The sequence below is a fragment of the Quercus robur genome, chromosome 6, assembly GCF_932294415.1.
Source record: "Quercus robur chromosome 6, dhQueRobu3.1, whole genome shotgun sequence".
Taxonomy (NCBI): domain Eukaryota; kingdom Viridiplantae; phylum Streptophyta; class Magnoliopsida; order Fagales; family Fagaceae; genus Quercus; species Quercus robur.
Genome location: NC_065539.1, coordinates 14680944 through 14753032, shown reverse-complemented (window position 1 = coordinate 14753032; position 72089 = coordinate 14680944). Strand labels below are relative to the sequence as shown.

The 72089-nt window shown below is 35.8% G+C and overlaps 5 protein-coding genes, 1 non-coding gene and 2 pseudogenes across 9 annotated transcripts; 4 read left to right on the top strand and 4 right to left on the bottom strand.

Moving 5' to 3' along the window:
• Positions 1-11150: 11150 nt before the first annotated feature.
• On the top strand, positions 11151-13847 carry LOC126689652 (serine carboxypeptidase-like 17; annotated as a pseudogene).
• A 1350-nt stretch (positions 13848-15197) lies between these two features.
• LOC126732926 (uncharacterized) lies at positions 15198-17051 on the top strand. 2 transcript variants are annotated; one of them, XM_050436001.1, is made up of 4 exons: positions 15198-15532; positions 15630-15696; positions 15808-16053; positions 16200-17051. In XM_050436001.1, the coding sequence occupies exons 1-4, from the start codon at positions 15452-15454 to the stop codon at positions 16310-16312; spliced, it is 507 nt and encodes a 168-aa protein (XP_050291958.1). In that variant the 5' UTR covers positions 15198-15451; the 3' UTR covers positions 16313-17051. The 2 variants fall into 2 exon arrangements, with proteins under 2 accessions (XP_050291958.1, XP_050291959.1); XM_050436002.1 differs by having other exon boundaries at positions 15199-15532; positions 16203-17051.
• Positions 17052-18415: 1364 nt separating this feature from the next.
• LOC126732925 (uncharacterized) lies at positions 18416-24312 on the top strand. Its single transcript, XM_050436000.1, has 2 exons — positions 18416-19338; positions 23405-24312. The coding sequence occupies exons 1-2, from the start codon at positions 18590-18592 to the stop codon at positions 24048-24050; spliced, it is 1395 nt and encodes a 464-aa protein (XP_050291957.1). The 5' UTR covers positions 18416-18589; the 3' UTR covers positions 24051-24312.
• A 15847-nt stretch (positions 24313-40159) lies between these two features.
• LOC126732924 (putative glycosyltransferase 7) lies at positions 40160-42071 on the bottom strand. The gene has a single exon (XM_050435999.1). The coding sequence runs from the start codon at positions 41842-41844 to the stop codon at positions 40396-40398; it is 1449 nt and encodes a 482-aa protein (XP_050291956.1). The 5' UTR covers positions 41845-42071; the 3' UTR covers positions 40160-40395.
• Positions 42072-53237: 11166 nt separating this feature from the next.
• LOC126689651 (glycosyltransferase 6-like) lies at positions 53238-55176 on the bottom strand (annotated as a pseudogene).
• Positions 55177-55335: 159 nt separating this feature from the next.
• On the top strand, positions 55336-55409 carry TRNAT-AGU (transfer RNA threonine (anticodon AGU)). The gene has a single exon. It is a non-coding gene; the product is annotated as a tRNA-Thr (tRNA).
• Positions 55410-56571: 1162 nt separating this feature from the next.
• On the bottom strand, positions 56572-61555 carry LOC126732923 (heptahelical transmembrane protein 4-like). 2 transcript variants are annotated; one of them, XM_050435996.1, is made up of 5 exons: positions 61399-61555; positions 61151-61284; positions 60575-60835; positions 59407-59728; positions 56572-57520 (listed from the first exon to the last, which is right to left on the bottom strand). In XM_050435996.1, the coding sequence occupies exons 3-5, from the start codon at positions 60832-60834 to the stop codon at positions 56861-56863; spliced, it is 1242 nt and encodes a 413-aa protein (XP_050291953.1). In that variant the 5' UTR covers position 60835; positions 61151-61284; positions 61399-61555; the 3' UTR covers positions 56572-56860. The 2 variants fall into 2 exon arrangements, with proteins under 2 accessions (XP_050291953.1, XP_050291954.1); XM_050435997.1 differs by lacking the exon at positions 61399-61555 and having other exon boundaries at positions 59419-59728; positions 61151-61385.
• An 8081-nt stretch (positions 61556-69636) lies between these two features.
• On the bottom strand, positions 69637-71801 carry LOC126732922 (cyclin-D4-1-like). 2 transcript variants are annotated; one of them, XM_050435994.1, is made up of 5 exons: positions 71235-71801; positions 71070-71156; positions 70644-70953; positions 70443-70558; positions 69637-70089 (listed from the first exon to the last, which is right to left on the bottom strand). In XM_050435994.1, exons 1-5 carry the CDS (start codon positions 71634-71636, stop codon positions 69925-69927), a joined length of 1080 nt encoding a protein of 359 aa, XP_050291951.1. In that variant the 5' UTR covers positions 71637-71801; the 3' UTR covers positions 69637-69924. The 2 variants fall into 2 exon arrangements, with proteins under 2 accessions (XP_050291951.1, XP_050291952.1); XM_050435995.1 differs by having other exon boundaries at positions 70452-70558; positions 71235-71798.
• Between the last annotated feature and the right edge of the window lie 288 nt (positions 71802-72089).

The following is a 72089-nucleotide window of genomic DNA, read 5'->3' as shown; positions in this document are numbered from 1 at the left end:
CAAATGAGAAATAGTTAGGGCAAACCGACAAATGGACACTTCATGAAGCCGGCCAAACTCCTCCTCCCTGGCCAGCAGAGATGTAAAAGTCTCAGCACAAATCAAAAATAAATAGGGGGAAAGCGGGTCTCCTTGGCGGAGCCCCCTAGTAGGTCTGAAATTACCATATGCCTTACCATTAAGGCGAACAGAGAAGGAGGAAGTAGTGACACAATCCATAATCCGGTCAATCCACCCTTGCGGAAAACCCAACTTGATCATCATTCCCTTCAAAAAGGACCACTCAACCTTGTCATACGCCTTACTTATGTCCAACTTCAGAGCAATAGCACCTTTTTTGCCCTTTTTCCGGCCATGCATAGCATGCAAAGTTTCATAGGCCACAAGCACATTATCAATTATCAACCGGCTAGGCACAAAAGCACTCTGAGAGGGAGAAATTAATTGGGGCAAAATCAACTTTAATCTATTAGCCAGCACTTTAGAAATTATTTTATAAATAACATTACACAAGCTAATCGGTCTAAAATCAGACATTTTTTCTGGAGACTTCACCTTAGGAATGAGAACAATATGGGTATAATTTAATTCAGGCAACATAAAACCAGTGTTTAGAAAATCCAAAACAGCGTTAGTTACATCATTACCAACAATATGCCAAAATTTCTGATAGAAGAGAGCATTCATACCGTCCAGTCCAGGAGCTTTAGTTGGTCCCATCTGGAATAGCGCCGTCTTCACCTCATCAGCACTAAACTCATCTGATAAAATATTTAGCATATTAGAAGACACCCTGTGATTGACTGCATTAAGACATTCCTCCACCCGATCACATATCCCAGAGGAAAATAAATTCTCAAAATACTGGACTGCCACCTCAGCTACATCCTCAATCCTATCAACCCACACCCCCTCAGAATTTTTAATGCCCTGTATAAAATTTCTATGACACCGTTGCGAAGCCTTAGAGTGGAAAAATTTTGTGTTTTTATCCCCAGACTTCAACTAAGACAATCGGGACCGTTGAGCCCAATAAAGTTCTTGCTTAAGCAAAAGATCATCAAGTTGTTTACTGGCTACCACAAACTCAAACCTAGTAGCTTCATTTTGATCACCTTCATGTAACCTTTCAAGCACTTTCTTCAACCTCTTAATTTCCGCCACCTCAGGCTTTGTCCTCATCGAACCCCATGCATCTAAAACTGCCCCACAATGATTTATTTTAGTACTAACGTTGACCAATGGAGAGTCTGCCCCACCCATCCGAACCCACGCTTCTTCAACCACATTCCCACACTCCTCCTCTAATAACCACCGTTCTTCAAATTTAAACCCTCGAGCCATTCTACCTTGGAACCTGTTATCCATTCCTGTCTATAAAATAAGTTTCATATGATTCGAAGCATGTGAAAATATATGAGACACACTGCTTACCGAAAACATATCAATCCACTCCTTATTCGCAACCGCCCGATCAAGCCTTTCTCTAGTGTTTGCTGCACCAGGTCGTTTGTTGTTCCAAGTAATTTATATCCACGAAAGCCCAAATCAATCAAATGACACTCCTCCAAGGCAGCCCCAAAGTCTTCCATTTGTTTAACCTATGGTGGATGGATGCTAAGCTTTTCTGAAGTGTGTAAAAATGCATTAAAATCACCAACACAACACCACTGACCATTTACAAACGAAGAAAGATGCCTTAAGAGAGCCCAGGACTTGTGTTTTTGATTCTCTTCCGACCAACCATAAAACCCAGTCAAAAACCATTGAAAGCCATTATCCTCCACTACATTTGCCAAGACATGATTATCTGTATAATTGATCACCTCCAACCAGACCTCTTCTTTCCAAACCAAAGCTAACCCGCCACCAGAGTTAGGCTTTTTAACAATCAATTTATTCGGATAAGCTAATTCTCGACAATGGTGCATAAAACCAGCTTTATCAAGTCTAGTTTCCATTAGGAAACAGACAGTGGGAGCTTGATCCCTCACCATATCATGAAGGTTTCGAATTGTCCAAGGGTTCCCAAGTCCTTAACAGTTCCAACTTAATAGCCTCATTGTGCTCAGCAAGGGTGTTCCGACACCCCCGCTGCTTCAGTTGATTGTGAAACATTCCCAGTTTTAACCCTCTTCCCTGCTTGCTCCTCCAAACTATCAAAACATACCTGCTGCTGTGCTTGGTTCATTCGTTTGCCCAGAACTAATTTTGCACTCTCCTTTAATGTCTCCATAAGCCCATAATCCATGCGGGCACGTCTAGTCCATGTACGTTGTTTATCAAATCCTGGAAGCCTGTTATTTCCACTTTCATTCGTTGGCCCATCTGATGCTCTCAGCCCAACCAAGCTTGGCCTAAGCACCTCATCCAACGTGCTTTTCTCCATCACGTCCTTAGCCGTACCCTGCTCTTCCTGATTCACGGGATTCGCCAGCGATATTTCTGGAACAATCCCTTAGTTCATGTTATCTTCATTAATGCACTTGTCAACTCTGTCCCTAATATCTGACTCATCCCTACCGCCTCCGTATGCCGTCCCAACCATCTCATTCGGATGTTGCTGCGTGGTCCTCCTTCCATCATTCCCATGGTCATCCACATCTCGATCTTGATCTCTCCGGTTTGGTGAACGGACACGACTCCCTGATGCCTTCATCCATTCCCCATACTGGCATGCAACATCCCTATTACCCTTAGTTAACGCGAAATACTGAGTGCAATGTTTGAGATCGTGACCAAGCAACCCGCAGTGATGACAGAACAGAGCTAGCCTTTCGTACCTAAACGAAACCCATGTCCTCTGTCCACTTGATCCAGCTAAAAAAGCCCCTCTCTGAAGAGGTTTTGATATAGGTAGCGCTACCTTTACTCTCATAAAAAGACCTAGGGTATCCTGTTTCATCCTCTTCTCCACTTCCTCAACAACCCCCAATCGGCTACCTATTTCCTCTGCCACTTTTGGAGAGACCATATCAAACGGGGCCCCCCAGATTTGCACCCAAAAGGATGCTGAATCAAACCTGACATTGCGTGCAGTCATCCCAGCTTTCCATCAGACTAGTAATAAGACCTGATTATCAAATGTCCACGGCCCACCTCTTAAAACCCTCTCTAAATCAAATTTGGTCTGAAACTTGAATTGAAAAAGGTTTGCCCCGACTTCCACAACCTGGACTTTATTCTCCAAACCCCACGCTCTCTTCATTGTGCTGAGAGCAGCCCGCTTATTAAACGGTTTACAAGTGAGAAACGTACCAATCAAACTCTGAAAACACCTCTCAATCTCTTCTTGCCTGCCCTCATCGGAAATAGGTATAACTTCCTCCTCTTCTGTAGTCAATTTCATACCCTCCAAACTGTGTATCACGTCGTCTGCCATATTCGAGACAAGCTAAGACTAAGCTAAGAAAAGTCAAACCCTTAGTGGGAAACTAAGGGAGAAAGAGACTCGTATACCAACGAGAGAGAGAAACTCCTACCCTAGAGGAGAGCACATTTTTTAGTGTACCAAAGTAATGTTAGGTCTAGAAGAGGGATTTTTTTTTTTTCATTTCTAGGCCAGTCATGGAGATTAGTATATTTATATTTAATTGTTTATATACAACAGAGGGCTTTTTTTTTTTTTTTTTTTTTTTTGTGTGTGTAATTAAGGTCAAGAAAACAAGCTCTCTGTCAGGTGTAAGATTGCCTAAATAGTTCAACTGATGAGTTGTATTTCACGGCGACTTGCCTCGAAGCATAGGTTGGGGGACAGGTTGAATTGCATCTAATGCAGATTGAAGGCTTTGTGAGGCACATTTAATGCTTATGTGACGGGACCTTTCAGGGCCTAGAGGGCACATGTTAAAGTCAGTTTGCATTTTTCGCATTTAATGCTACATATAGAAGATATTTCTCAATATTTTTCACATTTGTTAAATTGACAAGTTTCTATTTATTCTTATTTGAAGTTATTATTAACATTATTTTTTTACTTACTATCAACAATCTATCAGATTAATAGGTGTGACATTTTTTATCATTTTTTTTTTTTTAATTTTTTGTGTTCATAAACTCTCATTTTAGATATCTTGCTAAAGATGACAAGATTGACAAACTCTGGGAGTAGTTGAACCGAATGACGATCGAGGAGGAGAGTGTAATTCTCATGGTTATGCTCTCACTCATTCCGTTATTAGTCACATTGTTTGCTCCAGAGTTTTATTTGTTGAGGGCCAAGGTGTTAGTTTGTTCTGGTCTCCCAGGTTCAGGGATGGTTAACCCATTCTGATCTCTGAGACCCGCCAAGTTTTTCTCTTATTTGGAGTTTTGTAGAAAAAACAAAAAATGAATTCCACGAGATTTACGAGCTAACTAGAAGTTTTTGTTTGGTTTCTGCCTTTTTGGTTTTTGTCAAGATCGTAGCAGCCAAGGTTTTTTTTAGAAATATTAAGTCCACAATATTTTCGCAATAAATTCTAAGTGGTAAGTTGTTATAGGTGGGCAAAAAAGTAATTTTAAGTTGTGAATTCAAATCTTCCTCCTTTGATTATTGAATTATAAAAATAAAAAATAAAAGAAGTTTTGTTAAGTATTTTTATAAATTACTAGCCTTATATTGTGCGTGCAATGAGTTTTTATTTTTTTTATAGTTGGTCAAGTGTTATAATTATAATTATAATTATAATTATAATTTTTTTTTAAAATTTTGGATAAGTTTTGTTTTGAAGACATGAATTAGTAGGATAGTGTCCTGTTTTGTGTATTTTAAGTGGAATTAGAGATTAAGGGTGTGCATAGGTTGGGATAGGTCGGGTTGAAGGAATTTTTTGACCCAACCCACCATGGTGGGTTGAAAAAAATTCAACCCAACCCAACCCAACCCATCATATAAGTCCAACCCAACTCACATGGGTTGGGTTGGGTCGAGTTGAACCCATGAGTTGAACAATTTTTTTTATTACTATTATTATTAAATTGAGCAGAAAAAAATATATCATACTTGCTACCTGAGTTGATAAACAAAATATACATTAATATATAAACTAATATTCCAACATAGTTGTAAACAAAATATGTTTAAGTATCAAACTGAGTTGATAAACAAAATATAAATAAACTAGTATCCTAATTCACTTATAAACAAAATATACATGAGTTCCTAACTCAATTATAAACAAAATATATCTAAAATTTTTAAATTTTTTATTAATTATATAATATATTTAAATATATATTAAAAGAACTAATAGGATTTTATATTATATATGATAGTAGAAACCCAGGAAGTGCTCTACAACTACCTTTTTTTTTTAATTTATTAAATATATAATATATTTTAAACATATATTAAAATATGGGTGGGTGGGGTCGGGTTTGGCGGGTTTGAAATTTTATGACCCAAACTCAACCCAACTTGCTATAAAAAAATTTTTTGTAACCCAAACCAACCCACCAAGCCCTAAAAACCGACCTAACCTGGTGGGTTGGGTTGGGTCGAGTCGGGTTTGGCGGGTTGGTGGGTTTTTTGCACACCCCTATTAGAGATATATTTTTACCTGATTATCCTTAAGATTTTTCCTGTTAAACGTAAGATTTAGAGATATTTTTAAACCATATAAAAGCCTAGTCCAAAGAAGAGAATTTTTTTTATAAATAATATAGATAAGGGTGTCAGGTTTCTATTTTGTGCCCCCACTTACAAGCAATCTGCACCAATGAGTAGGGGTGTTCACCAAATCGCACAAACTGCGAAAACCGCACTAAAATCGCCCGCAAAATGGCATAAATGCACCACACCGCATGATGCAATGTGATTTGCGGTTTTATAATAAGAAAACTGCACCGCACCCTCTTTATATATATTAATATATTTATTTATTTTTAATATTAAATATATTATTAATAGTTCAATAACCCTAGTTTTCAAAAAAAAAAAAATGATAATCCTAGCAAGTGTTGACTAGGAAAGCCAGCCCAAAATAAGAAAAAATTAGCTCAATATTTTAAAACTTGGTCCAAAACAAAAGGAAAAATTAGTTTTGGGTTGGGTAAGAAAGCCCAAAATTTGAAAAATATAGCGACTTCAAGCCGTTCTTATATACCGCATATGTGACTGCAAAAATGAGGTGCTGTGCGGTTATGGTTTTGGCTAAACTCTAAACCGCACCACTCCGCACCGCACCACACATGTAACCGCAAAAATAAAGTGTGGTGCAGTTATAGTTTTAGTTAAACCGCACCGTAAAGTGCGGTGCTAAAAATGACCTAAAACCGTATCACACTGCACTACGAACACCCCCTACCAGTGAGTCGATTTGGCTGCAATACCAATTTTAGTTCCGGATAGCACATTTCATATTGATGCATAAAGCCTTCCTTAGAAGCCCACTAGCACGAGCACGACCATTGGCAGCTTTCCTTTGCTTTCTTTTTTATTAATATTATTTTTTATTTTTTTTTATGAACATAAATCTTTTTTAAGAGAAAACCAAACTACAAAGGCCGACTAGCCTCACCCTTCACAACTGAAACAAAACAAGGGGGACTATTGCCGACATCAAAGGAACCAAAAAAATTACATTTTAAAGACCATTTTGCTAGAGCGTGAGAAGTAGAATTGCATTGCCTAGGCACCCAATGAATTGAGATGCTTGGAGAATCTGCCAAGAGAGCTCGAGAATCAGCAGTGATGGATTTGATACGCTAAGGAGGGGTAGACTCCAACTCCGAAAGGAGATTGGCACAAATTTGGGAATTTGATTCAACAATCACTGCCTCAAAATCCAAATTTGATGCTAAGGATAACACCACTTAATAGCCTCAGCTTCGGCCTAGAGAAGGAGAATGGTGTTCATTTTCATCGAGCAAGCAAATAGTAGCTCCCCTCTCTATTCTCTGACAATGGAGGCAATGACAAGAAAGCGATGACTCACACCAGCATCAACAATCTTAATTGAAAGTTGGGTGGGAGGAAACAACTGCTGAGAAGGAGCCAAGCTTTCCTTCGCTTCACAAAAATGTGTTATGATTAATCAATTATAATTATGGTAAGACTTATTCCCAATTAATTGTAAGTATTCTTCTCATTTTGAAGAAACAAGCTTATAATCTCTGCATATACAAGAATGCAGTATAATAAAACTTGAATTGAATATTTTTATATTTTCTAAGTTTAGATATATTAATTTGTATGTAAGTATAATTGATACACAATATATATATATATATATATATATATATATTAAATTAGACTCTAATTGTATGCCCAATAGTGATGTTCGTGGTGCGGTTCAGTGCATTTTTGGGCCATTTTAAGTACCACACCGCACTGCACATCAATTTTGCAATCACATGTACAGTGCGGTGCGGTTTAGTGCTGTGTACAAGGTGAGGTTTGGTTGATTTTGAGATTGTATGTTTTTCAAAATGTCATGGGTAATTACTAGTTTGCTATTAACAACCATAATAATATGACAGTAAGTTTATACATATATATAATATAATATAATATAATATAACTTGTGTAACAAAAATATTAACACAAATATATACAAGGCAAAAAAAAAAAAAAAAAAAAAAAAAAAAAAAAAAAAAAAAAACAACCTCCGTGATAGATTGATAGTAAACTAAAAGTACCACAAATTAATATATAAAAAACAAAGTAATAATATTAGACTTTGAGCTTTTGATTTTGTGAAAGTGTGAGATGGAGAAGTGAATGAGGTTTTGAACTTCTGATTTTGTATTTAACCAAAAAAAGTCACTTTTAACGTGAAATTGAAATACAGTAACCTGGGCTGGCCACTTACTCTATATAATATTAAATTATTAATATATTTAATGTAAAATAAATATATATGTATGAGTGCAGTGCGGTTTTGTGTAGTTTTCTTATCATAAAACCGCACACTGTACTGCATAATGAAGTGTGGTTACTCCATTTTGCTGGTGGTTCTAGTCAGATTAGGTGCGGTCGTATGGTTTGATCGATTGATGACCACCCCTAATGCCATGTGCCCCATCCAATTTTCTTCATTTTGGTGCAACTATTTACAACACTACAAAAATCAAAGAGTCCAATTTCATTTTCTTAATTTTTTTTTACTAAATGAGTTATTAATTAATACAGTCATAGAATTAAAATTAATAAACCTAAAAAGAAAAATTACCATCATTGATTCATTTTTCTTGTAATAATAATATTATTATTATATAAATAATGGTTGGTCAAACTAAAATTGAGAATTTCATGGATAACATTCATTTTTTTTCCCATTTGTTTCAAATAAACTTATATTTATTTTATTAATAGCTATTTTATATTTTCAAATATACAAACATTAGAAATCCGATGCACCCAATGGTACTCTTGCATTAAAAACAATAAGGTAGAAATATTTTTTTCATCCTTCAACTTTACAAGAAATTCAGTTTTCATCCCTAAGTTATCGATAGTTATTTTTTCATTCATAAATTATTGAAAATATTATAGTTTATGTCATTCCATCCACTTACATTCACTTTCTATCCTACATGTCTAATAAAAATCTGATATAGAAGATAAGATTTAAAAAATTACTTTTTTTTTTTTTTTTTTTTTTGAGAAACAAACACACACACACACAAGAAAGAGGAAAATATTATAGTTTATGTCATTCCATCCACTTACATTCACTTTCTATCCTACATGTCTAATAAAAATCTGATATAGAAGATAAGATTTAAAAAATTACTTTTTTTTTTTGGAGAAACAAACACACACACACACAAGAAAGAGGAAAATATTATAGTTTATGTCATTCCATCCACTTACATTCACTTTCTATCCTACATGTCTAATAAAAATCTGATATAGAAGATAAGATTTAAAAAATTACTTTTTTTTTTTTTTTTTGAGAAACAAACACACACACAAGGGAGAGGAAAAGGGGTTCTAATACAAAGGCACACCACATTTCTACTTGAAAACTATGGTAACTTTTAAGGGAGAGTGGGGCAAGTTATACTATAACACACTCTCTTAACTAATGTGGGACAATTACCTTCTTTTTTTTTTTTTTTTTTTTTTTTTGAGAAACAAACACACAAACACACACACAAGGGAGAGGGAAATGGGTTCTAATACAAAAGAACACCACAACTCCACTCAAAAGCCATGATAAGTACTTTTAAGGGATAGTGAGGTAAGTTATACTATACACAACACACTCTCTTAAATATAAAATTACTTAAATATAAAATTTACCAAATATTAAAAAGAAGGTTAGGACATTCTATTAGGAAAAATAAAACCCTTCCCTAGTGAAACAGGCGTATGAAGCACCCCACATGTCGTGAGAGGGGTCCTTCAATAACACTTTTATTCACCGTGTTTTTTAAAAGCAATTCTTTAAATATGTTGCCACATACATCGTGTAAAATTTAAGATGTATGATGATTATGAGCTTTTTTTTTTTTTTTTCCCTAATGATTTGAGAGTTTATGAGCCGTAATTGTTTAGGTACGGAATTTTAACCCAATTTAATTTATCTTTTTGGTTGAGGAGGTTTGGTTATGGTTCAAGAATTTTTTGAAAGATTGTGTTTGAATGCAGAGAAAATGTGAGGAAGAGAGGAAAGGAAGATATATACATATATATTTTAATCTTAGTGTTGACTGTAACAAATGAAGTTATGCTACCTATTCAAACCCCTTTTCTTTTTAAAAAATAGAAAGAAAAAAAAAAATTGTTCATGTCATATTAATCTAGTATCTAGTGCTCATTGTAAGATTCAATTAATAATGACACTTAGCATTCTATCAGACACAGAAGATGTAAAGTTAACAAAAATAATGGACAAAATGACATTAAGTGTAACTTTTTTTAACGATTTTGAGACACAAAAAGAAATTTTGATAGAAAGGGGACGAAAACTGAACTTCATTGAAAGTTTTAGGGCAAAACAATATTTTTGCCATACCATAAACAAACAGACAAAATGGGCTTCTGCCCTTTTCGGACAAATTAATTAGCCTTTTGCCCTTCTTCCCAAACTAAATAGAGAAATACCCCTCTTTTGAAAATCGAGTTTTTTAAAATCGATTTAAGCCCTATAGTGACATTTTTAAGGACCTATAGTGACATTTTAAGAGCCTATAGTGACGTTTTGTAACTTGATATCCATGAAATCGAGTTATAGTTACAAAACGCCACTATAGGTTTTTATAAATGTCACTATAGGTCCTTGAAAACGACCCTATCTCACAGCAAGCTAAATAAGGGAAATTAGAAGATTGTTTTTCAACTCATTTAAGGTTGTTACAAAACATAAGAAAATGAGACAGATTTATAGAAATGATTTTACTAACGTATGCCCTTAGGGCATATATTAATTAGTAAACCATTTTAGGAAAAATTTTTATAGAAAAACAAAAAAGTAATTAACTTTTTGACAGTTTTTTTAATTTTTCATAAAAATTTTCCTAAAATGAATGATTAATGTGTTTGGGCATACATTAAGTGAGTTCTACTTAGCTTAACTAGTAAAGTCTCTAATGGTTAAATAAGAGATCTAGGTTTCAATCCCTACCTACACCAGAATCCAATTAGTGTCTTGGTCTAATAATAAAGAGTTGTCATCAAAAACTAACGTCATAAGTTAAAACTCTCTAATAAAAAGGTATACATTAACTAGACCCTTATAGAAAATACTTTTTGAAAAATAACTCATTTTCAAGAAAACAATATTGTTGAAACAAACAGATCATTAGTTTCATTTTTTATTTATTTTTTAAGGAAAAAACTTTCTTAAAAAAAATATAATTTCGTAAGCTAAGTTAGGAATTTGAGGAAATAAACAATAATTGGAACATGTGATTAATGTATAATGATGTGCCTAGGAGTTTCATCATAATTGTAGTCATGTGTGCACTCCTGCACAAACGAAGTTGGGCATATGGTTATGGATCTAAGACCATGTTAGAGGCTCCAAAAAAAGAAGCAGCAGTATGTACTATTTAGAATAGTGCCATAAATAGAATTTTTGTGTGTCTAGCAACCTACAATTATGCTCATCTGATGTGCCATTAGGCATATATAACGTAGCCCCTTAGTTCCTTGACACTGCCATGTGTTCATCCTAACTGAGCCTAATTTTAGTGTGTGAACATGCTTTTACGTACTTTGGTTTTTTGTAGGCCCTATAAGGTTTTAAATGGTTGAGTACAATGGCAGCTTACCAACTTTTGTGCTAAATCCATATTCATGGACCAAGGTAAATACAATATATTGACTACGATTGTGCAATTGCAAGTTCGTTTTCCGTTTTCTGAGACATGTTTTCAAATATACCTAGGTTGCTAGTGTAATATTTGTAGATTCTCCTGTTGGCACTGGTTTCTCATATTCAAGGACACTGCAAAGGGTCTCAGACAAGAGATACAAAATTTTCTGATTCGATTAATGAATTTTTGAGAAAGGTGCGGTATCATCTTCAATCACCTTCCAATTTACTCAAGTATTCACTAATTTTGTTTCGCTATCGAGTAACTTTGTAAAAAGAGAATAAGGTTTGATATATTGATATAACATTACCAACTTATCAATCCATTTTGCCCATAAGTTGGCAATCTTGTTACGAATTTTTGTATACCATGATGGTTGTGCATCTAATGAGGGTGCTATTAGATGCACAACCATATCTCAGTTTCCATTGTTAGTTATAAATTCTCCTCTCTTTTTTTGAGAAATTATGAAGTCTCATTAACGTCACTATTTTGGCCTTGTTAAACAGTGGTTGCTTAGTCATACCAGATTCATTGCTAATCCACTCTATATCGCTAGTGACTCATATTCTGGTATGGTTGTTCCAATCATTGTTCAAAAAATATCAGAAGGTACTGATAAACATATCTTTTTGAACACTTCCATAGCTTCTCTTGATTACAAAAGTCATTTAGTTACGATGCTGCAGGTATTGAATCTAGGGACAAACCACCACTCAATCTCAAAGTACATGATCTAATTCCAAATCCTCAATTATTTTGATATACTCTTGCTATCCACGTAATGTTTCAAAAACTGTACAGGGTTATTTGCTTGGTAATCCAGCGACAGACAAAAAATTTGATGTCAATTCAAGAGTTCCATTTGCTCATTGTATGGCAATTATTCCTGATGAGCTTTACGAGGTTATTTGGTAACATCTCTTCTAGTAGATTTCCTAGTTCATACAGAAATACCTATTTGCCCTTGATTGTCACCAATTGTCTTAATTCTGCATTTAAAAAGTGAACGTATTTGTTTGATTTTTTGTAGAGTGCTAAAAGAAGTTGCAATGGTGAATACGTAGGTGTAGACTCCAGCAACATACAATGTGCAAATGATCTTCAAGCTATCTCAAATGTCAGTAGGCCACTCTGTCTTTTCCAATTTAACACAGACTATTCATTTTAATCTTATATTCTTTTTGCATTATTGATTAGATTGCTATCTTGATTATATAGTGCACTGAAGGATACAACAAACGCTCGTCACTACGCCTAAGTGCCCTTCCAGCTTTAGGCGATTACTTATAAGAAGGCCTGGAGACCCCGATCCCTCACGTTGTAGTGTAAATCCTTCACCCCCCTCTCTTACTGCAAGTTTGTTTCATGGATGTGATGAAGTCTGAATTAGTGACTACCTTATATTATAGAACTACAATAATTTTCTCAGCCACATATGGGCAAATAACGCTACTGTCCAGAAAGCACTTCATGTCAGAAAGGTAAGAGAAGCTCTCTAGAAATTAACATTGACGTAGAGTACTGTTGCCAGCTAAAGAAAATAAAAATAAACAAACAAACAAAATCTAAACAAGATCCAACCTTCAAATAATTTGTATGATGAACAGGGAACAATTAGATGGTGGATAAGATGTAACACAGACTTACCTTACAAGAGGGATGTTAAGAGTACAGTAAGCTATCATTTTTATCTAATCGCAAAGGTTATCGAGCTCTGATATACAGGTTTGATAGCAGACTTTTTTAACTTATACTTCATGTTCTCTCTGCAACTAACACAAAACAAGATAAGAGCAAGTGAGACGTTTTAAGTAGGCCATATATTCTAATTGGCAACTGAAAATAATAAGATTAAGCCGCAAAAATCAAATTTGAGTGTATTAATACTGTATGTATCTATCCTGCAGTGGTGATCATGACATGATCATTCCATACATAGGAACCCAATTGTGGATCAAATCTCTAAATTTGTCCATTGTTGATGAGTGGCGTCAACAGCTGGTAGATGATCAAGTTGGAGGGTAGGCCTATCCTATGGTTATGCTGATGTATTTTACTATGTAGAGTTCTATTTCAAGTTTTGATTGTTTGGATTTTTATGCAGATTCACAAGGGGATTCTCAAACCACCTCACATATGCTACTGTAAAGGCAAGAGTGCTATTGCTATTCAACCATAATTGTTTTGCAAGTGAAAGCGAGGGGAATTTTAATTAGTATGACTTTTGCAGGGAGGGGGTCACACAGCTCCAGATGAAATGCCTAAGGAATGATATAACATGTTCAAAAGGTGGATCTCTCATGAACCACTGTAATCACTCTCTAATTCCAGCTCCAGATAGCAGATACACTAGTAGTTGCTATTTGCTAATAAATGCCAGTTATAATAAGGCCATGATGTGCTAGATTGAGATCCGGTGGGTATTGCACAATGCAATGTACAATAGCCCGGATCCAAATCCACCTTTTGTAAAGTGTATGTAGTGTACAAACAGTTGGGATCCTTCATACACACAAAAAGAGAGTTGACCTGGGGCATCCTTAATTTAGGCTTGTATCAACGACAATTGATATGTCTTGATTCAAGCTACAATCAACAATTGCTTTTGATTAAAGTTTGTGATATGCCTTTGTGTTAGAAGTCAAAACATATTTCCCTCTTCCTTATGTGTATGTTTCTCAAAAAAAAAAAAAAAAAAAAAAAAAAAAAACTTTTAGGCGAAACCAAGAATTAACTAAATACAATGCTAAAACTACAGGGAAAAAAAAAATATATATATATATATATATATATATCAGGAAAAACGTGTGTCACTAACAAGTTCAAAAAAACCTACCCCCACCCACCCTCCAAAAAAAGAAAAAGAGGATTAACAAAGTGCACTTTGATTGCAAAACATATCATTATCCCAAGAATTAAAACTAATGGCTTGATACATATTTGTGTTTGGCATGACACTTTATCATGGACTCTTTAAAATCTTATCACCATATCATCAACTATTTAAATAAATAACTAATGGAGATCTAACCATGTGATTGGTGGCTCTACTTTCTCGGATCCATAAGGAATTGTTAATGAAAATCAAAATTGAGAGGTTGGTGTTTGTGAGGTTGCTACATACCTAAATAAAAAATAAAAATAAAAAATTAACGCCAAAAACATATACAATGATGGTAAAAAAGAATTAAAAAAAAAAATTTAATGCCAAAAACATATACAATGATGGTAAAAAAAAAATTCTTAAAAAGAAAAAAAAATACAAAGAAGGAAAAAAAAAGTAAGGAAGGAGAAGGAAATAGTAATTGATCATTTATATTTTGATCATTAATCAGGGAGTATTGTGGTAACTATTTTTATTTCAATTTAAATATTTTAAATAAAATGTAATCAAAGGCTACTAAAGAAGACAAGGGAAGCCATACTGTTTAACTATTCAGGATTGATTTTGAATCCTTCTTTTGTACCAAAAGGTAGCCTTGTCTTTGGATCACAATACCTATAACATGAAATGACAATTCATTAAGAAGTATAATAGTAAAGTATATGAAGAAAGAACCATTCATTTCAAAATTACATTTAAAAAAAAAAAAAAAAAAAAGAGCTAACGTGATACATATAAAAAAAAAATGGAGTAAAATTTAAAGAAAGTCAATCATAAACAAAAGAAAAGAAAACAAAGAAGAACTTACAAAAGATAGAACTTGAAAATCTGTTGGAGTTTCTGACAGTAAATGTCGTTAATTTGAAGAAAAAGAAATGAGGATATAGAGTTAAACTAAATGTCTTCAATCTGAAGAAGAATGAGAGATAAAAAGTGAGATAGAAACTATAAAACCCACGTGAGTTTGTGGGTCTTAAAATGTAGGAGTTATAATTTACATATTTATCTCCGTTAGTTAAAAACTTATAAGTAGATATGACGAGAGTATTTAAGATATAAAAAATGAAAATCCAAACAGGGGAGCCCTTAAACGGTCTAGAACAGACGTGAAGAGGGGAGATCAATTTGGTTACTGCTTACAAACTCGGAAAACCCATTTCCACTGAGCTGAAACTCAGAAGTCAGAACACCATTGACCGTTGTATGCTGTAGGGAAAAGCTCAAATGCAATTACTAAACTAAAGGGCATTACCAGACAGAAACAGCCTTGTTATTTCCACTGAACTGAAATTTTGTCTGTCTCAATATTCTAAACCAATGAATCGTGAACAAAAACGACGGAGATTCAATGAAGCCCTTGTCAACATGCTTTATCCGCAACCTCCACCTTCTCCGCCAGTAATCTCTCTCTCTCTCTCTCTCTCTCTCTCTCTCTCTCTCTCTCTCTCTGTGTTTCTTGTACTGTAATGTGGATTGTAATTGTGTGACATTACAGCCAGAAGAGGAGGAGGAAAAGCCAGTGAAGCTATTAGAAGAAGAGTTTGATGTGGATCTTACTTCAGGTTTCAATATCTATATAATTATTATTATTCTCTTTTTAAATTTCTTTTTAGAATAAGAAAAATTGATTCTTGATTGATGATTTGACGATTTGACGATTGGATAAAATTCAGATGATTTGGAAAAGAGTAGTTGCTCTGCAAGTGATGATAATGATGACAGCGAGTCTGGGACGCAGAAGCTGACGAGGGCACAGAGGAAGAGGCTTCGCAAGAAGAAGCTCAAGGAGGACGCTTCTCGCCGCGGGAAAATGATTGGGCCGTTGTTACCTTCAACAAAGGAAGCTGGTGATGATGATTGTACAGGTGGTGTTCGACAAAATGCCGCTGTGAATGTTGATGCTGCAAGTGATGAGTCAGGTGAGATTCTCAAACGCTAACCAAAAATGATGTTTATTTGGTAATCAATTTTCTGATATTGCTGAGGAGAGCAGCACATTGTAATTTGTATTGTATATATAGAATGTTGACAGTAATGGTAAGGTTGATTTTTTGCATTTGTTTAGCAGAGCAACCAGCTTGTGCTAACCAGAAGAAACGAAAGCACAGAAGGATGGCTAAAAGGCTTGCAAAGGAAAGGTGCAAAATAGCTGATGTGGAGCATTGCGATCCAAAATAATCACCCTTCTGCAAAAGATTGGGGATTTTACTTGAAAACATGTGCTCGATGTTGAATTTTCTCCTTTGAAGTGTTGGAGCTGAAGATTCCTAGCTAGTGTCTCAAAGCAGATTCTTATTGTATATGATCCGATAAGTGGATTCATTACACATGTTGGAATCGCCGATGATGAAGAAATACATTAGATTAGATCCATTGGAAATAGCATCAGGATGAATCTAGTACTGATCCTGATTGAAAGGTTGAAAAGGAAATCCTAGTGTGGGACTCTGTCAATTGCCCTTGTGGATCGCAGCATCATTTGATGTAAAATGGAGAGAGATTATACAGTAAAATTAGGAATTAGAGTTATCATATTTGGAGAGACTGGAATGAAAGAAATCATGATGGGAAAGTCAAAGATGTATAGCAGATTATTAAGTCTATTAAAGGTGATGTAAGGGGCAGAATAGTTAACGGAGTCAAGATGAAGAACTCAATCTTGAAGAATAACTTATACTGCATTTGGAGACTGCAATGCCCTGTTTTCAAAATTTGAGTCCTCACTCACACTGTTGCTATTCTGTTTGTAGTTTGTTGTGTAATCTGTACTTTCAATCTTTGAAATGCCTTTTTTTTTACACCTGAACTGATGAAAAGTATTTATCAGGAGAGGATTATGAATCAACTTCTTGAGTATAAAGATTTGATCACTATTCACGAATAAAAAAGAGAAGAAAAGAAAAGGCTTTTATGTTTATATGGACCAGCACTATATTGTAATTGTATACGTATCAGAGAAGCAGTTTTTGTTGTGGAGTACTCTCACCTTATCTGTCTCTGATGCCTCACTTGAATCAACTAAAGTGTGAAAATTTCACTGTTTCTGATTTTAAGCCTCACCCATAACTAGAGAAAAAAAAAATCAATTTTTACTTAAATACAAATTAAATCCAAATCTAGTGGTAATCATAGATAATATTTTACTACTACTTCTGCTACTTCATTCATGTTTTAAAATACCAATATTTTAAAAAAAAGTTTAGTTACAAAATTGGTTTTAGCTTAAAACTATAATTTTACTCAATAAAATAAATATTACAACATATTTTGAAAATCTAACCGTTGAATTGTATGTTCTTTACACTTTTAATACACATGTCAAATTTTATGTCAATTGAATATTATATACTATATGATTTATAAGCTTATATTTTATGTATAATTTTAAACTACAAAAACTAACAATTTAAACAATTTATTGATGGCATAGTTATTGATCTTTAATTTTCTATAAATTTTGCAAGCATAGAGAATATAAGAAGAAAATGTAATCCAATTGTGGAATTCTCAAAATTTACCTCCGATAAAAAGATATTAAGTAAAATTATAGTCTTAGGTTACAACCAATTTTGTAGCTAAATTTTGTCCAATACATTATCAAAGATACAAGAAAATGCATGGCCATTTGGTACCAAATAAGATGTCAAAATCTAGAAAGCTATAATACTACTAACACCACCATTGAATTGGAAGTTTTTATTTATTTTCATCTGATCTACTACTAACACCACTTAATTATTTATTATTCAAAACTTGTCACCTTGTTAGTTCTGAGCCCTTATCCCTTGTTGTAGACAACCAAAGGGTAGAAAACTAAGCGGGGAAACTCTTGACAATAGATTGGACTAGACCTACTAAAGGCACTTGACATATTTTGTTTGGTGCATAAAAGAGGTTTTAGAGAGGAAATTCAAATTTTCTATATCACTTTTCTGGCTTCACCAAAAAATAAATTGGTTTTAGTAATGAAATTCAAATATTTTATTTCACTTTTCCTACCCCCACCAATAAAAGTAAATTAAAACACTGTTCTCCTATTTATTTATCAAATTAAAAAAAAATAAAATACATTTTTTTTCTACATTAAATTAAATTCCGCTGCTTCTCAAAAAAAAAATAATAATAATTCCGCTGCTAAGGTCAATGTAGTTTTATTCATCACTCACTGTCAACGATTTTTTATTTTTATTTTACTTGAAAGGTTATTAATATTATTATAAACATTTAAAAATTCTCTCTTTAACTCGTATAACGCAGTCAGAGAGTTCAGTCACTCCAGAAGCTTGTTTGGGTACAAAAGTAAAATACACAAGAGTAGGGTTTAGCATTTTAGCAAGCCCATCTCTCTCTGTCTCTCTTCTTCTATTCAACTTCAAGAGCTAAAACTAAAACCCCTAACCTAAAACCCAAATCCTCTCTCTCTCTCTCTCTCTCTTTCTCCTTCACAAACCAACAATGGTGGAGGTAAAGCTATCAGAGAGCCGAGACCTAACCCGGATAGAGCGCATAGGCGCACACTCCCACATCAGGGGCTTAGGTCTAGACTCTTCCCTCGAACCCCGCGAAGTCTCCGAAGGCATGGTGGGCCAGACCTCTGCCCGAAAAGCCGCCGGCGTCATCCTCCAGATGATCAGAGATGGCAAAATCGCCGGCCGCGCCGTCCTCTTAGCGGGTCAGCCCGGCACAGGCAAGACCGCCATAGCTATGGGCATGGCCAAGTCCTTAGGCCTCGAAACCCCATTCGCTATGCTCGCCGGCAGCGAGCTCTTCTCTCTGGAAATGTCCAAAACCGAAGCCCTAATGCAAGCCTTTCGCAAGGCCATTGGCGTGCGCATCAAGGAAGAGGCCGAGGTGATCGAAGGCGAGGTTGTTGAGATCCAAATTGACCGCCCTGCAGTTGCTGGGGCCGCCTCTAAGACCGGGAAGCTCACGCTTAAGACTACGGAAATGGAGACTATTTATGACTTGGGTGCTAAGATGATTGAGGCGCTTGCCAAGGAGAAGGTGCAGAGTGGCGATGTCATCGCCATTGATAAGGCTTCGGGGAAGATAACAAAGCTTGGGAGGTCCTTTTCGCGGTCCAGGGAGTACGACGCCATGGGACCTCAGACAAAGTTCGTGCAGTGTCCTGATGGGGAGCTTCAGAAGAGGAAGGAGCTCGTGCATTCTGTTACTCTTCACGAAATCGATGTCATCAACAGCAGGTATTTCACTCTGTTTTATTGTATGTTGGTTGGTTATATCTGTTGTTGTTGTTGTTGTTACAATTTCACTCCTAGTAGATAAAGAAGGTTAAACAAGGTATCTGGTCTGTTAACTATGTTAGAAGTGATTATTTGTAGAACAAAGTTAGACAATTTAGTATATGTGCACCTTCTATAACTGAAACAAAATCGAGTCTTAGTTCTGCGCAAAGTCAAGCTGACAGTTATGGCAAACAAAGAAAAACCATTGGGTTACTGTAGATTGTGCTTGGCCTCTTAAACTATGTTGCTGCACATTACGGGATTGGTTGTTTGCTTTGCAAAATAAATCTTTCCCTTCTTTTATTGTTTTCCTAGACTCTTGTAATTTTTGTATTTGATTTCCTATCCCTTGTTCACTTCCGGTGCACTTGGGTGTTCCTTTTTATCAATATATCTTATTACTTATCAAAAAAAATGTCTTTAATCATGATTTGATCTGCTCACATTGAGCATTCAGTTTTGAGGGTATCTTTCTTGTGGAAATAGATGTTGAATTTTGTTAAAAGTAATACTGCACAATTTACAGGTAATTGGGCTCATCTTATAAATAGGAAAACTTAAGCTACTGCTAAGTCTGTGATTTCCTTTTGGAATGAACATGTGTACTCAAATTATAAGGGACACATACTGGTTTTTACCATGGATATTTTTTTTTAAAGGATAATTACACTTAACCAACCTTCGGTTTGGGGCGGTTGCACCTTGCCTACCCATGTTTTATTAAGTATCACTTTATCTAGCTCAGATGGGCTCTGTTATGCAGCCATAACTCACCTCTGTGCCTGCAGTTAAAAAAATGATAATAACATAAAACATAAAACAAGCTAGTTCTTTCTTTTATTTCCCACTTGAATAGTACAAGGATGGGAACACTAAGGAGACGCTGGCTCTGGTCAATTATTGAGAAGAGTACACAAATGAAAGTGACGAGGAATACCACATCCTTCATATTTTCACAGGCTGCTGCTCTTAACACTTCTCTACTTCTTGTTTCAAATCCATTCTCAGAATTTCCAATTAATATATTTATGAATATTTCCAAACTTAGGTTGTTTTTCTTGTCTCTGTTTTTTATTATCAAGGCATTGATATGGAGGTGTTATCTGCAGGTCTTTTTGATTGCAGACTCTCTGTTCTTAGTTAGCCACGGTATTTCATATTTTTATTTATGGTTTTTGATTGGCTGAAGACTAACTTGAACCAGGATTCTTTTAGAATATGGAGTCAATCATAATGGATTTCTCCTTTGAGATTGTCAACATAACATTTGTCATAACTTGTCATAGCGTTTTTGACATCAGTTTTGCAAAATGTTTGGGGACAAAGGAGAGAGAGTGATATAAATTAGAAACTTAGACCAGGTGGAGGCTATAGTGTGTTTATAATGATCACTGATCTTTCTATTGTCATCATCTCAATTTTGTACCTTGGATTTGGTTTATATGAAAAATGGTATCATTTTTTCTTTAATTTTTGCTCTCTTGTCTTCTATACTCCCCCATGTACTTGATTTTTGTCTTTTTTAATAAATTTATTTACTTATAAAAAAAAAAAAAAATTTTTAAAAAAAGAATACTGGAATCATAGGGTTATAACTAGTAAATCTGTCTTCTTAGAGTTGGATTTTAGTAACTTTAGTTAGTCTTTTCAAAGAATAGAATAAGTGAAGACAAAAGATGGCCATTAATCCTTATCCTATGGTAGGCCTTTTCCTTCATCTTTGATTCAATTTCTCTCTCAGTTTACGCTATCACCCATTTGAAATCCATAGATTTTCCTTTGCAGAGCCTAACATAGTTGGATTTGCTTCCTTTCCTTTGGCAATACTGCTTTGTTTCAATGCTTTAGCTATTAGTGTTACTAGGAAACATACGGTGTGTTAGGATATTGCTTATTTTCTAAAAACTGAAAATTTATTGCTGAAAATACTATAGCAAAATAATTTTTAAATGTGTGAATAGTGCTGTGGGATCCATAAAACACTGTTGCTGCGCTTGTTGGGGGTTGGCTGGTCCATGAACAGTGCCATGGGACCAGCCAAAAAAACGCAAAACGCGTGATCATCCCTAGGCAAATGCACACATAATGACATAAAAAGGGAAATGAAAGTTCCTTTGGTGATGATGGTGTGTTCACCAATGTTGGAATTTGGAGCCAAACTACCTTCCAGTGGCTAAAGCTGATTTTTAAAAGGGGTTGAGTCAAAAAGTTAAGTTGCCTCATATTCCTTCAGTTCCTCAATCTGAAACAGCAGAAAAACAGAAATATGAAGCATATTCATTGCCAAAGGCCATGGTCTTTTATTATTTGTTTTATCCTTTCTCTGTAGGAGCTAACACAATTGCATCTTATTTGTTTCCCTTTCTAATCACAAACTTTGTGAATTTCTTGTTGGGAAAGGAAGGTGATTGAGCATGAAGCATCCTCTATGGTCTGATTCTTGCTTCCATTTATTTTCTTCACAAAGACAACGATTTTTTGGTCCCAGCGCATCAGTGTACGAGTAAGGGCAGTGCTAATGGCATTAATTTACAAGAAACCTCTATCCATTAAGTATGCTAGCTTAAGCAATGGTAAATTCATAAACATAATCAATGTGAATGCTAAAAGAATTGGAGACTTCTGCTGGTAACATCATCTTAGGGAAACTAAGGAAACTAAGAGAGGAAGCTGAAAAGATAGTTCTATTCCTGATCAGCATTGAACTTTCTCTTTTGGGCTTCACCCACCTTTGTTTCAGTTAATACTTTTGATATCTGCGTTGTATTGAACATTAACAAGGCTTCATTGTTTGATTATCTGGTTTGTTATGGAGAGATAAGGGTTCTTCTGAAAAGAACATGGCCTTTTCTAAGTTATTGGTTTTTTTAATGGCCGGGACAAATGTGGGTTACGGCTTAATCATGGAGGTAATCTCAAATAGGTAAATTGAGGCCTTTTAAACCATGGGTAGGCAAGATGCAACCACTCCAAACCATAGGTGGGTTATAAGAAGGGTTTTCATTCTTTGCTAGCCGCTTTCCTTGCTTGCTGTGAAAGGGAAAGACAGATTCCATACAGGAGTTTCTCTCTACTCTTCCCCCCTTAGCAATCCCCCCAGAGGAGAATCAGAGCTGGAGGCAGCCCTCATAGTATAATTATCCCATTTCTTATAAGTAAAATCCCATTAAAAAATGCAAAGGGATCCTACCCAAGTATACAGGAAGTACTCAAGGAAAATCCATAGCAAAAGAATAAAGAGTAAAAAATATTTTTTAAAAAAATTTATACAATCTTATATGAAAGAATGATATCTAATTCAAACTTATAATGTTCAAAAGTCCAAAGAATAATCAAATCAAGAACCTCCATACGGTGTTAGTTTACTCCTTTCTCAAAAAACATGCAATTGTTCACTACTGATTCTTTTTAAGCAAACACAAACATGTACATGTGTGTGTGTGTGTGTGTGTGTGTGTGCATGCATGTATGTATTTTTATAACTATATTTTGATATTACAGTTCGGTCCCCGAAGCAAAAATTCCTAGCTTCACCCTTGATTATATATTTAAAGACAATTTGTCCAAAATGGGGGAGGCACAGAACTCACTAACTTGAGAATCCTAAAATCAAACTCGTGGTGGAACTAATGAATCAGAAGTGTTTGGATCATGTCATTCATGTGATTGTTTTAAAAAAGTTATATTAATCAGTAATCACCTTAATATGACCATCGCACCAATTGTAATCCTTTACTTTTCTATTTAAAGGAGGTCAAAATTTCTTTCTTCTTTGAATTCCTGTTCATGGTTCATATCATGTTTGTGTAGCTCACCATTTTTTTTAAAATCTTTATATGAAATGGCATAGGGTGTTTTGTCGGCAGCTTCTGTGTCGCATTCACAAGATTCTTTCATGCCATCTAGCTTTGTTGAAGAGAATTTCCTTTTACCAGCCATACAGATCAAGCTAAAATTTTGGCTAATTTAGGCTGCAGGTTACTTTTCCTGTTCTTACACTGATTGTCTAAGCTATCAATTTCAGGACACAAGGATTTCTAGCTCTCTTCACTGGTGATACTGGTGAAATCCGTGCAGAAGTGAGGGAACAAATTGACACAAAGGTGGCAGAGTGGAGGGAGGAAGGAAAGGCAGAGATAGTGCCTGGTGTCCTCTTCATTGATGAGGTGCACATGCTTGATATTGAATGCTTTTCTTTCCTGAATCGTGCTTTGGAGAATGAGATGGCTCCAATATTGGTTGTCGCTACCAACAGAGGGATCACTACAATCCGAGGCACAAATTATAAATCTCCACATGGGATTCCAATTGATCTCCTTGATCGCCTTCTCATTATCACAACTAAACCTTACACAGAGGATGAAATCCGCAAGATTTTGGACATCAGATGCCAAGAGGAAGATGTGGAGATGTCTGAAGAAGCGAAGCGATTGTTGACTAAAATTGGTGTAGAAACATCGTTGAGATATGCCATCCATCTCATCACAGCTGCTGCATTGTCTTGCCAGAAGCGAAAGGGAAGGATTGTGGAGATGGAGGACATTAACCGAGTTTATCATCTGTTTTTGGATGTGAAGAGATCAACACAATATTTGATGGAGTTTCAAAACCAGTACATTAATGAAACTGCAGATGGTGACGAAGAAGATGCCAATGCCATGGAGTCTTGAGAGTTGGTTTGGAAGTATGTGATTATACATGTGCCTTTATTTATTATTTGCCAAAGCCTGCTATTGACTAAGGGTAACTCTGCTTGATGTGTTTTTCATGCACCTAGTTGGGATTAACAGTAGTCTGTTAGTTTTCACTTTTCACTGTGCAAGTGCATACTGTATGTTTGTAGGACTGACCATTGCAATTGTTTGTTAGATAGTTCTTGTGTCTGGAAAAATATTATGCATTTTTCAAGCTATCAGGCACTTTTGGTTTACAGTTTGCTAACGGAAATGAGGCATGCATTTAATGCGTAATCTCTGAAATTTAGAATATAGTGTGGATAGTATTTTGTCAAGTGCTACTACCAAAAACAACCAGAAGTAGACCTTTCTAGAACCTTCTTCAGGATCGAATTTATGTGCTAGATTTAATTATAGGCTCCATTTTGCTGAAGGGTAATGAAATCACCAAAATAGGATCCATTTAATTATAGGCTCCATCTTGACTACTTTGTCATTCAAGGTTCACCTTGTAATGACTAATGATTGGGACATCGACCCTCCATGCTGGTCCTAACAAAAAAATAGAAGCATACATTGTTCTTTCAGTCATTTTAAATTGTGTTTCTGTGATTAACACCGAGTTTTCAAAAAGCTGTATGCAAACTGAGGATCAAAATAAGTTAGATTTTAAAACTTACTAGTAAACATAAAAATTGGAGTGTTATAGGGTCCGGAGGTAGTCACTGGCATCCAATTTATTTTCGACCATATCACTTGCTTTGTGTTTATAGCTGCTGGTGCTTCTACAAATGAACACGCGCATCTATCTCTCTCCCTCTCTCTCAATCACACACAACAAAATGATTCGATTGCCCCACTCTCCCATGAGTGCATGTTTCCAGTATGACAGTGAAATAATATAAGGGAAGAAATTTAAACCACAAATTTTTGCTTTATGAGACATCATCTTGGCCTGTCACAGCACTTTTGATTTGCCCCAAACCAAGTCATCTACAGTGAAAGCTGAAAACTTTGGCTAATTATAAAGGCAGTAACGTGTATTTAAAAAAAAAAAAAAAAACATGTATTTTAATAATCAGTATAAATAATTGGCATGGCTCATGCCTGGTGGTTTGCAGAATTAATTAACAAGAGCAGACAATGAATAATGGAAATTAATGCAAACAAAATAAGTTAGGTAGCTGCATACAATTCAAGCTAATACCATATTGATCAGACATTGAAGATAGAAAAATATTTGTTCGAGAAAAGTTAAGAGTTTTTATTTATTTATTTTGAAATGTAAAGAGTTTATTTGGTTAGTTGAGTTATCATGGATGAAAATAAAATGATTGTATGTCGTGATATGTTTTAGATGCTGAGAAATAAATAGATTCGAGGACCAAAGGTTCTTGATCCCTTTTTTTTATGTGTCTTGATCCCGTTTTAATTACAAGAGATACACATAAAGGAGTCATTTGGCTTAATATTGCTAAATTCAAAACTTTTTTGCGTTATAGGTACTATTCCAACATATTTAGGAGAATGAGGAGAGAGAGTGAATTTCGGCAACTATGTTACCGAAATTCAACAAAAATAGGGGAGAGAAAGAGAAAAAACGGGAGAGAGAAAATGCATGAATTTCGGTAATGTGATTACCGAAATTCCTGTTGCCCGATCCCTTGCCCGAGTCTGTGTGTGCACGTGAAATTCGGCAATGCCGTTGCCGAAATAGGGGAAAAAAAATTTGTGGCAATTTCGGCAATAGCATTGCCGAAATAGGGAAGGGAAAAAAAAATTTTGTGACAATTTCAGCAATGACATTGCCGAAATAGGGGAAGAAAAAAAAAATTGTGGCAATTTTGGCAATGCCATTGCCGAAAAGGGAAGAAAAAAAAAATTGTGACAATTTTGGCAATGCTATTGCCGAAATAGGGGAGGGAAAAAAAATTTTGTGGCAATTTCGGCAATGCCATTACCGAAATAGGGGAAGGAAAAAATATATATATAGTGGCTGCCGAAATTCAATTGTGGAAATCCATTGCCGAAATAGGGGAAGGGGAAAAAAAATTTTGTGGCAATTTCAGCAATGCCATTGCCGAAATAGGGGAAGGGAAATTTTTTTTTTTGGCAATTTCGGCACTTCCATTGCCGAAAATGGATTAAAATTTTTTTGCCACTTTCGGCACCAGTATGAGCCAATGTGGCTTCTCTGTTCATTCTTTCTAACAGCATTGTGGAGATTTCAACATGCATGGCTAATAGGAATTTCACTAATTGAAAAGGTTTATTAAAAAAAAAAAAACTATAGTATTATTAGACAAGTTCATTAGGCAATGGAAGTGCCAAGTTCATACTGGCGCCAAAAGTGCCAAAAAATTTTTAATCCATTTTCGGCGATGGAAGTGCTGAAATTGCCAAATTTTTTTTTTTCCTTTCCCCTATTTCGGCAATGGCATTGCCAAAATTGCAACAATTTTTTTTCCTTCCCCTATTTCGGCAATGGATTGCCACAATTGAATTTCGGCAGCCACTATATTTTTTTTTCCTTTCCTTATTTCAGTAATGGCATTGCCGAAATTGCCACACAATTTTTTTTCCCTCCCCCTATTTCGGCAATGGCATTGCCAAAATTGCCATGAATTTTTTTTTTCTTCCCCTATTTCGGCAATGTCATTGCCGAAATTGTCACAAAATTTTTTTTCCCTTCCCCTATTTCGGCAATGCTGTTGCCAAAATTGCCACAAATTTTTTTTCCCTATTTCGACAACGGCATTGCCGAATTTCACGCCCGTACACAGACTCGGGCAGGGGATCGGGCAGCAAGAATTTCGGTAATCACATTACCGAAACTCATGTATTTTCTCTCTCCCGCTTTTTCTCTTTCTCTCTCCTACTTTTGTTGAATTTCGGTAACTGTGTTGCCGAAATTCACTCTCTCTCCTCATTCTCCTAAATAAGTTGGAATAGTACTTATAACGCAAAAAAGTTTCGAATTTAGTAATATTCAGCCAAATGACTCCACATAAAGTGTACAAACACAAAAAATGGGAAGTAAATGTTTGGACTCTTTCGCCTTTGAGACACATTAAAATTAATTTTGATGCGGGTGTGAGAAGCTCTTTGGTGTTGCTGATAGTGGTATGCAGAGATAATAAGTTGGAAATGCTCTTTATTGGACTAACGCTCTATTTGGTTAGGGGAGTAGAAAAGTAGAAGAATAGAAAATATTTAGTTTTTCCTCATGTATGTTTGGATGGAGGAGTGAAAAAGTGAAAGAGACAGAAAACTTTTTTATTTGGTTGAGGAAAAAAATGGGAAAATAGAATATATAATTTATATAAATTTATTCTTATGCCCTTATTACATAATATGTAAGAAATAATTTATTTATACTCACTAAATAATTCAAAATTTAACATATCATACAAATAAACTTATATTATTTTTCTTTGTTATTATAGATATTATAATCTAATATATATATATATATATAATCTGGACATGTTTACCAGTCTATATTACAGCTCAAAAGACCATTTGGCAATCTGAACATGTTGCATAGAAGACTTTATTAGGAGCTTGAAACCCAAAACACAAATTCAGTTTTATTTATATACATACCTTACAGTAGGTTCTTGGCTGAAAAAAAAAAAAAAATAGAGCGAGTAAAGGGAAAATATAAATATATATATATATATATATATATTTATATATATGAGATGAATTACCGTAGAGCTAAGCGGAGGAAAGTGGAGAGGAAATACAAACAAAGCAAAGAAGACATCAGATGTGTGGACTGTGTTGTGAAGTGGGTGGGGGTAGCTAAGATTTCGTGAGAAGTACTAAAATTTGAGGTCAATTTCGTCATTGAGCCGGAACAGAAGTTTGCACTCATATTTTCTCTCCGATTTTGAGAGATAAATTTTTAGTGGGTCAGAGGAGAAAAAGCTTGAGCTCCACCAAAATTTCTATCATTTCTTTCCTTACCAAATGACACCCAAATCTATTTTCTCTCATTTATTTTTCGTCCTCCCTATTCCACCTCCAACCAAACATACTCTAAGGGATGAAGGATTGAGTTAAGTGAACAACTTAATGCATAAGTAAAAGCCATACTTCTTGCGGTTAATTGAAACAAAAGTGTGTTTGATGTGGTAACCTCACACACTCTTTTTTTGCCAAAGTAATCCTCACACAATTGAGTGTTTTTATTGTATTTATATAAATGAATGTACATAATAAGGATTGTAACAGATAAAGATTACAATAATCCAAAATATGAATATGCTAAAATCAAAATAAGGAGACATGGTTAATAATTTCTAGAGGGAAGGCACATGTTCGAACCATTAATGAAACCAAAAGGATCTTGACCTTTAAGTTATAGAAGCAATTGGGTTTTCTAATACAGAACATTATTGTTGGTAAGATGAACGAAAAATGGTGGGCATTGGACAAGGAAGGGAGGGAGTGGGTAAGGGAGATGTCGTTGGGTTGACGATAGAAGAAAATGAAGAAGATGAATCAGAGGCCATGAGTGTGTTTAAAAAATAAGAACAGAAAAGAAAAGATGCTATAATACCAAATTGAAACAAACGTATGTTCGATATAGTAACATTCACACACTCAATTGAGTGTTCTATGATAGTCTCGGTTATATCCTCGTCCATAGAAAAGATTGTGGATGAGAGCAACATCAATGTTCATCCATCCCATGGTACTCACCAGACGAAGATGAGGCCATTCACCCACAATCAATGACAAAGCGTTACATGACAATAATGAGTCTCCATACTATTGGAGAGACAAAGATCTTATCATTAACACCCCACAGGGGCATTACAAATACCACATTGAAACCACCATTAAAGCACCACCAACAACTAGAAGGAAGAAACAGGCGCATGTATATATACCAACGCCTTAAGACCAAAGGAGGTACTAAAACTTTAGCTAATACACTCTCATATTCTAGTACTGAAATTTCTTTTCTTTTCTGTCCATTCTGACTTTACATCGGAGGCTTTGTGGCAGGTACCACACCGGTGACCCACACTTCTTCCATTCTTCATTTACCTTTACAGGATCTTGTTGGTTGTGGACGACTTTATCTCTGGATGAACATTCTAACTGACAATCTCAACTTCATCAATTTGGCACCGTCTGTGGGGAACGACTTTCTTCACACCTAGGTTTGAAAGCACAGTTCCACTTAACTCACAAGACCAGATGGAATCCAACGCTAATCAAGATCTTGCAACATTGGCTCTGCAAATTCAGACGCTTGCAGCCACTGTGGAGGAGCTTACCAGACAGAACCAAAAGATGAGGCTGCAACTGCAACAGGAAGACAATCGCTTAAAGACCAACCAAGACGATGACAGAGACATCCAGAAAAAAACAACCAAGAACTCCAGAAGGGGTGAGGTTGGACCTTCTCAAAGAAATGAGAAAAGAGATGAACGAGCTGAGGAATGCGATCAAAGAGAAGACGGACTGAAGTTTGGATAGAATGGTCAGGAGGACAGATTCACCCTTTACCATGGCGGTTCTAGAATGCTCAGTACCCTCAAAGTTTCGTCTACCGCAGCTTGAGCCATTTGATGGATTAAAAGATCCCTTGGATCACCTCAACACTTTCAAAATGACTTTGGGTCTCCAGCAGCCCCCTAACGAAATACCGTGTCGTTCTTTCCCTACTACTCTCAAAGGAGCAGCCAGAGAGTAGTTCACTGAGCTACCAACGTCGTCCATTGACAACTTTGAGCAGCTAGGCAATTCCTTCCTTTGTCACTTCGTTGGCGGGCAGCGTCCAAAGAGGCCATCAAACCATTTACTCACCATCAGGCAATGAGAGAAGGAAACCTTGAGATCGTATGTAACGTGTTTCACTCGTGTAAATTTGGAGGTGGACGAAGTAAATGATAAAGTACAGCTGACAACCTTCAAGGCTGGATTGACATCTAGGGAGTTCGTGGTCTCCCTAGCGAAGAATCCTCCTAAGATGATGGTGGAAATGCTCTTGAAGGCGCAGAAGTATATGAATGCTAAAGATGTCTTGGCAGAAATAAAAGGGGTGGAGAAGCCCCAGGAGAAGAAGAAAGATAAGGAAGACAACCAAAGAAGATGAAAAAGGGATCAAGCAAATCGCTAGAATGTTGAAGGAAACAGATGAAGAGATGACAAAAACCCTCGCACAGTAAAGTTCACTCCTTTAGCTATGCCCGTTCACTAGATTTTGGCGCAGATCAAGGACGAACACTACCTCAAATGGCCTAGGCCATTACACTCATCCCCTAACGTGCGTGACAAGAGAAAATACTGCCATTTCCACAAAGATTACGGGCATTACACAAAGGACTGCAGAGACCAGAAGGAGAAATAGAGGAGCTTATACGAAAAGGGAAGTTGTAGAAGTTTGTGAAGAAAGGAGACTCTAGCAGATCTAGGGATGACAACAAGGGTCAACACGAAGTCCCTCAGAAGGATGAAGATCACTTGCCCCTTCGTCCACAAAGTGCCATAAGGGAGATAAAGACAACCACAGGAGGATCATCTACAGGGGGGCCATTCAAGTCCCTCAGAAAGTCATATCTGAGGCAAGTGAATAGTGTTCATAGGATGCCACCTTTGAAGCAAAGGCGGACAGACTAGGATATGCTATTCTCAGAAGAAGATGCCAGAGGGGTGAAACAGCCTCATGACGATCCGTTGGTCATTATGCTCATGATTGAAGGATTTAATATTGAAAGGGTTTTTGTAGATAACGGAAGCTTAGCAAATATCATTTACCCCTCCGCCTTCCAACAGTTGAAAGTAGACTCAAAGAGACTTCATCCATTCGAGTCTCCCCTCGTCAATTTCAGTGGAGATAAGGTGTACCCATGGGGAATAGTAACACTGACGGTCACGGCTGGCTCGTACCCTATCTAGGTAACCAATAAACACAACTTCTTGGTAGTAGACTTACCTTTATTTTACAATGTGATCATAGGAAGGCCTACCCTCAATCATTGGAAAGTAGCCACTTCCACGTATTGCCTAAAGGTGAAGTTCCTAACAGAACAAGGAATTAGGGAAATAAGAAGAGATCAAGTGTTGGCGCGAGAATGTTACCTGGCAATCTTAGTGTCAAAAGAAAACCATACATGGATAATTGAGGAAAAGACACCAGAAATTGGCGATGGTTGAGTTGGTCGAAAGAGATCCTACAAAGACGAACCAAGTAGGGACGAGTCTGAACCTCTAGACAAAGAAGGAAATCATCGGCTTCTTAAAAGATAACCTGGACGTGTTCGCTTGGAGTCGTGAAGATATGCCAAGCATGCCAGTGCGCATCATTCAACACACCTATACGTGGATCCTGAGAAAGCAATGAATAAACCTAAAGATGCTGGACGGATGGTGTAGTGGGCCATCGAGCTTAGTCAGTTCGATATAGAATATCGACCTCAAACGACCATAAAAGCCCAAGCTCTAGTGAATTTCATAGCAGAGTTCACCTCCCCCGATCACGAAGATAACCAGGAAGAACTCTGGATGATACATACGGATGGGTCATCAACACAGAAAAGAGGTGGAGCAGGCGTCGTCATCACTTCCCGGAGGGGGACATTTTGAAGTATGGGGTTCAACTTAAATTCCTCTAACCAATAACGAAGTTGAGTACGAGGCTATATTAACGGAGTTAAGGATAGTCCAAGTGTTTGGAGCTAAAAACGTTTTACTAAGAAGGGATTCACAGCTCGTCATAGGGCAAGTCAAGGGGGATTTTGAAGCAAAGGAGATGAGGATGCAGAGATACCTCAAGTTAACGAATCAATTGGTAAGAAAGTTTGATCGGGTAGAATTTGCCCAGGTCCCGTGGGATCAAAATGCGAAAGCTAATAAAGTGGCTAGAAATGCGTTAACAGACAATCAGGCAAAGGTGACAGGTTGGAAATTGGAAGAGCAGAACTATCCCAGTATCAAAGAGTTTCAGACTTTCCCGATGACGCCCACTCAGAATGGATGAGCTCAATCCTATCCTATCTTAGGAACGGACGATTACTACCGAATTCTGACAAAGCCAAGTAGATCAAAAAACGAGCAGCCCGGTTCACGGTGTTGAATGACGAACTTTACAAAAGAGGCTTCTCACAGCCTTACTTGAGGTGTGTAGAAGAAGAAGAAGCCAAGTATGTTCTGGAAGAGGTTCACGGGGGCATCTGTGGTGACCACATGGGAGCAAAATCCCTTGTGAGAAAAATCATGAGAGCAGGGTATTTTTGGCCAACAATGCAACAAGACGCAACAGATTTTGTAAAAAAATGTGATACCTGCCAAAGGTATGGGAACATTCAGTGAATCCCAAGAGAAAAGATGACGGCCATCACATCCCCCTGGCCATTTGCACAATAAAGGATTGACATCAACGGACCTCTACCACAATGAAAGAAGCAAGTAAAATTTTTGCTCATTGCTATTGACTACTTCACAAAGTAGGTGGAGGCAGAGGCATTTGCCACGATCACAAAAGCAAAGGTACGAAGTTTTGTATAGAGAAACATTATGTGTAGTTTCAAGATCCCACTGGCAATCGTCTCAGATAACGATTGCCAGTTCGGCAATCAAGGATTCAGATCGTTCTGCTCCAATCTCAGAATCAAGAACAAATATTCGTCCTTAGGACATCCCTAGGCCAATGGGCAGACCGAAGTAACGAATCGAACATTGCTGAAAATCATCAAGGCCCGATTAGTGGGGGCAAAATGAGCATGGTCTGAGGAGTTACCAAGCGTTTTATGGGCCTACAGAACCACAACAAGAACCCCAACAGAAGAGACACCCTTCAATCTGACATATGGCATAGAGGCAATTATCCCCGTCGAAATAGGACTTACCAACCTCAGGAAGGAGTTCTTTGACGAATACAGCAACGACGACCAGTTGAAGTTGAACTTGGATTGTTTGGACAAAGTTAGAGACTAAGCCTCTCAAAGGATGGCCAAATACCAGCAGAAGATGGCCAAATACTACAACCAAAGGGTAAAGCTCAAAAAATTCAACATCGGAGACCTCATCTTACAAAAAGTGACACCTGCAACAAAGAATCCAGCACAAGGAAAATTAAGCCCAACATGGGAGGGACCATATAAGGCCGTCCACTACTCTCGACGTGGAAGCTATCACTTAGAAGATCTGGATGGGAACAAATTGCCTCATCCATGGAATGTTGAGCATCTGAAAAGGTATCACAAATAGAAACTGTAGCCCATTTGTAAGCAATCTGTGATAACTAATGTTTCCTTTTTCAAAAAGATCAATAAAATCATTATTTAGTGTTTAACACATTCTGCCTAACTTTCTCCCTCATGTCTGAACTAAATTGCCAACGGGATACAAAAATTCCCAACCTAGTCAAAATGATAAGATTCCCCAAGAAGGATGTAAATCATTTTAACAAGAAAAGACAATAAGATTCCTTAAATGGATGTACATCGTCCACACAAAGAGAAAACGATAAGATTCCTTAAATGGATAAACGTCATCCACAAAAGAAAAGATGATAAGATTCCTTAAATGGATGTACATCGTACACAGAAATAAAAGACAATAAGATTCCTTAAATGGATGTAAATCGTCGACCACATTAGAAGGACAAACGTTGACCACATTATTTAATAACGAAAAGGTCCCTTGAACGGACGTACATCTTTCTCACTAAGAAACCTCGAAAAAGTCAAAACCTTGAGTGGAAATCCATAATTGGGCAACAAAAAAAAAAAAAAAAAAATTATAAGTCCTAAGAAGGACGAAGAGCATGCCTAACAGAAATTCCTTCTAAGTCCTACTAGGGACGAAGGATATGCCTCAGCAAAAATTTCCTTAAGTCCCAAGACGAACGAAGAGCATGTGCCAACAAAATACTCTTTCAAATCCCAAGATGGACGAGAGGCATACCCCAGCTAAGCAAGTTATAACAAAACAAGAAAGACAAACTAGAAGCATTCACAAACCACATGAATTTAAGGAAGGTAAACGCACGCACACACACACACACACACACACACACACACACACACACACACACACACATATATATATATGAAAAAATTATAAACTGTTCAATAGCCCCAAACAAGCAGGGCACCCAGCACTTATAAATTATTCAATAGCCCCAAAACAGGTAGGGCATTTAGAAAAAAAAAAAAAAAAAAAAAAAAAAAACTATGCTGTAGGAGCATCATTCCCATCTTTCTCAGATTCTAGAGGATCATCCCAGCAACTGCAGCAGCTTAGGATGCCTATGCTGCCTCGTTAACTTCCATTTCCTTGTCAATGGCTTCAAAGTCCAGATCCTCTAAATATACCCCTGGATCGTGCTTCACCAAGTATCTTCTTAGCAATTCAAAACCTTTGAAGTACCAGCTGAATAAGATGGCATTATACTCGTTCGTAAGTTGGAAGGCATGGACGGCTTTAGTAATAGCGCTCTTCATCTTCTGGCTGGCCACAGCGAGCTGCTTGTCCTTTTGTTTCACCAAAAGTTTCTCCGCGCTCAGCTGCTCAGATAAAGTCTTGATCTTTTCCTTAGAGGAGTTGTTGGCATCCATCACCGCTATCAAGTCTTTTCTTAAACCAGAAGCTTCGGCCTCCAACTTAGAAGTAGCCACCACGACCTTCTCCTCGTTCACCAAGTATTGGGAGGTAATGTGCATCGCCTCTCCCAACACCTGGCAACCAAAAACACAATAGTCAAGACCAATTAAGATAATTGACACTTAAGGATGAAAGAAAATAAGAAACGAAAGAAGGTTACTTGGATGAGTTTGTGAATGTGGTGGTCAACCATCTCATGAGAAGGCACGCCAGAAATCTCCTTTAGTTCATCAGGCGTCACGACCTCGGTGGCACAAACCAAGGCCATCCCAGCATCTGTTTAGATGCTGGCCCCTACCTTCCTTTTCCCTTTGTCCCCTGTCTTGCGTTTCTTTGCATGAGGAGTAACCTCCTCGAGGGAAAGGTCCAAGGAAGCAATTCTCCCTTCGTCCAAGGCAGGGTGGACGAACCCTTCTCTGCCACCTCTTTCTCTTTCTTAACAACCTTCACCCTTCGTTGGCCAATGCTAGATAGGGGCTCATTCTTCTTCGACTTGATCTTAGCGTACAACTCCTGGTTAAACTTTGTCGTCATCTCTACCAAAAAAAAAAAAAAAAGTTCAAAAGAAAAGAAGAAATGGAAGAAAGACGATCCACCTTCATCCCAAGTTGACTTACTTTTTTCTTCTCGGCGAATAGCACGAAGGACGAAACTAGAAGGCTCCAGTCCCAAACAGTGACGAGCTAAGGTCTGAGGATCAACCAGCTCGTCAAAGTCATCTATTGTGCTCGCGTACTTTATAGCCTTTTGGACTCGCTCCACAAACTGGCTTCCAAGCTCGGGACGTTCTTTAACTACAAAATAGAAAAACACACAAAGTCAGAATGGATGATCAAAGTAAACAATATTAAAAGGAAAAATGCGTCACACAAGAAGTGAATGCACCAAGTTGAGGAATCTCCCACCGACCCAACAACGTAGGGACATCCCCCAGAAGTCGTCAGAAAGGGTTTCCCAACCATCACCTGACACGGAAAAGTACCTAGATTTCTAGTAACGGAAGGATGAAGGTAGATTGACGATGGGTCGAGACTTCTTATCCCAAGGCATGAGCTCATAATACCCAAATTCTTTAGATTCCTTCAAACGGTAAAGGTAGACAAACTCATTCAAAGTGATCATATCCCCGTCGGCTATGATCGTCCTAATCACCATACAACTTATGACGATTCTTCACAAATTCGGCATAAGCTGTCCCGGAGCTATGCTCAAATAATAGAGAAATTCCATTATAAAGGAATGGATGGGAAATCGAAGGCCACACAAGAATGCAGCCTCATAAAAACAAACTTCACCATAGGCAAAAGCATAAGACTTCTCACCCTTCCTAGGAAGTCGAACCCTAGTTTCGTCAAGAAACTGAAAGCTATCCCTGAACCTCCTAAAAGTATCTTTTTACAAAGAACACTCCTCTTTAAGGGCGTGAAACAGTTGAGATGTATCAAAGGCAGAAGGATGGGAAGACGAGGGTACCAAAGAGGGTATGGAGGTAGCAACGTCCATCTCAGCCCCAACTAGACCAACACTAGAAGACAGGCAGGTCTCTAAGTCACTCAATCTAATCTCAGACCCAATAGTTTCCCTCCTTAAAACCCCACGCACAGACTTAAACCAAGCTAAAGATTGGCGCAACAATGGTTACAGATTACCCAACACCAAACTAAGGCTACTATCACCTAGGACAAAATCCCCAATCTGTAGGTGTTGGTCACTAGAATAGTGTGAAAGCGTACCTAATTGGTCACTAGAGGAGTCTAATAGTGCCCCTAAACGCGCAAAAAAGAAGGCAATAAAGGGAGAAGTGTGCCTAATTTTAGAGTAATCAACCATTAAAAAGGAAAAAGGAGCACAAAGAAAGGAAAGCTAATAAAACTCCAAAAGGAAAAAAGGCGTAAAAAATGGCGTACCTGAGAGAAGGAAGAAATTGAGAAGACAGAGAGCAAAACACAGAGAGGAGGAAGGAGTAGCTGTGAAGTTAGAAAAACTAAACGCAAGGGAAAAATGAAGAAATGGGAGGAGAAAGGTAAGGGTTAAAAAGATTTGCCTCGAAAAGCGTGGAAAAGCTAAAAGGTTTCGCTGGAAACGAGACCTTTCAGCTAGTCAGAATATGACACGTAGCCACAATGTGTGCCACGCCGCCATTGAGCAGTTAATGCAGGGAGTGGAACCCTAAGCGCCACAATCATAAAAAGAAAAAATATATAATAAAAAAAAATAAAAATAAAAAAAAACTCTCCATATTCCTTTGGTCGTCCCAAAGTTGGACGGCCTCAAAATGGGTTTGGTAGTTGATAGTCCTGATTATATCCTCATTCATAGAAAAGATTGTGGATAAGAGCAACATCAATCTTCGTCCATCCCATGGTACCTGCTAGACGAAGATGAGACCATTCACCCACAATCAATGACGAAGCGTTACATGACAATAATGAATCTCCGTACCATTGGAAATACAAAGATCTCATCATTAGCACCCCACAAGAGTGTTACAGATACCACATTGAAATCACCATTAAAGCACCACCAACGGCTAGAAGGAAGGAACAGGCGCATATATATATACCAGCGCCCCAAGACCTAAGGAGGTACTGAAACTTTAGCTAATACACTCCTATATTCTAGTACTGAACTTTCTTTTCTTTTCTATCTATTTTGACTTTACCATCGAAGGCTTTGTGGCAAGCACCACACCGGTGACCCACACTTCTTCCATTCTTCATTTACCTTTACAAGATCTTGTTGGCTATGGACGACTTTATCTCTGGACGAACATTCTAACTGACGATCTCAACTTCATCATTCTGTATTGTATTTATATAAATGAAGGTACATTATTAAGATTGTAATAGAAAAATTACATTATTCAAAACGTGAATATAATTAATACAAAATAAGGAGATATGGTTAATATGGTCCAAGTGATAAAAAAAAAAGGGTTTCACTTCAATACAAATTTGTGTCCTTTTGGAAATAGATTGTTTAAGTTTTCGCTGAAAGTGTGTTAAAACTAAAATATTCTTATGCTTTGAAAAAGTAAGAAAAAATGAAATTTTAAAAAGTTATACATAAAAGCTTAAAACTAAATTTATAAACTTTAGCAAAACAAAGTTTTAATATTGTGGATCCAATTAGCTGCTCTTTAAAAGTTCCTCCTAGTTTATTACTCCAAATAGGAAAATATTTTTTTTTTTCCAAACTCCTCCTTTTCTTCTTTTTTTAATTGAATTGAAATTTTGAAATTCGGATCATTGAATTGCAGGTTTTTTTTTTGAATTGAAATTTTGAAATTCGAATCGTTGAATTGCAAGTTTTTTATGTTTTTAACACATATATCAAATTTCACTCAAATAGAATATTATTTACTATTCGATTAATAAACTTATTTTTTATGCATAATTTTTTATTATAAAAAAACTTAAAATTTAAACATACCATAGCTATTGATCTTTGATTTTTTTTTTTTTTTTTAATTTTGCAAGTATAAAAAATATAATAAGACCCTACAACCTAATATTTATATTTTCAAAATGTAAAGATTATATTTTCAAAATTTTAGTAAAAAAATATAAGAAAAATCTGAAGGTTGTTTTTTCAAATTAAATATTTTGTTGGTCTTTACAATCTTTCTATTTTCACAAATCTCGTGTGGAAGATCCGCTAATTCTTTTACCACTATTGCTAGATGAGATTCCTTTCCACCTAATTACAACAAGAATCTCAACTAGCATAGTCAGCAATCTGACTATGCTAGTTGCTGACTATGCTAGTTGAGATACTTGTTGTAATTAGGTGGAAAGGAATCTCATCTCCTCTATTCTATGTTCTGCTTCGTAGCCCTACTTTGCATTTAAAATGTGTCACATCATTTATAAGCGTAATAATTACTAAATGACGTATCATTCTGACATTTCTACCAAAAAAAGAGATGTATCATTCTGACACTTATTTAAGAAATAATATCTTAAACCTTTAAATGACACTTGTCATTTGTCGGTTTAAAATACGAGAATGAACAAGAGCCACTAAAAAAAATCGAAAACATTATATCAAAATGTTTTTTAAATATATGAATAGTATTATGAAATTTAATTTTAAAATTATTTTTGTTAAAAAAAATATATACTGATCTTCTAAACAGTATATAAGACCCATTAAAAAATCTTTATTACTGAGAAACCTACTAAAAAACATTTATTACTGAGAATCGTGAATTTATAGTATTTCAGTGCAATCCAAACGAATATTTAGTGTGAAATATATATATATATATATATATATATATATATCAAAGGCATTTTAGTTTAAGAGTCATTTTACAAGTCTTATTTTTTCATCTGGAAGAAAATATATATATATTTTTCTAAGGCATCCCCCACGTAGGATTTGTCATAATCTTTAATTGGGGCATCCATCCAAAGAATATTCACGGGATGTATAATTATAACACGATGATCATAAGGTCTGAGAAGAGAGTTTCAGTAAAACAAGAAATACTATTCTGGGTTGAAAAATTAGAATGAAATACATACGTACACAATTCCTGTGTCAAAAAACCCCGTGTTTTAATCAAATTTAGGTTCCATTTGGTTAGGCAGTTTAAAGGCCCATGTGTGTTTAAACAACAATTTTTAATTTTTTTTAAATATATATAAATAAAAAATGTATAAAAATACATGATGTAACATTATTTAAAAATTAAAAATATAGGTTAAAACTGACGTAAAAATGTGTTTTTTTAAATTCAAAACTCTATTTCACATGGCAACCTTTCATAACTTTTTTACAAACATTAATTTTAAATCCAAAAATTTTGCAACGGCTTATCCAAATGTTCCCTTAATGGTGAACCCATAAATGCCATTCATCTACCATTTCTTAATAATAAAGGAGGGGCACTGGGCACCCACCGACCCAAAAACATGATGCATCCATCATATGACATGAAGCTCTTAAAATTATATCCTTCAATCATGCATTAATTTAAGCCCAAAAAGACAAAGTCATTCTTTAATATCGATGGAAACGTGAAAGTAAAAGCAACAAAACAGGGAATCGAGTGCATGCATAGAATACAGAAATAGATATTGCTAGTAAGCAAAATCTAATGTTAAGATCGCTCTCGAGTATGAATATCAAAAAAACAAAAACCACCCTCGGGTCAAGGCCTTTTACCAAAAGTCGATTCTTTCTTTTTCTTTTTCTTTTTCTTTTCCTTTTCTAATAAGAGTTGTGCTAAAGCTCATGTGATTCCCAGCAGAATAAGTCAATTAAAGTATCAAAATTATCCCATATCTCTCGACTAAAACAAGATTGTTCTTATGGAAACCAACCCCACATTATCGGAAAGAGTAATGGTACACGAAACACTAAACCAAAAGCAAATAAATATAGACAACTCTCTGTCTCTAATCAAAAAAGTAAAATATAGTATTCACTTTAGTAAAACATTAATTTAGCAGGACTAAAAAATAAAAATCTTACCCAAAAATAAAAGTGAATTTAATACTAAACACATAATACACGCAATCAGATTACACTGTTTCTTTTAGAAAAGTTTCACAACAAATCATATCTACAAAGATGTTATTAGTTCTAACTTAAATCCACATAAATTCCTTCCTTCTTTTTTTTCAGTATCAACCGATATAGGAATTGTTGTGAAAATATTATAATAAATAGTATTTTTTTTAATCTTTTTTTAACAAAACCCATCTCACCAACCATCCTCCTCAGCAGCTGGGTAATCAAAGGGCACGGCAGAGAGAGAGGAATCAAGAGGATTGGGGTGCACGAAACCATACTTACGAATCACCTGATTATCAGCGAAATTCAAGGCCTTTCGCATCCCATCCCAGCACGATGTGCCTGAGTACATCTGATTGTGGTCCCCACTACAAGGCTGACACCCAGTAAAGTGCGTGATAAACGGTCTTCTCCAGCTCCACCTTCCATTCCCAGCATCTTTCAAGTGCTTCTCCCTAAGCGCACCGTATTGCTCGCTCACTTTCTCTGCGTGCCTCCGCCTCAACTTTCTGTCTTCTCTCTCTATTTCCATGTACCTCTCGGTGATGTTATCGAGTGTCCCCACTATGTCGTGCCAGTAACCCTGGAGATAATATTCTCCCTCTAAATAAATCTTGTCCGCCCATCTGTCACCCTCTTTGTAAATCAAGTAAATCAGACCCGTCTGATCGTCTGACTCTGGAAACAGCTTGTCTTTGAACGTTGATCTGAGAATTTGGCCCCACTTGTTGTAGTCTGGGGCTTGTGGACCCATGCTGGCCCACACATCGATAAGGTCCATGGACCACTGACAGTTCCTGATTAAGAAAACGCCGGCGTTTAGGCCAGTCCAGCTCTTGGCCTCGTAAATCATCTTGGCCCACCCGTGAACGATAAAGTTATGATCTTTGTACCTATGTAATGGGGGTTTAAACTCCATGTCGGTGAACAACGCGTCCGAGTCAACCCACCAGATCCACTCGGCTTCCGGGTGAGCCAGCATGGCTGCTCGGACCACCGGTAGCTTGGCCCAATACGAGCCCATTTTCGGGTGCAACAAAGCGTTGTTGTAAAAGATATCGTAGCCATGGATTCTACAGTAGTCAACCTTGTTCTTGAAAAACCTTAGCAGCAAGTGATCGCCGATGGGGTTCTTACAAGGCTTCGGCTGCGACCCACTCACCATAACGACGCGCTCGCTCGCTCCGGCGGCGAATGAAGGGTGGTGCTTCAGCCACTCTCTTCTCTTCTCGTCCCAGTTCTTCACTGGGTTTCCGATTGAGTAACCGAGTTCGGGGTCATCGTAGAAGGTTGACTCGTCCGAGTCATGGGTTAGGTTGACAGCGCAGTTGAGGGCAGAGTTTGAGCGAGCTTGAGTGGGAGAGAGATCAAGGTTTGGGGTGGGGGAGCTGAAGGAAGAGAAGGTCCAGACAAGTAAAAGAGCGAAGAATGCGCCGCTGAGGAAGATGAAACTGTCGGTGAGCCACACAGAGGCTTTGTTCCGCACAGAAGGTTTAGCCATGTGAGAAGTGTGAAACTGGGCCATTTCAGGCGAGACCATTACTAAGGGGTTTTTTTTCTTTGATGGGGCTCTTTTGTCTCTTCTCGTTGTGGCTGTGTGAGTGACACTCGTATAATGGTAGGGATTAAAGCAGCACATGCATCTCTGTGAAGCTTTGTCAAACTTCTCTGCTAAAAATTATAGCAGAGAGAGAAAGAGAGAATTTTACACTTTTTTTTGCACTGAACTGTTGAGGGTGTAATTTGCAGTGGGGTTTTTGGTGAGAGAGTGACAGGATGTGTAACCGTGTCTGTCTGTTTGTGTGAGTTCACTGGTTAGAGAGACTAAAAGAGAGTACTGCGTCGGTTCTACTAAAATGCGCTGCCGTTTGAATGGGGATAGGGCATGAAGTAAGGCAAAGGCCGGTCCCACCTTTGAACTTATGCTTGGCATGGCGTGGCAAGTTAGATGAAGAGTTTTGCTGGCGCCACGTACGTGAGAGTTTTGAGCGGTAGAAGGCGACTCTTTTACCGCTTACAACTTACGTGGGTGAGTTGGGCATAAATTGTACTACCAGAATAACTCTTAGATTAATGTTACAAATATAAATTATTTAAAAAAAAATTAATTGCAATATTTCACGAACAAAAACTATTTATATGATCAATTTTTAACTAATTTTTTCATTATTAACATTATTCTTTCATTATCACACACACTTGATGCGATGATTAATCCACATCTATTAGTTTTGTACGGTGTAAACAATGACCGGAGTTTAAGTTGCAAGTATTTTTGAGTGCATATACTAAATATCCCTAAACTTTACGCACGTTATACTAAAAATAGACTAAATTAAATATCGTATTAAAAAAATAAGAAAAAAATATTAAAAAAAAACATAATTTTTTTTTTTCATTTGTTAATATCCACACACCACACCACGACTTGTAAAATACTAGAATCTTGTAGACCTATAATTTATCTTTTTCTAATGTTGAGCTGGACAGGTGGAAAAGAACCGACACAATTTGCGTGAGATTTTTTAGCTTTTTGTTTTGGAGTTGGGCCACTTTGGCTGCAAACCCTTCCTTCTTTCCGTTTGGCTGTCGGTGTTTACTTTCACGGATTGCACGCTAGTAAAAGAAGCTGCATTGGTTGAAGTATATATGATTCCTCATTCATTCCTGCTAAAACGGGTATCACATGAATGGCGGTTGTTTTTAGTTGTTTGTTTGTTGAGCCTTTAAGAAGTTTGAAAGGCCACGTTGGCCACTGCCCATCTCCTCTCCTCTCACAGCCATGAATTGAGTATCATCTCTCAGTAACACCATTGAAATTATATAAAAAAATGACACACGAATAGTAATTATACAGGTCTGTAACATTAATTGCCACTGCTCTGTTGAGATAAGATAACTGTAGCAATTTTGTCCAAACTTGATAACCGAGGGTCGTTATATAACAATTGTTGGTTCATTGTATTTAATTTCGAGGGCTCAACTGGGTCCAGTTTTGTAACCTTCCCTTATTGAAATCAACTAACGAGATCATTTTCAGCTCAAAAAAGAAAATGTTACATGCAATCAATCAACTAGACCTTGCGAGTTCAAATATTTCGCAGTTACAAATATACTGCCAAATTTGCATCAAGATGAATTACTCGTGATTAAGGGATATGCAGCCAACCTGTCTATCTGTCAAAATCGATTTGATCCATCTGGATTGAATTAGATTGTTAAAATTTTTTTACAATGAGTCGTGTAAGGACCAGATTTGAGTTCCTTAGCCCAAAAAGTGGATAGAATTAGGTCCAAAAAATCCAAAATAATAGATTTGTAGAAAGTGAGTTGGAAAACTGGGTTTTAATGAACTATACAAACAATAAAGTGGATTCAGATTACGAGAGAATAGAGATAGACAAGTTTTTATTAAAGAAAATCGTCATCGGCAGAGTCTGAAGAGATCAGTTCTTATATATTTCTCTCAAGTTTGGTTACAAAAGCACTTCTTGATTGTAACAGTCTTTTTCTCTTAATTTCTCGATTCCTTTCTCTCACTGCTCCCTTCCTTTTTTATACTGTCTTTCCCTTTCATCTCTACCCACCACGTGCAGACTAGATGGTTGGTATTGATACTTGTCTCATCAACACCTTCCTGAAGTCTTTGTGTAGTAGCTGTAAGACTGAAAACTACTATTCAGGTATCACTTCCACATTAATGCGGCTAGAGAGTTAGCTGCAAAACATTTAATGCGGTGGTAGCAGTTTTCTCCTTAGATATTTTAGGGCTCTCCCCTGTCCTATATTTCTGCAATGCTTATCCATATCAACAGAATTTCTTGAAACGTTCCTCTAGATGGTAGACCACTCCTGCGGACTTCGGCTTTGATTAGCCGATGAGGCATCCATCCTCAAACCACCCTCATGGGCTCTTATGATCAAAGCTAAATTCTTCATTTATTAACATAGACTTTCCTAGCGATGTTTACTCTTCCTCAGACAACTTCACGTCCTTGGATTGGGCCCCAGGCCCAATATATACATAAATAATGAGATCCTGGACCTAATATCCCTGCAAGTCGAGTTAGGTCGAGTTAAGTTTAGGTTAACAATTATATTTAATATATATATACATTTTTAAAAATATATATTATATAATTTTATTATTTATTCTATTGTTTATCAATTGAGTTGGGATAGAATATGATATTCTTAATAACTTTGAAGAACTAATAAAATAGTTTGTATTGATTTGGTATTATGCTTAGATTTATTAAGTAATAAATTTGCTCTTATTTGTATTGGTGTTATTTTAATACGCAATTAAAAATTAAAAATAAAAAAATAAAAATTGTCCAACCAGATTTTAGTGGGTTGGTTTGGGTTTGATTTTTTTCAACCCAACCATGATGAGTCGAATTGAAAAAAACCTTAACTTGACCAAATCCGACCCATAAACACCCCTACTCGCCTCTCTGGAGTAGATAAGGAAATAGACAAAAAGGACATAGAAGTTTAACCACACCCCAACAAAAAAAGAAATACAATAACCTAAATTTCTGTGCTTCTTGCTAACATCTTCTTTTTATTTATTTATTTATTTATAATCTTTTAATTTTTGTTTATGTATAGTTTTTTTTTTCTTAGGTATAAATATATTTTAATCAATTTTTAACAAATGAACAAGTAAGCTTTTAGCTATAAGTTACATATAAATGGACACTAGCATTGTACATGAAGATTGATGAACCATACCCCACACCCTAATGTGAGCATGCAAAAAATATGAAATGCATAAACACAATTGCTGCCTATCTGGAAAATTCCAAGCCAATGTACTAGAACGCGTGAGTGAAACTAGACTGGGCCTTTTTTCTACCAAAAATATGATAGAAATCAACACTAAGGGTCCGTTTTGATAAAACTTATTTTGCTGAAATTAAAATCAGAAAACAGAAAACACTGTAGCAAAATAATTTTTAAATATGTGAATAGTGCTGTGAAATCCATTTTTAATGAAAAAATTGTTGAAAAGTAAAGTTTGTGGGACTCGTGAATAGTGCATGAATGCACTATTCACGACTGAAAAGTCAAAACATGCCGCTGGAAAAAACAAAAAAAGAAGGAAAGAAACGCAAACGTGGATCTGCAAACGTGGATCCAACCGGATACTAACTCTCTTGTCTTTAGAAATTTCTAGAGTTTCATTCAATTTGCTTTTCTCCCAAATTCTCTAGAAAATTTGCTTCTCTCCGGAATTCTCTAAAAAATTCTCATACATTCGGAAAATTTCTCCATAATGCTCTTTCCAGATCTCTCTATGAAATTTCTCTAGAGATTTTTATGTAGAAAGTAAAACTCAGCCACAAATTGTTGTAATAGTCAAGAGGCTGTCATGAGCTGGATATTAAAATAATAATAATAAAACAAAGCCTAGAACTACTGGAACTCTATTGTGGCAGAAATTAGATGAAGCTAGAAGCTTCAATTTCGGTTACTTAACCGACCTTATGCTTGTATAAATAAGAACCTTTGGTTCCTACTTGTGATGTATGAGATGTGTGAGAGGCTTGTGACACGTGTGAAGTGGTGTAAAGGGAAGTGTGTCCTAAAGCACTAAGTGAGAGATGTGTGAAGTTGTATGAGGTAGTGAAGTGTGTGCCAGAGTTAGCAAGTGTGTAGAGTGAAATAGAGTCATGAGCTAGTGTCAGTAGGTGTCTAGAAGTGAGGTGTGTGCAAGTGCATTTGGTGAGTAAGTGCCGTGTGTGCAGTGCCCTAGTGTCAATGTGTGCGGGAGTCCAGCATTAGTGCATGTAAGATGTTGTAATTTAAAGAGTCATGTTTTAAATAAAAGCTCATTGTTCAATTTTTTGTTTAACAATTTAGTGTCAATGCTTCCGCTAACTCAATTAAAAATACATATGAAATCAGAAGAATTGTTTACAGTGATGTAAACGTTAGGAATATTCAGTATATAAACTTTGTAAATTGAAATGTCACATTAATTTAAAAATATTTTGAAATTAAAAAAAAAAAACCTTTTATTGTAAAATTTGTTCTAAATTAATGTTTTAATGACACTTCTTGGTATTTATAGTTCAAATACTTCCTCTCATTATAACTATTAAATAATAAATTTTAAAAAATCAATTATTGAATAAAGTGTATTAAAAAAAAAAAACTATAGTACAAACATTAAGAAAATGTGCTTTAAAATAAGGCCTAACCCCTCAACCATATGGATCTTCCGTAAACAGATTAATTTATTTCGTTATATTTTAAATTAAACAGTTGCCGACGTAAATAATTGTATTCAAATTTAATAGAGAGGTCTATTAATTTACTAGTATTCTAGAAAACAACCATTGCGGAAGACAATATAAAATGACAAAGCATAAATGAAAAGAGTAGCTGTATAACAAGAGACACAACAGGAGGACCATTAGAAGGAGAAACAATCGAATTTAGTTTATTGGTTCATCTAGTTTTAAGAATCGCATTCTTACAATGCCCACTTTCTACTTGATAAAGAAGCTGGAATAATAAGTATGATTTCACATGACATGGATGCTCCGCTCAATATATGTCTATAAAGTTTTGTCTTTGAGAGCAATATTCCATTTTTTCTCTCCCTAACATGATGGAAGATGACACTTCTAAAGGGTCCATCTAAGCTATATATTCTCCCTATAATTCTATCATTTTTCAAACTATCCACACATACAGTCATGCTCTCGAGAGGACAATACTTACATACTCCGAGAACATTGTTCCCTCCTCTCATATGAGAGGTGGGTCTCATGATAAGAACCATGTGTAAAGCCCACTCTTTATTTGAGAGGAGAGAATATTATTCTCAAACTATCTAATAATTTTTTTCTCTCAAGGTACGTACAATAAAAGGAAACTACATACAATCCCTTGCTTGTTGTGACTTCAATGGAAAACGTTGATTTATCTTAATTAAATAAATAACTCCATAAGAAAATAAATCATAATTTTGGGGTTACTAAATTTATTATGAAATTATGTTGATATCAATTACAAATCATAATTTTGCCATTACAAATGTATTATGAAATTGCGATAGTGGTTACAAAATATTTAATTTCTCTTTATGTAACTTGCTTGTATCCAAATTCTATATAAAGGACATACATACCACTACCGCTGAGTGAGATATATAGAAAAGGTGTGAGATAATATGTGATATATGTAATATGTATGACATAATTTTATGGCGTATTTTATGTAGTTTATTTTGATGGCAAAGAAAAGGTAGTTATTTGGTGGAGTTTTGAACTTAACCACTTGTGCAGAGTTGGTATGAGCTATGTGACAATTCGCCTGATTGTAATTGTTATATCTTAGAGGGGACAAGTTTAACAGAAATTTTATTGCACTGATTTGTGTCCTTTGCCAATTGCAAAAGAATTAAATCTCTTTAGAGAGAATGAGATTTTCATATCTCAACCAGATTGGTTTTGTTATAATTTTTTTTACTTATCTAGTTGGTTTCATTTTTTTAATTTTACATTATGAATTTTTTAAATTATATTTTAGTGTATTATCAAAAATAAACAAAAATAAAAAATTATATTAACTAATATTCTTAAATCTAATTGAGGACCGTGCAAAAAGCACCAACTCCATCAAAAAAAGAAAGAGATAGCACCATAATTCAGTCAAAATTGGTTATTTCTTTATACTTGCACGAGGTGTTTTTATCCCAAATTTGAAGTAAAAAGAAGGTCCAATCTACCATTGTAGGCCCGTTAGATTTAATTTTTACGGGCCTTTTATGCGTGCAAAAAGCAAAAGCACCAATTCCACCGAACAGAGAAGCAGCCCATGATTCAGCCAAATTGGTCAATTATTTATGCTTGCACGAGGCACCTACCAGACAAAATGATGCCCTCCATCACACAAAATTATTGAAAGTCGAAATTCCAGCCAAAAAAGGAAGAAAAAAGTGAAAATTATCCTACAATCATGCACTATTTTAACATGTTAAAAGCTAAAGTACAAATTCACATTTTAATAATATATATACACTCTTCCATATCATGTCCATATTCTTTCACATTATGTGTAAAATGTGAAAACTTAATATAAACATATGGATATTGTGTAAAATCCTATACATCTGAGAGTATGAAACAATAATTTCCCTCAACAAAGCGAAAACGAAAACAAATCATCCTTATCCTAGCACCATAATATTGATTTTACAAAATAACCCAACCTTCATTTTGAACCACTTGTCCGTCCTCTTACTTGTAGAGATAAAAAAAATCCATAATATGTGGTTACACTCTGTTAATAGTTATTCTAGGCCCCCTTAAAGTCAACAAATTTGTGTAAAATGAACTAATAGACAATACTTAACTCTGCTTTAAATATGATTATGAAACAAATTGATGAAGATTGATAAGCCCAACATACTTTCCTCAGGAAAAGTACTCGTCCATAATGGTCAACACTACACAAAGGAAGACCATTAAACCCCAATCAATGGAGAAGGTGTTACATGCCAACAATAAGTATTCTTGCCATTGGGAGGAGCAAGATCCTCTCATTCAAACCCCTCAGAGGCATTACAGTCTTACAGATATTACATTGAAGACTGCCATCAAACACTCCCAACGGCTATGATGAAGAGGCAGATACATATATATATGTACCTCAGGACCTTGGGAGAGGTACAAAAAAATTCTCATCCCTATATTCTAATATTCTGATATTAAGTTCTCTTTTCTCTTCCAGTTTATCTGACTTAATCATTGGATGTTTTGTGGCAGACACTACACTGGTAATATGAAGCTAAACCCGACTAAATGCGCCTTTGGGGTCTCCTTTGGGAAGTTCCTTGGCTTCATGGTGTCACACAGAGGAATAGAGGCAAATCCAGAAAAGGTGAAGGCCATCCTCGAGATGTCCTCCCTAAAGATGATCAAAGAAGTACAGTCCCTCACGGGAAAGGTGGCAACCCTCAACAAATTCATCTCCAAAGCAACGAACAAATGCCTCCCCTTCTTTAAAACCTTGAAGCAGGCTTTTGTCTAGACAGACGAGTGCGAAGCAGCATTCCAAGAGCTAAAGTGTTACCTGAGCAATCCCCCACTCTTGAGTCCATCCAAAGAAGGCGACGACCTATTCCTATACTTAGCAGTATCCGCAACTGTGGTAAGCGCAGCCTTGATCAGGGAAGAACAAAGGGTGCAATGCCCGATGTACTACATTAGCCAAGCCTTTCAAGGAGCTGAAGCACGGTACCCACGGATAGAGAAAATCACCATCGCCCTAATAGTGGCAAACCCAATCATAGTCATGATGGATTAACCCATTAAGAAAGTGATGAATAAACCCGAGGCTACAGGACGAATTGATAGGCCAAAAAAACGTATTAACCCCTTGTGATAAATTAACCAATTGATCTAGCCAAGTTAATTAGTTGTTTTAATTTGCATGCAATACACGTGGCAGTATAAACAAATCACCAAATAACTAAATGCAGCGGAAAATAAATTGACACGGTGATTTGTTTATGAATGGGGAAAACCTACATGGCAAAAACCCCACCAGATGATTTTAAAATTACCACTCTCGAGAATCCACTATTATCAAAACAAGTGGTTACAAGTAAAGGAATCTTAGTACCTTATACCAACCTACAGTTGAACCCTTACCCCAATACCCAATTGGACTTATTCTGTAGTGACAATATCTTCTTTTCAATGCATGGCACCCATTATATGACTAACCAATAGATGCACAGATCCCAGTACGTGACTTGATCACCAACTTGCGAAATATGTTGGCTGTAAAGTTCTTCAGTTCATCACACGATGAAGATCATGAATATCCTTGGTCACAAAATCCTAAGGTATACAAACACAGCAGATTCTTCAAAAGAAAGATGAACTAGGGCAAATTCTGTCTCCGGTCACAATTTGCATGAATAAGACTTTGCTCTACACTTGTGCAACTGTGCAACCTTTGATGGCCCTTAAAATAATCCTTATATATGTTTAGGGTTGTGAAAAAAGAAAGCCTAAACATATACTCACGGATTGGATGCAAAACAGAACTGAAAATCTGTTTTCATAAATCTCGACAGATACCCTATCTATCGAGCTAACTGTCGAGTTTCAGGCTTCAGCAACTTTTTAAACCTCAATAGATGCTAGTTGTTAAGCTTTAAAAACTAGCACTTCTTCACTTGTTTTTTGGACAGACTTGCATGGTTTTAACACTTAATCTTGAAACCTTGTTCTATGAAGTATTAAACACATCCTAGATCTACCCAATTACAAGTAAAGTGCGTTTTGTCAAAGGATTAGCCAATTACATAAAAATATTGATATATGTTCCTAACATCAAATCACATATGTTCTAATAATCTCCTCCTTTGGCAATCCGTGAAAAAACTACAACAAACAAATGAACATATGAGAAAAGTCATGAATCATTCAACTCATATTTACTTGTTGAATACAATAAAATATATCCTAACACAAACTCTTGAAAATTTTTGCAAGAAGAGAGTTTATGGCAAGTAGACTTTGACAACCTGTATTTCTGAAATACTTTAAACAAAACTCATCACGGCATCTTAGTGTGAAACAAAAATAATAGATTGAATACAATAAATAAGAAACGTGTGTATAAAGAAAGAAAAGAAACAACACATGGAAAGATAGGTGAAAAACATACATCAACATATATATATATCTCTCCCACAGACCTAAACCAATCTAAGGATTGGCACAACAAAGGGTACAAACTGACCAGCGCTAGCTCTAAACCACTATCACCTAAGACAAAACCCCCAACCAACAAACAACGGCCACTAGGGGAACCTAAGAATGCTCCCAAATGAGCAAAAAAGAATGCAACAGAGGGAGAAGTATGCCTAATATCGGAGTAATCAACCATTAAACACAAGAAAAAGGAGGAAATAAAAAGTCCTAAAAAGGAAAAAGGAACGGAAAAGGGGCGGAACTGAGAAAGAGGAAGAGACTGAGAAATCTAGGGAGCAAACGCGTATCAGAAAAAAGGAAAGTGAAGAGAGAAGGAAAACACAAAGATACTTAAAAGGTTACCTCAGAAAACGAAAAGGTGTGGAAAACCGAAGAGTTTCATCGGAGCGAAAACTCCTCAACTACTCTAGGTGTGACGTGTGGCTACAACACGCGCCACGCCGCCACTACGCAATAAATGCGGAAGGGGTGGATCCCAAAAAAAAAAAAAAAAAACTTTACATATTCCTATGGCCGTTCTCAAGTGGATGACCTTGGAATAGAGGGGCAACTGATAAGCCCAACATATTTTCCTCAGGAAAAGTACTCGTCCATAATGGTCAGCACTAGACGAAGGAAGACCATTAAACCCCAATCAATGGAGAAGGCGTTACACGCCAACAATAAGTATTCTTGCCGTTGGGAGGAGCAAGATCCTCTCATTTAGACCCCTCAGAGGCGTTACAAATATTACATTGAAGACTGCCATCAAACACCCCCAACGACTATGATATATATATATATATATATGTACCTCAAGACCTTGGGAGAGGTACAAAAAAATTCTCATCCCTATATTCTAATATTCTGATATTAAGTTCTCTTTTCTCTTCCAGTTTATCTGACTTAATCATCGGAGGTTTTGTGGCAAACACCACACCGGTGATCTTTTCCATTCTTCATTTATTCTTGCAGGATCCTGGACGGCTTTCCCTTTGGACGATCATTTAACTGACGATTTTGGCATCATTAAAGATAATGCTAAAACTCAAAAAGGAATTCAAACTCAGCCTTATCAAAATAACAAGATTAAGTCTATCTTATCTGATTTGGTTTCGAAGACCAAAATATGATCTCGAGATCGAGATCAACATGGAAAAGATATCGAGACGATATAGCCTCAATCAACCATGAGAGTGTTTGAAATGACACAGTACACGTTGAGACTAAAATGTGGTCTTGAGCTTGAGCCTTTCCAACATGAACTCAATATCGAGATTCGAGACCGTGATTCATCAATTGACCACGTTGTAATTAAAGTATTAATACTCATAATTGGCATAAGTCATACAGTAGTTTAGAAATTATATCACCTGTAAGTGGGTAATTATGCCACATGCAAATTTAATAATCATGCCAGGTAAATCTTATGGGAAGTTCTTATAAAAATTTAGAAACATTTTTTAGAAGAAAAAAGTTAGAAACTTTTTTTTTTGAGGAAAAAAAAAAGAAAAAAAAAGGGCACATCTTCAATTCTTAAAACTTAAAAGGCACATCACACTCCCATAAAGAGAAATGTTATGTTCATAATATTTTCACAACACTTTTTCAACAAATCTTAAGAAGCAATTTATAACTGATGAGCAAGAAAGTAATTTTAGTTATGAGTTTAAATTAGAATCAATAACAATTTACCGCTTAAAATTTGTTATAAAAATGTTGTGGACGTAGTACTTCTATTTAGTTCTAATTATATTTAAATTTATATATTTTTTAATTCCTAAAAAACTTAAAAGTAATTGATTTTAGTTCTTAACAAACTTAAAACAATCACTTTTAGTCCCAATGGAGTGATGATGTTTATATTTTTAGTTTAATTACGTCATTTAATGAACTAATCACTTTGAGTTTCATACTAATGCTACTTTCACAATATTTCACGATGAATCCTAGTTTGCATGGTATTTTAAAAAGTGATGTCAGTGATGAACTTAACATTTCATAGCGTTTATGCACCTAATTTATAGAGTAATTTCTAAAAACAAAAGAATTTTTGCTTAAATCAATTTACATTTATCATAGTAAAGAATCATTATACAATACACTTTTTTTAACTTAGTCTTAACCATTAATCTATTATTATAAAATATATATATTAAATAAATCAACGTCCTATATTAATGGTAAAAACATATGTATATATGATATATAATAAATAAATAAAGGAGGGAGAAAGCGATAGCATGTGTGCATAAATTTTCTCCCTAAAATGAATGAGACTATATTATGAGAGACTATGACTATTCAATATTCATAATTCACTAGCAAATAAGATTTTATATTTTACCATGATGGCTCAAGCCGGATAATCAAATGGTAGAGGAGATACAAAAGAAGAATTCATTAGATCAGGGTGTACATAACCATAGTTGCGAAGCACCTGATTGTCCGCGAAATTCAAAGCCCTTTGCATTTCAACCCAACACGTGTCCCCAACATACATAGGATTATGGTTCCCGTTACATTGGTGACACCCAGTGAAATGCGTGACAAAGGGCCTCCTCCTCCTCCACTTATATCCAGCGTCTTCCAGATGTGGCTCCCTCAACTCAACTTAGCATAATACTCGCTCAGTTTCTCTGCGTGTCTCCTCCTTAACGTGGGCCCCAATATCTCAACCTCTTTGTACCCTTCGGTGATGTTATCATCTGTTTTCACTACCTCTACGGCTCTACCCAATACCCTTGGAACTAGTACTCGTTCCCCCATTTGTCTTTATGCTTAAATAGCAGGCTGGTCATCTGAGTGTGGGTATGTCTTGTCTTTAAATGTGGATAATTGGATCTGGCCCCATTTCTCGTAGTTTGGGCTATTTGGCCCCATTTCAGCCCAATCATTCACCAAGTCCATGGACCATTGACAATTCCTAATCATGAACACACCAGCATTAAGGCCCTTACCACTCTTATTACCTTTGTCCTCGTAGACCAAATTGGGCCAGCCATAAACAACCAGATTATGGTCCTTGTACCTGTCCAGTGAACAAGTAAGAAAGACTAAGTTAATTCAAGTTTAGGAATAATAAAAATGGACATTTTAATTATTGAAGTAATTGGGGTTATGATATATTTAAGAAAAAACATAATGGTAGAAAAAAATATATATGACTGAGCCTAATTAATTTGGAAAATGTTAACGAATATTCTTAGTGTACTGGTTAAAAATTCAGTTAAAGAAAATTTTTATGAGAAAAGAAAAAAAAGAAATTAATGTTTTGACAACTTTTTTCATTTCTCATAAAAATGATGTCAAAACTTTTTTTAACTGGATTTTTAACCGGTGCTCTTAACGGCACTCTCTAGCATAACCCAAATAATTTATTGATGACTCATAGCCGACCCCAAAAACAATATTGTTGTACCTGTCTAAAGGAGCCTTAAATTCCATATCAGTGAATACGGCGTTGGAATCAATCCACCAAATCCATTCAACCTCTGGGTGGGCTAGCATAAGCGTCCATCTTGGGGTGCAAGTAAGCGTTGTTGTAGAAAATATCGTATCCGTGGATTCGACAATAGTCAACCTTGTTCTTGAAAAGCCTTAACAACAAATGATCACCGATTGGGTTCTCACAAGGCAACGGTTGTGATCCCGTGACAACTAGGATGCGATCACGTGCTCCTGCAGCAAATGATGGGTGTTGCTTCAGCCAATCACTTCTCTTCTCGTCCCAGTTCTTCATTGGTTTCTCAATCGAGTAGCTCAGTCCAGGATCGTCATAAAATGATTTCTCAAGTGGGTCGCATGGTTCATGTGCAGCACAATTTGGTGAACCAACAACAACCCCCATCTGGTTCAAGTTTAGGTTCACTTTTGGGTTTGGTGAAAGAAGAGTGAATGATAGGGATGGGGTTATAGAAGGACGATAAGGTCCAAAGGAGTAGAAGAAGAAAAAGTGCTAAACTAAGAAAGAGAAATGTATTGGCGAGACAGACACATGTTATGGGTTTGTTTTGAAATGTGGATTTCGCCATGGGATGTGAGGGGTTTGGGAACTGAGAACAATTTTAAACAAGAGGAGGCCATGTTAAAAATGGAGTTTTTAAGGTTTTGAAGATTGGCTTTTGAAGTCGCCTAATATGGGAGATTTCTATGCATCAATGACTTGCCTTCAAGCTTGCCTATATATGGGAGATATTTAGGTATCAATGAGTTTATAATATGTAAACTGCCATATAGGGTAGAGGTTTTATGGAGACATAAAATTTCATAAAATTCTGTGTGGCTGCATTTAGTAGCAAGTAGGGTTTATGGTATAGCTTCGGCCAGCCACATTTACTAAGCTGCACTAGTCGAATTATATTGTTTGCGTTAATATATTTTAGACTGACTTATAGTCCGAACAAGCTTTCATAGCTCAGTTGGTTAGAGCACCCGTTTAGTAAGCGGGAGGTCTTGAGTTCAACTCTCAATGAAAGCACAAATTGACTTCTTTTTTTCTTCTTCTTGCAAAGCACATCTCAGCATAGGTAACGCTGGATCTTTCCTATAATTTTGTCAAAATTATTGCACGGTCAAACCTATAATTCTAATAGAGATGACCATAAACCACAAGACTCATCCATGATCCGTCACAACTAGGGATGGCCATGGGTAGGGTATGGATCGGATATACCCATACCCGACCCGAAAAGTTTACCCATGGATACCCGATTATCAATACCCGTTAATATCCATACCCGAATCTTACCCGAATATATTATCCATGGATATCCATACCCTACCCGAAACCCGAAACCCATTTAATTTTTTTTTTTTTTTAATTCAAAACATTTTAACATAAAAACTAACCAATCTTAAAAAAGAAAAAACTAATCAATAAAAAAATATCCATACCCTACCCGGTTAAGCTGAAATCAAATGTGAGGAAGATGAAGAAGCAACCATTGAGGGAATATGGTCAGTGGCGCAAGAATTCCAGCTATTTGTCTTGAGCTGTTTTGCCGGTCTCCCAAGGTCAGTCTGAGGATTTTCTATGACTGAAGCATGAAAGTTGTATGTGCTTTGGTATTAAGATCTGGGTTGGATGGGTAGCTCTCACCAGAAAAAGAATGAAAATCAAGATCATCAAGTGAGTATCCGAAAGAGCTGATCTCATATTGATGGATAAAGGCACGATCTTCCATTTCCTAAAATATATATATATATATATATATATATATGTATATACACGTATTACCAAGAGAAGTGTAAAGATTCATCCATGCACAGAAATGAAAGAAAAAAGAAAAGAACAGTTGGTATAAGTTGCATAAGAATATTACCAGTTCAAATATCCATTTTGTTTTGATTTCAAGGGATATCGTTCCCCTTCAATTTTATTTTTTTTTAACGAGTCGGGTTTGGATAATATCCATACCCTATCCGAACAATTCGGGTAATATCCATACCCTACCCGGTTAAGTTTTACCCATGAAGAACTGGGTGTTACCCGAAACATTTGAATCGGGTAGGGTTGGATATCCATTACCCAATGGGTATGGCCATCCCTAGTCACAACACAAGGAGAAGTAAGCTTTTCACTCTCTCTCTCTCTCTCTCTCTTGGTACCCTTACTTTTACCCAAAATTTGCTCAATAACATCCATTAGAAACTTATTCATTATTTTTGAATTCAGATACCATTGGTAAAAATACAGATTACAGACCCAACTTCAATAGATGGGCATCACCCAATTCCATTTTTCCTATCCTGCTGAAAATGAGTTATCAAATCCCACACAGGGTTCAATGCATAAATTTACATTAAGTGGATGGTAGGAGAGAACCTTACTCAACTGCCATCTTATTATCTACACCTATGTAACTATCCATAAAGTAACAACAATTGTAGACCTCACCAACTAGGCTAACTAGTCCATCTTCTTGGAATTCAATATGAACAACCTTGAAGATCACGCCATCGGAGATAAACTAACCCTGCCCGATAATGAGTGTAGGCTCCAGCAACTACTAGCACATGAAATAGTTGGTGGCTGTGCCCTGCAATGTCAAATTTCCCAGGCATCCATCGTTCAGGAATCCTTGTGGCATAAACCACTGCTCCAAGACCATAGAAAGCCCCCATCAGCAGCTCATATCCAGTTGTGTGGAGAACCTCAGGTTGGCCCCAGAACAAGATTAGCTTGTGCAGGATTGGTGCTACCCCAGAGAAACCCATGCCACAAAAGAGACATGCACGAATGGTGCGGAACTGAGGGGTTTGAAAGACTGGCAGGAGAGAAAACAAAACTGTGGTAATTCCCAAGACAGTTATAAATCCCAAGTAGAGGTTACAGAAGAAGGGGCTGCACATGAAGGAGTAGTAGACAGGAGGAAAGAAGGAGGTAGATATAAGGACAGCAATTCCAACATAATCAAGCCTGAGCAGGATGTATGATAGGCGCTCAGAGTGGCAAGAAAGGAGGTGGCAAGTGCTGCTAGATAGCAAGCAAAACATGGCCCCACCTAAGAATGCAAAAAATGGCCACCGCGTGATTGGTCTAACCAGCACGGGTGCTATAATGTTTGCCACATCTTCCTTCATGCTACGCTGCATTTGATCAGAAACAAAATGAAGACATTAGCTGCATGAAGCTTTAGAAAATAAGTCAATCCATCATAAGAAAAAAGAAATATATATATATATATATATATTATATGACTCAAAATTATTTCAATTGTTTATACTATCAATCGAACCAGAAATTGGATATTGTCAGTTATGATCTTCCTCTGTACAATATACACTCACCAAGAATCTATTAAAATCTCAAATATTGGAACATTGTTGCCAAAAGGAAATTGTAGAAAACTTTTGCCCTAAACAATTGCGTAAACAAGCGATGTGAAAATTTGGTTTAAAAAAAGAATAAAGGATCCCAATGTAGAATGCATTAAACAAAAAGGCTGATTTTATAAGGACTAATATGCAGTTGGTGGCAGCATTACAAAAGAATCACATCCAACGAAAAATCATGAACTAACAGCATCGAAGAGGTTCAACAGTAAATCTTAAGATACAGTACTTAATTCTATGTTATAATGACATTCATTAAGCACCTTGCTACATGCATGATCAACCCTGCCATTTCTGAAAATAAGGCATGACATGGTAATTATTGTCTGTTCGATGAAAATAAAGATATGCCAAACCATTTTTTTAAGGAAACGCTAAGATACAATTTTACTTGAAGCTCATTATGCCTTTGTTGGCACTTACAAGCCTTCCTTCACACTACTCTGTTGATAAATATAGAGTCAGATAAGGCCAAAATTCTATGACACATATCTTTGGTGGGGAAGCTCCAAAAAATAAAGTTCACACAGGTGCCAAAACTACATTTCCAATGGACCACCAAAAATAAAATTAGTCTTACAAGAGGTTGAACATCACTGCTTATTTTTCTTTTTCCTTTTTTTTTTTTTTCTTTTTTTTTTTTTTTTTTTTTTTTTCTCCTTTAAAAATCATGGACATCACCAAATCTTTAACAGTGAAATCTCGGGAACAATACAAGCCACATCCATCTACACTACTTCATGGAATTCTGCAATTTTGTTACTTCAAAATGGATGGCATTAGCATATTGATGAGAAATATATCAAGAAGTGAGGCAATCATAACAGACATGCATTACTAGGATACATATTGCTTTTTTTTCTTTGGCTGAACTAGGATTCATATTCCTACTTAAACCACTACTTCTACTACATGATCAATGATCACTATAACTCTGTATTTTCCATCTATTAATTGATGGCTCAACACATTTACCCAGGGACTGTAATAACCATGCTATTTCGAGCAGCCAAAAGTCATATCTTCCAATTTTCAATTTCTCTCACAGATGATGCAACTTCTCTCTTGAAGCTTTCAATTCACCATCAAATAGTCTTTAACTAGCATAACGAGTTCTCACTGACACAACCATCTATTCCTTTATAGGATCAAACCATCTCAATTAGACTCCCTAATCTCATCATCATGTAAAACTACACTTGATTTCTGAATGAGTTCAAACACTACAGATCATATACTCAGTAAGTGGCTGGAATTGATTGCTTTTTAACTCAAAATTTGTAGTATCTGGTGATGATAAGATTAGGGAGTCTTATATAATTTAAAGTCTAAGGAATTAAAAGACTAGCACTAAAAATGTGTACAAGATACTACAAAAATTAGTTGGCTAGAGGAATATTACATAATAAACACCAAAAGAGAATACTATACCAATAATAAACATTAGAAAAATGCATGATGAACCAAGAAAAATCAGATAGAAATTGTTTGCAAATTACTGCCATAAAGCCAACGTTATAAGGACCTGATGAACAAACATAAACAACCATCCAGTTTTTTAAAATCAATCATGAAATGAGTAGTAACCATTTAAGGTTATCATAGCATTCAAGCATTGAGGTGTGGAGGGGTAGCATTACCAAAACACATACATCTGTGTAGTTGCCACTGGAAAATCGCTTAGGCAAACAATTATTTAGGAGTTCCATAACATGCCAACCCAAGAGTGATGGAAGAATATCCATTGAAGGCAACGTAGTCTTTAACTCCTCCCTAAGTTTGTGCAGATCAGGCATGTTGGGCAAGGAAGGGAGGCATGTCATAAGTTCAGCACGCAGTTTGTGCAGGTCAGCCTTTTTCAGAACATCAGGAAAATGTTGTAGAGAGTGAAGATCAACACTTGGAACCTTCTTCGCAGTGTATATGGTCAGGGAAAGGAAGAAGAAGAATCCAATCAAATGCCTGTAGAAGAAGTACATGCTTAATGACGAGAATGTTTAGAGGAGTTCAGAATCTTTTTATCTTTTGAACCATGAATTGAGCAACAATCATTTAACAACCTATATATAAGTAAAGAGGATGCAGCACATACATGTTATAGAGAGAACAAATCAAACAACAATTTAGCCTAACAACATAGATACACCTAACCAAATATTGTACCAAAGTCAAAACTATGTTTTTCTAATTGTTAACAAGAAGTCTTAAAATGTAGTACTTTTTTTTTGTTTGGTAAAGTCACTCATTCACTTAAGGAACACATCAAACCAAATAATAAAGTTAAAATCAAATTATAGAATTTCCTTGTTTTATGGGTAAATACAACTCACCCATCCATACAAGATTGATCCCATGATCAACTTTGAGGACAATGCTTGTCAATCAGCAAATATCTTCCTTTTGTTTCCCCTTCAAGAAAATAGAAGAAAGAAAACTTTTTTTTACATAAATCCTTTTCCCAGCAACTCCCAATTCCAAACAAGAAGATTACACACATATAAAGAAGTTTGGATTTGGTTACTAAATGGACTAATCCACATTCGAATGAAATGAACCTATAACACTTCATGGGTTCTAACATTTTTTGAACCCACAACTTTCATAGGTTCTAACTGTCATCGTAACCCAAAGTTCACATAACTTTTTAAATCCTTGTCCCAGATACTCCCATTTCAAACAAGAAGATTACATACTAAAATACTTCTTTCTACATATATGTCCAGTCCAACCAACAGATTTCCATTAAAATCACATAATGAATAATCCATTTACTCTTTCAAAGAAAATAAAAGGAACAGTAAGCCTTACGTCCAAACGTTTAGTGTCTCATTGTGAATGGTGAACATGCTACGCAAGATCTGCTTCAATGGCCATTCAGGCCGGTAATGGCCCACAATGAACTCATTGTCCTTCAAATACGCAGGCAATGAGTGGTACTCAACCAGCTGGTACTTCACCTTCTTCCAAAATCTCTTCCTTTTCCCTTCCTTTGATGAATGTGTTGGAGAATTCTCCATTCCTTCAGAGGAAGCTTTCATTTCCTCACCACTTCGAAGATCTTCACTCATCCTTTGATTAACCCAAATACACAAAAAAAAAAAAAAAAAAAGTTAATAAAACAGCAATAAATAATAATATATTAAAAAAAAAACCCATAAAAACCCAATTTTAAATATTTATCACCAAGATCGGCATAATACAGCAACCCAGCTTAGTTTCAATAAAAAAAATTTCATTTTTTTCAAATAAAAGCAATATAAAACAAGAACCCCAAAAAAGAAAAAAAAATTGTTTTTCTTTTTAGTTGGACATACAATTGTAAAGTACAGAAATTGAAGAAATGAAGCAAGCAAGTGAAACCCAGATGAGGAAAAAAAAAAAAACCTGAAATTGAAGTAGCAGCAGCTGAGAACGATGACCCAGAAGAAGATTCTTCAGCTGCTTCAATTATATTTGTTATATATTGTTCATATAACAAATTATAAACGAATTTTCAAGGCTGAGAAAACCAGCAGTACCTTTAGGAGAAAACGGCAAAAAGATTATTAGAATAAGAAAGAGAAAGAAAGCGGAAGAAAGTACGGAAAATCTAACGAATGGTAAAGTATATGGGTTTGATTAATAGTCTATACTTTTTGGCGGATCGGAAATGCCTGGAAAGAAATGTTTTTTTTTTGACATAAATAACTACGGCAAGTATTTATAAAGAAAGAGAGAGATTCTTTGAATAGATGCGAAGATGCCACGTTCTCTGGGAATATGTGGCGACATATAAAATTTGATGCCAATGTTTGTGTAATGCGTATTAACAATCTGCCGCTAGTTCTGGGTCAAACAGATTTCGGTGCTTTTTTTGTGGACCCATCCTCAAGGCGGGATATTTATTTGGTTTTTTTGTTTTTGTTTTTTTTGAAGTGTATAGTTTCAATTTTAGAACAGGGTAGTGATGTTTCTGTTAAAAATAAAAATTGATGTTAAATTTTATTTTTTTGAGATATTTTTGATCTATGACGTTCGCTTCTGATTATAATTATTTATTATCAAACTAAAACACCTAATGATTTTTTATGGAAGCGAAAATTGAATATTATATCCTTATTCAACCATAAAAAACTTTACTAATTGAAATAACCGAAACTCACAAAAAGTGGACTTAAGCAAATAAGCTAGTAAAAAAAAAATATAAATAAATAAGAGCTTTATAATTTAATTGGTTGGCACGTTTTGGCATTTCTAACTGCGGCATCTATGATTTATATTTTCCATTTTCCAACCATCGAATTATTAAAAAAAAAATGTCAAAAAATACTAAATCGATTGGAACTTTGACTGTGGCTCTATTTGTTTTGATGGAAAACATTATGTGAAAATGGTCTTTCATGTTTTTATTATTTGGTAGTATTAAGAAAAAAAAAATAGTTCAAATGAAAACTATCTCTTGACTTCCTTTATATTGCTTAGCATAAGATAGAGTTGTTTTTCACTAAATTTTTTTGGAAAATAACTATATTATGTCAAGCTAAATAAAAGAAGTCAAAGAAAAGTTTTCCAACTTAATTAAAGGTTGCTACTAAACATAGAAAAATAAGATAGTTTTTTTTAGAAAATGTTAATGTTTAAACAAATGAAAATATCTTCATGGTCACACACCTAGCAAAATGAAATATACTTCCAGCAAGGGAAAGAAGAGAGCAAATTAACTATTGTTAACAAGTGTTAGAGATATATATTAGACATATTAGCCCAATGCAATAGGCCCCAAGTCCACTCTTGCTTGTACTAGTAGTTTAGGGTTTAGTCGTCTATATATACTCATATTAGGATTCATTATAACACAGGTTATTGCATTACACTCTTACATAATAAAGATATAACCCTTAAGGGATTCCTCTGTGGATGTATACCGACAAGGCTGAATCACGTCGTGTTCTTGATGTTCCCATTCTATACTTCCTCTTCCGCATTCACACTAGCATATATAATATGGTATAACACATCGCATTGCTAATAATACATTTAAAAACAAGCACTACCCAAAACTATGTCCTCCCCTTCTCTCACTCACTTTCCTCTCTACCTTGCCACTTGATTTCAACTAAAATAGTTCTGCTTTGATATTGATTAGTGATCACGTTTATAAATTTTACTGTCGATGTTTTTGTTACTTTGCTAATCTCTTTTACTTGAGCGTGCTGGACACTTCTTATTACATTATGAGAAATAACTGAGCATGTATGCTTTGTTTTGCTACACTTTTTTACATTGATTTGAAGCATTGCTGGACTTTTTGTAGCCTTGCTGGACATGATCATTTAGTATGTTGCACTCTTTGAATCTTGTCAACTTAACCCTGCTAGACATATTCATTTGAACTTTACTAAACACATTTGATTACCATTTCTAGATACTTTTTTTAAAGTTCTATCAAAAATACTATATGGAATTCACTAAACGCATCATCCTAGCTTTGCCGGAAGAATTAAAAAGACTTTGTTGAACATGTTATTTTTACTTTCCCCTCTTGTTCTCATTCTTACTAAACACTCTGGATTGTTTTGCTAGCCCATATAAGTGAACCAATATGAATCTTCACTTCTCTTCCCATGATTTGAGTGTATATTTAACTTGTCACCATTATAAATCTCTAATCGGCAAGCTGTAATATTGTTAAAATTATTTTGGAATTGATTTTTAAGGTTGTTGAGGTTATTGTTGGATGTCTAGTATTACCACTAGATGTCTAGTTTTGTATTTGTATTATCACTTGTAAGAAAATAGAGTACATATCTCTATAAGTTCGTATACTTGTTTGTTCCACATTGTAAACCATACCTCTATAGCTTGAACGGTTTCTTGCTCATGGTGGTGCTTGCTACTAGAGCAAGTCACACAATATCCATGGCCTAAAAACCATAGGACAGAACCCAAAGACATGAGAGAATAGTGGAAATGAAAAAAATGTTCTATTTTCCATGAGTTATACAATTGAGAGAGGTTACATCCTTTTGTAACCCATTTTCATGTAACCTATGTCACATGAAATTAACCCCATTAAATGTGGCTAGTCAAAGGTCATACTCATACCCAACCTATGTCACATGAAATTAGCCCCATTAAATGTGGCAAGTCAAAGGTCATACTCATACCCACTAATGGGTAACTGTCCAAATTCTAACACCACTAGAAGCCTATGGTTTACTTAGACACCACCATACCATGTCACAACTAACATCAGAGCCGTTGGATCTCTTACTCTTGTTGTTGGATACTCTAGGATCTAACTACCCCCATAAAGGAAAAGTTCTTTAGTTTTGTTCCCTACATTGTTGTTTTTCTTTTCTACATCATTCTTCATCTTATTTTACTTATTAATTACGTAATTTTATTGTTAAAGAGTAAACACAACTATAGCAACCAACAGTGATCCATTGACATGAGTTCTAGACTCGACTATCCCCTAAGAGTTGGTTTTAACTGTTAACATGTTAAGTCACGACACGTGTTATTGCAACAAAAAGACCCTAATTGTTGTAATCAATCCAAGCTTTAAGCATTGAATAAAAGAACTAATAGAAGAACATTTGAGCTTGGATTACCTCATAAGTCATAAGTGAACGAGTCATCATTGACTCTAGCTGGTGATATGTTCTTGAAGCATTATGCATGTTGCTTTTTAGTAACCTAATTTGTGTGCCTTTAGGGTGGCTACAAATTACGATTGGGACAACATCATAATTTAGTCGGTAGGATATTGTCTTTCAATTTCAATTTGTGATGAAAACGTAAGCAATATGACTATAGAGTTTTAGATAAGAAAGAGTTGATTTTGTTGACTTTTTTTTTTTTTTAATTTTTTTACGTGGCCCAACTTTTGCAATTTTTAGGGAATGGGCTTTTATTGTCTAGTTTCATTCCTTTTAAATTGGATTTAGGTATAGTTTGGATAGCACGTCCACGTTCACGTTTTCAACTTTGCGCGTTTTCAGATTTTTTTTTTTTTTCTCAAGCCGATTTTGTTGACTTTTCAACTGTGAATAGTGCACTGTTCACGGACCCACAAACTCCACTTTTTATCAACTTTTTCATTAAAAATGGGTCCCACAGTACTATTCACACATTTAAAAATTATTTTGCTACAGTGTTTTCAGTTTTCAATTTTCAGTTTCAGCAAAATAAGCTCTATCCAAACAAACCCTTAATTGTTAAGGAAGTTGCGTTTTATGTATTATATATAAACCTTCCCACCGATTGGAAAAGTATGCAAGTGAAATAAGAAGCAAGAGTGCGTAAATGTAGTGTGGTGGGTAGGGGTGTGTAGCTAACTCATCGACTCAACCTAACTCGTCAAGTTGGGTCGGTTTTTAGGGGTTGGTAAGTTGAGTTGAGTTATGAAAATTTTTTTAATAGTGGGTTGGATTAAGTTCTGGTTATGACAATCACAACCCGACTAACCCGATCCGACCTACCTATATATTTAAAATTTAAATTATATATATTTACAAATATATTATATAATTAATAATTGTTTATTTAATTTTTTTCCCTCGTTCGGTTTTTCCTATATAAAACTCAATTATCTTGCAAACTCTAACAATCTTATTTCTTTCTATGCCACCTTCCACTCCCACTCAACTCCTATTTGTTTATAACTAAGTTGGGATACCAATTCACGTATATTTTGTTTATTAACTCAATTGGATATATTTTGTTTATAACTGAGTTAGAATACTAGTTTATGTATATTTTGTTTATCAACTTAAGTGGCAAGTGAGATATATTTTTTTTACTCAATTTAATAATAATAATAATAACAAATAAAATAATATAAAAAACTGTCCAACCCGTGGGTTCAACCCAGCCCAACCCGATCCATGTGGGTTGGGTTGAACCCCTGTGATGGGTTGGGTTGGGTTTGAATTTTTTTAACCCACCATGATGGGTTGGGTTAAAAAATCTCTCCAACCCGACCTAACCTGATCCATGCATAACTCTAGTGGTGAGTAGCAAATTGTGTTGTAATGGTTTAAGTATCAATAAAACTTCTCCTTCATTGAGAACTAATTCTGCTTAATTACAAAGTATTTAATATGATTTTTCCAATGTATAAAATTAATAATTTTAACAAAATTTTTGTAGAGAAAAACCAAGATGAATTAAAAAGTTCCTAAAGATATAATTACTAATTAGCACGTAATGAAGCTTCCAGGCAAAAAGATGGGCCTACATAGATATTATATCAAATCTTTTACCATTTCAAAATCAAAAGTTATTTTAGGCTTTTTAGCTTCTTCTTTTTTTCCCTAGGAGTGATTTAAACCCACAAATTCCAAGAAGACGGACAGAACTTGTTTTTGCCGAATCAGATGCTAACTATAGAACTAACTTTAATAATATCATTATTTTGCAACTTGTTTTTTTGAAAAAGAGGATTCTTAGGGTGCGTTGGATAGAGTTGTTAAACAACTAATTTTTAGTTTTTAAACAACATTACACATATTTTTTTATCCACATATATTTTAAAAAATTACAAACAACATTATTCAAACTTCTCTACCAAACAGATCCTAATTATTAAAACTTAACAAACACTCTACAGATGACAGTGAGAGAGCCCAAATCCAAGACACCATTTGGCATACAGTCATTAACATCCAGAAATGCTATCTCATCCCATTTTATCATTCCAAAAAGCTACTTTATCAATTATACTATACCATTTTACAACATATCCAACATCCCAAAATTCTATTTTTTTCCCATTTTATTTAAATATTCTATTTTATTCTTTTTTTAATATCTCTCCCTCTCTCTCTCTCTCTTCCTTTTCGTCTCTCTCCCTCAACCTCTGGCACAAGAACAGATAAGAAAAAGAAAAAAAAAAAAAATCAGCCACCTGCTGATCTAAACAAACCCAATCAACACCCACAACACACCACAGAGAGATTGGCTCCATCGCGAAGGCTTTGCACGCCACTGAGAGATTGGCTCATGTCGCTCCAAGCATTGGCGATTTGCACGGACTCAACGACGGCAACGGACCAAAATCCACGTCTGGTTTTTGGACCTTGCATTGGAGACTCTACACCGGAGATTTCCACACAGACGCTGCGCTTACTGTCCCGGTTGTCTGGGCTGAGTTCATATCTGAGAAAGTGTGAGCTCCGATCTGGTGCACGATGCTCAACACCATGTAGTATCTGAGAAAGTGTGATAGAGAAGAGGGAGAAAGAGAGGAAAGGGAGTTAGAGATAGAGAAAGACAGAGAGAGATGAGAGAGAAAAGTATGAATAAAATATTAATATTATTTTTGGCATAGTGCTACAGTGCCATCTAATTTGCACTTTCCCACTTTTAGCCTTACAGCTGTTGAGCATATTTTGGGCCTAGATGCCAAATGCTGCTTACATTTGACATTTCCAAGGGATGCTACCTAACATTATTTTGCAACTTTTAGATTGCAAATAGTGCAGCACGAGTAAAACAACCACGCAGATTATTATTAACTTATTATCACGATATGCGACTAAGGACTAGTGACTAGAGAGGTTCTTTGCAATGAAGATCGACAATTTCCTCCTCCTCCTTTTCCTCCTTTTTAATATTTTTTAATAAGCTTCGTCTTATCATTTTGGGATCTTCTATCTTCTATTCTATCTAAATAAAAAAATTTGTTTTACTTGTCCCAATTGCCCTTTTCTTTGAAAAAGAAGCCTGACAAGAAAAGCGAACATGTCAAGAATAACAGGTAACAGCAACCAAATCTAGGTAATTTTGACTTCTAAAATACAAAATCTAATTAGGTTTGGCTGTATGTACAAGCGGATGAATGTTTGAGCTCCAACTCAATATCAAGTTTTTGAGCTCAAGGACATTATTGAACTCATTTGGTTTGGAGCAGTCATCATCTTAACCCTCAATTAATTAAATCTTGGTAAAATATGAGTATATTTATCAAGTTTATATCAAGCTTATTACTAAGCCTAGACCTAGCTTGATTTTTTTTATCAAGCTCTATTGTTCACTAGCCTGTTCATGAACTTTTTTTTTGTTTGGACTTAGCTTGTTTATTAAACAAGCCTAAAACTAAGAGTCAAAAAAGATTGGTTTTTTTTTTTTTTTTTTTAATAAACAAACAAACATAAATGAGTTTTTCATCTATTCAAACCCAAGCTCTATATGAATAATTTGGTTCATTTACTGTCCTAAGCTTGGGTTGATGCTAGGAACTATGAATGTTTTTCAAATTATCTAGTTTACTCCCTAAACACAAATGTAACTTAACACCATTTGAAAATTGCCCAGCTTCTCCTACTTCTTTTTTCATCTATGGCTGCTATTTATTTGTCATTGATTACCCAAACACTTCATCATATATATAATTGTCATAATATAGTCATTGTGAAACACGTGCAATCAAGACAAGCTATTGGAAGGAAGTAGAGGACTTGAAGGAGTAGTGAACTTTCAAACGGTCTTAAGTATTGATTGTGCTTAAGAAGCAAATTAGATAGTACCTATTATTAGCCCAGACCTTAGAGGTGGTTTTTGTATTTTATCCTATTTAATTTAAGCAAAAATATCATTTTGGTCTCTACATTTTGGAATCGCTATTAATTTGGTTTCTATATTTTGGTAACATTCAATTTGGTCTATGTTATTTTCAACTTATAATTAATTTAGTCCCTAGCTACTGTCAACTTACTAACAGAAAATGCTAGCTGTGACGGCAAGTTGAAAACAACATGGATTAAATTGATAATAGAGACCAATTTGACTATAAGTTGAAAATAAACTAAATTAACTCAACTTAGACAATATAGACCTTGACTATAAGTTGAAAATAACAAGTACCAAATTTATTGTTACTAAAATAAAAGGACTAAATTAATAATCGCCCTAAAACGTAGATACCAAAATTATATTTTCAATTTCAATTTAATTTGGCTAAGAGAAACTTCCTTTTTCAACATCATTCATTTCTTGCACTCATGTGCCCCTGAACTCGTGAATTAATGCCAGGGAAAGTCCTAGTATCAGAATGGACTTTGTTATCACCTTTTTTTTAGATTTATGGGAAAGCTTGTCTGTCTCCAGCAAGCTCCTAGGATCCTTCCTTGTTTCTGTCTTTTATCTCGAATATATTCGATGCTTCTGTAAACACTTCTGGGTAACACTTTGTGCTGGACTGTAAGCATAATTACATAAGTGCTTATCTGCAATGTATATTCTATTTTTTGTGGGAGAAAAGTGACAAACTCGTCAAACTGAACTGTTTTTGTTTTTGCGTGTGCGCGCCCTTTTGTTGGGATGTGCAAATGAGACCCATTTTCGGAGTGCTGCGGAAATCCCAATTGAAACCCCTTTTCTAATCATAATAAATTACGTACTTATTTCTTGCAGTGACATTTGGATCTAAATTTTGTACTAGTAATTAGTAAAATACTAGAGCAAAGAAAAAACAGCATAGAAATAGCTATCATATTGCATGTCACTTGCCAGATAATTTTCTATGGCACCAAAATGTCATTTTTGCTCTTGTGGTGGACAGCAAGTGTTGCTTCATTGATACTAAGTGCATGGCTCAGTTGGCCAATTGAGTCATAAAATCACTGATCCTTTTACAAGAAGCAGCCTTAATGACAATGGAAAAGGTTGGATTCCTAGTCATCATGGGTATGTGCAAAGGTTGAATATATGAGTCCTTCAAGTCATCATGGGCATGTTATTCAAACACACAGGTGTCCATACTATAAAAAAATGAAATTCACCTTGAAGTTTACTTGTCTGTTGTCAATATTTTCAACCAGATTCTGACGGGAGCTATGAAAAACTTGCTTTCATGTCACCTTATTGAATCGATTTTCACGGAATTTGTCAATAATAAGAAAAATGAATTGTACAAAATTTCTTGGTTGTGACAACTGACAAGTACCTCAGCCTTTTATATTACATATTTTCATACGAAAATTGGAATCGGTCCAACACAAAATGAATAATGTCAAACAGCATACTGTTTGAACAAGTCAGAAGACTTCCCTCACAATCATCTTGCAGTAGCTACACACACATACGAAGAAATTTCAAACAATAGACGAAGTAGAAGGTAAGATTAAACATCTGATTCCAGCACTAATTCAGTTGTGAGTCTTGGCTTTACTTCAAGTCCTTGTTACCCCAGTTTTGTGAACATTGAAGCTTATGCCAATAGCTGCATCAGTCACTCCTACAGTACTTGGTGGCATTGGCTGCAACTTTTTTTGTTTAACGTGTGCCAGTATGCACTTTGTCTGCTCCATAAGGTTGTAACATTTTTTCACCAATTCCTGTGACAGAATTAAAATTATTCTAACAATTTGTATGCTTATATTACTTCAAACATTAGGACTAAAAAAGTTCACTGTGTCTGGTCTTGCTAAAAACAGAAACAGGACATCATTGACAATGCTGCTTCTCATGTAGCATAAATTGGCATTGTTTGTGGATTCTACCACCAAGAAAAGCCTATTTTCATTTATTCGTTTGTCACTTCATTAAAAGTGATGAGTCTTGCAAGCCACACAACAAATTTATTTGGCAAGGACTAACTAGCTTCTAAAAGTAGTTTACCAGTAAGCCTATGCTTTAGTCATATAGGCAGCATCATATTGATAATTTGAATTTGCAAAGTGAGGCATACTTTTCTTACTCTTTTGTGAAAGTAGCCCAACTCTTGGTCATCCACATATTGATCTGTTGCACATAGTACGGCAGCTGCTGCTATTGAAGATGGTGGATAGTCCAAGAAATCGATCACTGTTAAAAACATCATGTTAATTAGCTATAATATTTGTGTGTGTGTGAGAGAGAGAGAGAGGGAGAGTTTCAATTCAGGAATTACCTTGACACGTGCTGATAATTAGATCCGAGGCACGCGAGAAAACTTGACTGCAATCTTTTAGTGGAGAACCAAGACATGAAAGCTTAGCAATGAAATAATGGACAAAGTCGAAAGGTGTAGTCCTGCGCAATCTCCACTTAAGATTGGCCATGACAAAGAGCTCCATTCGTTGAACTGTTTTGGGCTTGAACAGGAATCTCGGTTCCTTCACCTGCAGGTCTAATAGAAGTGGCACGCTTGTTTCTTCCATTTTTGCTGCCAGGGCCAGGCAAGCAACCGATAATAGCTGCAGGGGCCACCCTTTACCTTTCTGCAGAAAAGCATAACAAGTTAACACAAAACCAAAACAATCCTGCAATGTAATTGTATACTTTGTTTCTGTTTGAGTGTTTGTCTAACATGACTGAGCCTAAGGATAAGAATTACCGGCAATGTATGAGAGGAGAGAAAACAATCCAGATAGTTTACAGAAAGATATGCCGTTTCAGGCCTAAACTGGTAGTAAGCATGCACCTGTAGGATACAAATCATTATTGAAGAAAATGATACAAGAACAAAATACCAAATATATGTGTGATGCAGTATAATTACCTTCAACATCCAATTGACCGCGTCTTTTCTAGCACTGATAATACTAGGATTTCCACGTAACCGATGTAGTAATTCAAGTTCAAGCATTTGATCAATCTCAGAATCGAAGACACTAGTAATAGAGCTCTCCTCGTCCGACAGGAAATCCAGAGTTGCATGAAAATTTTGGTCACATGTTTCAGTATTTGAGGAAACCACATCATCAGATACTTCATTGCAATATAGATTAGGAGTAGAGTAGTCTGATGACATTGGCATTGTAGGCAGCTGGTAGTGAATTAGTAGAGACTCAGCATCACCATTTTGGTTCTCTCTTCGAAAGAATGGTTCAGAAATATATGCAAGTCCTATTTGGGAGGCTGAGCCAAGTCTTTTTCGTGGATTTGCATATGGGAAAGCCATATGACATGGCAGAATAAAATTGGCCACTACAATATGAAGCTTCGTTGAGGAGCAGCCAAAGTTAAGTAGGGCCAGTTTCTGGCTTTTCAAGGTTTATTTTGTATCACTACATCCTTTTCTGCAATGCCCATTTACAGTTCCTGAAGTTGGTTTTCTCTCCATTATTGTACTTCCAAGGCCACAGCGAAAATTGACTACATGATGAGGCAGCAATAATGTTGGTGGGTAGCGAGAATATTCGATTTCATGAATGACCATAAACAGTACATACTGAACATAAATGATATGATGTTGCTATCAGGGACATAATCAGCATAGTACAAATCAAGTAGATGTCGGCTCACTTGACTGGCGCAATTAGAAGATGGTGAAGAGATAATTAAGTCATAGGACTGATTTAAAGAAGCAGTTATAATAAGTACATTATCTTGATTCTTGATTGAATAAATCATT

Bases quoted from the DNA above. Each gene is read 5' to 3' on its own strand.
- LOC126732926 (XM_050436001.1), top strand. From the start codon at position 15,452: ATGAATCGTGAACAAAAACGACGGAGATTCAATGAAGCCCTTGTCAAC. The intron at 15,533-15,629 runs GTAATCTCTCTC...GTGACATTACAG, and splicing joins AACCTCCACCTTCTCCGCCA to CCAGAAGAGGAGGAGGAAAA. The intron at 16,054-16,199 runs GTGAGATTCTCA...GCATTTGTTTAG, and splicing joins TGCTGCAAGTGATGAGTCAG to CAGAGCAACCAGCTTGTGCT.
- LOC126732925 (XM_050436000.1), top strand. From the start codon at position 18,590: ATGGTGGAGGTAAAGCTATCAGAGAGCCGAGACCTAACCCGGATAGAG. The intron at 19,339-23,404 runs GTATTTCACTCT...TATCAATTTCAG, and splicing joins ATCGATGTCATCAACAGCAG to GACACAAGGATTTCTAGCTC.
- LOC126732924 (XM_050435999.1), bottom strand. From the start codon at position 41,844: ATGTGCTGCTTTAATCCCTACCATTATACGAGTGTCACTCACACAGCC.
- LOC126732923 (XM_050435996.1), bottom strand. From the start codon at position 60,834: ATGAGTGAAGATCTTCGAAGTGGTGAGGAAATGAAAGCTTCCTCTGAA. The intron at 59,729-60,574 runs GTAAGGCTTACT...CTTCTTCTACAG, and splicing joins GAGACACTAAACGTTTGGAC to GCATTTGATTGGATTCTTCT. The intron at 57,521-59,406 runs GTAATGCTACCC...GATCAAATGCAG, and splicing joins ACACAGATGTATGTGTTTTG to CGTAGCATGAAGGAAGATGT.
- LOC126732922 (XM_050435994.1), bottom strand. From the start codon at position 71,636: ATGGCTTTCCCATATGCAAATCCACGAAAAAGACTTGGCTCAGCCTCC. The intron at 70,559-70,643 runs GTAATTCCTGAA...TGTTTTTAACAG, and splicing joins AATTATCAGCACGTGTCAAG to TGATCGATTTCTTGGACTAT. The intron at 70,090-70,442 runs GTATGCCTCACT...ATTCTGTCACAG, and splicing joins TTCACAAAAGAGTAAGAAAA to GAATTGGTGAAAAAATGTTA.